The sequence below is a fragment of the Dermacentor silvarum genome, chromosome 8 (assembly GCF_013339745.2).
Source record: "Dermacentor silvarum isolate Dsil-2018 chromosome 8, BIME_Dsil_1.4, whole genome shotgun sequence".
Taxonomy (NCBI): domain Eukaryota; kingdom Metazoa; phylum Arthropoda; class Arachnida; order Ixodida; family Ixodidae; genus Dermacentor; species Dermacentor silvarum.
Genome location: NC_051161.1, coordinates 166,915,092 through 166,987,180, shown reverse-complemented (window position 1 = coordinate 166,987,180; position 72,089 = coordinate 166,915,092). Strand labels below are relative to the sequence as shown.

The 72,089-nt window shown below is 49.5% G+C and overlaps 1 protein-coding gene across 1 annotated transcript; it reads right to left on the bottom strand.

Moving 5' to 3' along the window:
• Positions 1-34,074: 34,074 nt before the first annotated feature.
• On the bottom strand, positions 34,075-53,544 carry LOC119462562 (uncharacterized). The gene is made up of 5 exons (XM_037723901.1): positions 53,361-53,544; positions 52,224-52,395; positions 51,453-51,488; positions 50,230-50,394; positions 34,075-34,138 (listed from the first exon to the last, which is right to left on the bottom strand). Exons 1-5 carry the CDS (start codon positions 53,542-53,544, stop codon positions 34,075-34,077), a joined length of 621 nt encoding a protein of 206 aa, XP_037579829.1.
• Between the last annotated feature and the right edge of the window lie 18,545 nt (positions 53,545-72,089).

Here is a 72,089-nt window from a genome sequence, read left to right as displayed (position 1 = left end):
CGCTTGTTTCTCGTTTCGCACTATCATCTGCACGCGTGAGCTCCCGGATAGTTCGAGAAGGGGAGTGGAGTCTAGTCTGTCACGTGATTGCAGCAGCGGCGAGGCGCCGGTTGGTGTGGCCGCCCTGCCGCTGCTGCGTTTTGCCGCTAGTGTGTACGTGCCAGAACTCTGATTCACCGTGAGCAGAAAGGGTACGATCGGACAGCGTTCACAAATCCCTCCATGGAACCGCGAGAGACGACGATCGTCGATTGGAAAGCCGGCGCGGAGCGGCGGCGGTCCGGTTGCCATGGCTCCGTGAAGTCATCGTCGTCGCTCCTAATTGGTTCTTCATCTCGCGGCACGCGGCATTTGCCGCAGAAATGGGTCTCGAACCCATTTCGCGCGGCACGCCGCAAAACCCCCGATTCCTGCCGCTTTTGCCGCGCTCGGCATGACGCGTTGCCGCGCGTTCTTGACGCGCGTTTTTGCCGCGTGTATTTGCCGCTAGCGTGACCGTACCCTAAGCGTGCTGTGCCATCTTTCTTCGGCGCTAGAACGATAGGAGAAGCCCAAGGGCTCTGAGACGGTCTCACCGCACCGGTGTCAATCATCTCATGCAAGGCAACATCCAGGAGCGCCCGCTTGTGCACGCTCAGTGGCCTTGTGTTGCAGCTCCAAGGTTGTGCGTTTTTCTGTATAGATGCGGGGACACAGGATGGCCGGGCTTTTCCGTGAACATGGCTGCGAACGGCTCCAGCGTGCGCACGAGCTGTCGTTTCCGCTCATGCTCGACGGTGTATTTCTCGACAGTTTCCAGCATCTTAGGCGGCAAAGCAGAGTGAAGAAGGAATGTGGCCGAATCATGAGCGCTATGCACAGAAAGAGAAGCTGGAGCAATTAAGTCACGAGTGCAAGTAACTCGGAAGCCGTCGTTTGCCAAGTCCTACACTATGTTTTCACGGGCGAGAAAGTCCCGGCCCAGTAGCATGGGTACTGCCAACCCCGGGCAATAAATAAACGTTGAGAGAGCTTGAGACGCACCGCAGCTCGTGCTGTTATTAATGATTCGTTAGAAGCTCTCAAGCGCGCATTACATTGTGCGAGTTGCACTTTATGTCATCTCCAATGAGAGAGATGCTGCCACCAGTATCGAGAAGCGTGAATATATCCGTGCCTAAAACATGTACCTTGATATATGGTACAGGACAAGGAGGGCATCGAGGCACCCCAGAGTGCGCGTGCCCGCTCTCCCACTGCGGCGCATGCGCGCAACCCTGCCGGCCTCTGCCGCTTGTGACGCCGACCCTCTCTGGACTCTCGCCCGCCTCTCCCCTAAGAGTGTCGACAACGGCGTTTAGCCGTTCCGTTACGTAGCTAGCGTTTTGGCAGCGGTTGCGTGCGGTCACACAAGGCGCACAACTGTTGTCGATGGCGGCGGCGTTTTGCACGCGTTCGCTCCGAACACGCGCGGCGTTGGTGACGTGTTTATGAAGAACGTGCCAACCTTTGCTGTACACCCTATGGCGGTGTACCGTAGCGACCATAAGGCCATGTTCCCTGTGGTCACTAAAATGAAAACCACCGGATCATATATATTTCTCATTCTTTAATAGTTCAAATAACCAATTACACAATCACATCTTAATAGTCATAATTGGAAATACATAATTCCCACCATAGTACAGCTTTGCTGGTCTTCCATTTCCACCGCAGTGGAAGGGCTGACAGTTCTTTACATAACAATTTCTCTAAATCCCTAAATCTAAATATTTGTTTGTTTTATTTACAAGGTCCTTGTGTGAATGTCCAATTCCGAGAGACTGGGGGACTGCCAGAGTGAAACCACTTCACAAAAGTGGAGACAAGCGATTGATCAAGAACTACCGCCCTATTTCGCTAGCATCGACTGCTTGTAAACTGCTTGAGCACATAATTCCCAATCAAAAATCAAACTTCCTCGAAGCTAACAAGTTTTGTACTAAATATCAGCATGGATTCAGGAGAGGTTACTCAACTTATACACAGCTAGTAGAAACAATGCATGATTTTTCCTCTTCAACTAACAATGTAACGCAAATTGACGCCGTATTTATGGATTTCTCGAAAGCTTTTGACAGGGTCACTCACGAAAAGTTAATTTTTAAGTTAGAAACAATACTTCATAACAAACAATTAGTACAGTGGATTTCAGCCTACCTTAAACAGAGAACAATTCGTTGTTATTAATAATCATTGTTCTGATAAGCTTACAGTTCACTCTGGTGTCCCTCAGGGCTCTGTTCTAGGGCCTCTATTGTTTTTAATATATATTAATGATATTGTGTCTAACATTCCTGTGAAAATAAGGCTTTACGCTGATGATTGTGTCATTTATACAGAAGTAAGAAGTGTCTCAGATCAAGTACTACTGAATAGTGCGTTGCAAAAAGTTTCTGCATGGTGTGAATCATGGAAAATGTCCATTAATTTTGAAAAAAATGTATTGATGTATTACTTACAAAAAGAATGCCTTGCCGTTTGATTACAGTATTAATGATGTAACACTTGCAGAAGTAATAGAATATGAATATCTAAGGATCTGGGTCATAAAAATCTCAGCTGGAACAAACATATTCATTTCATTACATGGAACGCTTTTCGTAAATTGTTTTTCTTAAGACGGACATTGCGGTTATCCACTCCATCTGTCCGCCTGCTTGCTTATACATGTATTGTTTTGCCTACCTTAGATTATGCTGCTGTCATTTGGGACCCATTCAGTAAAACTAACATAAACAAACTAGAGAGGGTTCGAACGAGGCCTGCTCGATACATATATAATAATTACCGACGTACATCGGTAACACATCTTTTAATCAAAGCTGGTCTGCCTACAATAAATGAGCGAAATAGTTCTGCAAGATTTAAATTCCTGTACCAATTAATTAAAGCACACTACAGAACTGAACTCACCCATTTATTTCATTTTTCATCTCGGTATGCGACCCGACAACGACATCAGCTAGCTTTAACTCCTTTTCGCATCCGTAATAACTGTTTTAAATACTAATTTCTTCCACGAACTATTACCGATTGGAATAACCTCACTAACAATGAAGTGTCGCAACCGTCGCTGACGTTATTCGCACAACATATTACCTAGTGCGTGTTACTGCATTTCATCACTTTACTGTACTATTGTGTATTTTATTTTTACTGTTTGATGTCTTGTTCAAATGTTGTATTCCTGATTCTGGCTGCAGAGCTTCAACCTGCACCCTTATTTCTTTTGTTTACATTTTGCCAGTTTTGTGAAACTGCTAAACTCTTTTCCCACCCTGCTATAATCCCAATGCCGGGATTGCAGTATCAATAAATATTCTTCTTTTTTTTACCGCACTACTTGCTCAACGTCCAAGCAATGTTTCTCGGTTGTGAAACGGAGCTATATCGCTGATCTGGCAAACGAATCCTCACGCTCGGAGCCAGCAGGTATGCTCCTAAATCAGAATCTTGGATGGAGCATGATATTAATGCAATATCCGAAGCAATGACGTCATCAAAACTGTGCGACAACAATTCGATTCACATCGCTCAGTAAGAAGCTTTATACGTACTTACGTCCTACCGTATTCCTTGGGCGACGATATCCGTACACAGATTCATAAGAAGAGTTGCTTGCACCATGGTCTTATTGACAGCACAGCACCGTAACAGTGTCGGAATATGGCATTCATGTGCGGCTATCCCGGACGTTGTCGCTCGAACAGTGGCTGCTTTTGCCATTGCTACGCGGCACTTTACCCCGGACGTTGTCAGCATATATACTCAAAAGGACATAAAAGTGGTGTTTCACGCACGGAAGAACACAAGTCAAGGTCACGCAACACGAAAGCACAGCCAGAAACCTAAGCCGACATCACGAGTCAACCGGTAGCTTCGTGGTCACACCTAAGCCTTTTTCCGCACTTGAAATCGTTGCTCTTGCATTCATCGTGGCCAGCAGAGTGATCACAGCTAACGTATTTGAAGATGAGATACAGTGAGCTTCAGACACGCCTATTACACTTTCTGGAAGGAAGTATAGGAAAGAAAATCGGCGAAACGCTGTCACGGAACGACACTTCACAGATGTAAAAAAACCGTCAGCCATGAGCACCGCCGACTCCACCGAACGCGGTCGGTCGCTGGCGCGGCGCACAGCCTTATGGGAAGCACCACGTGACCAACCTGTTCCGGCGGGGGAGTTTGTTAAAACTCCCTGTGCGGAGTTCCCGCAGAGAACAAAATTTTGAAGGCGGAGTAAAATCACGTCATGTCCGCCCTTATCCTCCCGCAGGTAGCGAGCGGAGTGAAGCGAGGGAATGCCGCTGTATTGCTCCCGTACATCGGAGTAAATATTGAAGGATGGGAGTATATAGGGCGCATCACCTTGTTTTAATTCCCATGTGGGGGTATTTTCGTTTACAGTGTAGAGAGGATGAGACCGGGACTCATTTGTTCGGCAGCCTCACCGCCGCTGATCGCTCGACGGCGCCGATATCGTCGCTAGGCCTTTTCTGGTTCTCTTCAAAGCTAAAACGGACGGCGGTTCCAAATGAAATACCGACGCTCACAAGCCGCAATATTTTCTTATCGTTGTCATCGCTCTTCGCAATAATTGTACACAAAGAAGAAAAATACGCTCATATTAGCGGCGCCGTCGGCTGCGATGCGAGCACAGCCGAGCCCGTCGTCTCCCGGCGGTAGCCGTGCACTGCAGCTCAGCTGCAGCCAATGTTTTCGTTGCCGGTGGCGGAGGCGCGCAGCTTCGCGGTCGTCGATTAGCCCGTTCATCATGCAGCGGGCGAGGCGCCGGCCGAACTGCCGTCTACTTTGGACACCTCTCGCGCGGCAGACGTTCTACGGCTAAAGTCCCTATATATAAGAAAAGTACCACCATCTACTCTTTCCTCCGCCGCCTCCTCTCCTAAAGCGCTTGCTTTTTTCTTTACTTTTTGCTTGCGAAAGCCAAGTCGACGGTGGCGCACCTAGAAAGTCCACGTTGAAGCTTTCAGGCTGGGCGCGCGCCGCCGGCGACTGCGGTTCCGCAGAGGACTTTCAACATGGCTCTGAGGCGGAAAAAAAGAAAATATAAAGAAGTGAACAGCGCGCGCTATCATCGTCCAATCGGAGATACAGGAGAGAGAGAAGCGGCGTTTATTAAAGGATGGCGGTACTTTTCTTATATAGGGACTTTATGTACGGCACTGGCGGTCGGATGTCACGTGACCTTCAGAGAAGCACTCGGCGAGGAGGGGAAACCAGCCGATGAGGAGAGAAGCGAAGGAAAGAGCGAAACGAGCGAGGGCTGTTTTTCGATAGTCAAACGCGTGTAACTCCGCTATTACGGCACCATTTCGAAAAATTCTCGCTGCTACGTGCTCGTTGCAGACTCGCGCACAACTGCAACACCACAACTAAATTTCGACCTCTGGGTGGTTTAGGGGCCCTTTAACACCACTTTGATCGCAGAGCCAGCACACTATTTTTCGGCGTCGGGCGCCTCACTGCAAAGCATGCGCCGCCTCCAGCCGCTCGTCCCACTCAACCGTATTCAAGTACACTCTAGCCATACCCATGTCGGGCCGCCTAGCCTTCGAAACCACCGCAGATTGCCTTCAAGATAGGGCGCGCGCAACTCCCCGCTACCCCCCTTGTGCGCGTGAGAAGACTACCCCACTTCCTTCCTACTACTCCAAAAGTAATGCGAAACTCCGCGGAATGCGGTTGCTGAAGTTGGTTCGCCATATTTTTAAGAAGGCAAACTACATATTCGCGTGTACGTGCAACATATAGCTTTAGACACTTCGTGAAAGAACGCACAAAGATTGAGTCACTTTAGCATACGCCAAAGAGGGTGAAGAAGGTGAGGCCTGCGCGCTCAGGAGACATTCATTAAATTACTTGAAATTCCCATTCGAGTGCGTGTTTACTTCTTATTACTTTTTTTTCGACCAAAGGTCGCCGGTTCGAGTGCCTTAATTGACACTACCTTAATTAACGGTGCCTTAATTAACCTCACCCTAATTAACACCAATGGTCGTGGGTTCGACTCCCACCAAAAGTCGAGGGTTCATGTCCCTGAATTAGCTATATCTTAACACAATGACGACGGTGACCGGCGAACCATCAAAATTGTTGTGTGAGCGTTAGCATATAGGTAAGTCGCTGTGCCGGGTCGGTGTAGTAACTGAATTATTACACCGAGTCGTCATCGTGTACGATTTTGCTTCGGTGACATGGTTTTCGCTCAAGGACTTTGAAGGTCGACTGAACGATGAGACAAATAAGGCTTTCGGCTTTTTAAAGTCTATATACCGCCGCCGACTTCAGCGCTTCTCGCCGTTATAAGGCGCTGACATACTATGCCGAAGACTCTCGCGTGACACTGCAGAGCTGTGCTATTGATATTCGCCGTTCAAAATAAGCAGAAGCAAAACTATCGCAGTAGGGGCGAGCAGCTTCGCATCCTGCGGGAAAACCAATTGTGTGCACTTGGCGATGATTGACCGACGGCACGAATTCTATCTCACAGTTGCGCTACGGGCACGCTCTCCGCTATTCATTTATCGCGGATAGTGTTTTGCTGAATTCTAAGAAACCGCCAAAAACATCACCACTGAAAATTTTGTAGCGTAACGGATACGCTACCAATAGACAGAACTGCTATAGATAGCGCCAACACAGACCTCCAATTTAACAAAGAAACCTGCAAAAGACTTATTGCGCGGCGTGGAGGCTTCTCTCACAGCCATGAAGCTGCAGCCGGCCCTCCATTTCATCATATAGCAGTCGGCCGGTCCAGGCCTGACGGGAAAATGCAAAGCTTTTTCGTGATGATGGTACCCTCGTGAAAGTACTCCAAGCAGTTTTTTTGGTGACTGACGAAATAATGGCTTGCAACTGAAACCAAACAGAAAAATTAACGTAAACGACACAACCTGAGGGAAACGGAAATGTGTACTACACCTGACGTATGTGGCAACACATGTTGTCGTGCGCACTTTTTAACAGCGGAGCTGTTTTTAGCCTTGCGCAACTAGTCAAGCTACCACCCCGAATTTTTCTTCAGTCACGAACCAAGCGCCTCTAAAACGAATAAGCTTCTCGGAAATCCGCAAAGGTGTGCTCGAAGTGCAAACATGGTCTAAGCACAGGGTCGAAGAATACACAACTCGCACGAAACAATTAACGTAATGAATTCTGCTGAAACCCACAGAGATGCAGAAGCCTCCGTGGAAGTTCATTTGGCCCTTCTCGTTATTTTACGCAATGTCTATATTCCAAGTTGTTCTGCAGTGTCGACAGGCGACGGAGACAGGCCACGACGATGGCGTCATCGATGACGCTATGCGGGACCCAGGCGGCAGCAGCAGCGGCGGAACGTTTTCGCAGCTGTGCTCGGCGGACAGTTCCAAGCGTGCCTCGTCGGCCAGCGAGTTCACCGTGGCGCCCAGCAACGTCAGCCTGCCCACGGTGCCGCGCAGCGTCAAGGAGCGGTCGTACCGGCGGCCGGCGCCCAGCGAGTCGCAGAGCACCGACGTCGAAAGCGCCGTCGACCTCCACGCCCGGCCCTGACCCGGTGGCTCGATCCGGCTTTGACGCCTCCAGTGTTGCTTGCGATTACATCCCTCATCAGGCGCCGCCACGTATGCGCCTGCGCGTGCCTTTGGACCGCGGCCTTTTGCGCGCTGCGCTCCGTAACTTCAGGTTTGCGGGCACGCGCGACACCGAATGCGCCGAAATAAAAGCCCGTTGTTGCGAAAAGGCCTTGTTGATTTCCAAAAGTTCACTGGAAGCATCCTCTTTAGCCACAACGCTTCCTGAAGTATGTTGGAAATAGGTAATTAAATCACGGAAAAATGGAGTTGACTTATCAAAATGAAATTCCGAAGCCCTTTGTAGTGTCATTAATAAGACCTTTTAGCTGGCAGTGGGTGCTGTAAGTATACTCTCTCTCACTATCAGGTGCAAGGGACTATAGTGATGGCAGACTCCTCTATTTATATGCTTCTCTGCCAGCACTTCATATTGACGTAAGCGGCGCGAAACAACAGATACGAAAGGAAAAAGAACAGAGACACAAAGCAGACTATCAACTGAGGATTTTGCTGAAAAAACAGACAGATATACAAGCAGTGATAAACCACGTGGTCCAAATAACTAAAAAGTTCAAAGGAAACATTCGAATCCAAAAGTCACTGAGTGGTGTGCATCCAAGTAAACTAACTCGGCTTTACTAACCAGATTTGATAATAAAAATAAACCCTCTTCAATTTCTCGTGCCACCTCGTCTTTGTATCTCGAAAGTACCCTGGCTTCAGAAAACATTGGTGCGCGGCCGCATGCCTTACAGCGTAACGATAAGTTTTAACATGGCTGTCCCTTCAAGGAAACTTTGTGGTCCATAATTCTGTTATTCATCCATAAGAAGAGAGACGTTAAAAATTGAAGAATTATAGACCCATTAGCTTGCTTTCAGTATTGTATAAAATATTCAGGATAATTTCCAATAGAATCACGGCAACAAGAGAACAGGCTGGCTTCAGGAAGCGATACTCTACGATGCATCATATCCATGTCATCAATCAGGTAATACAGAAATCTGCGGAGTACAATCAAACTCTCTATATGGCTTTCATAGATTATGAAAAAGCATTTGATTCAGTAGAGATACCAGTAGTCATCGAGGCTCATAATATCTTGGGAAATACCTACAAGGATTGCACAGCAACCTTGGCTCTCCACAAGAAAAGTAGAAGGTTACCTATCAAGAAAGGGGTCAGGCTAGGAGACACAATCTCTCCAATGCTATTCACTGCATGCTTAGAAGAAGTATTCAAGCTCTTGGACTGGGAAGGCGTAAGAGTGAGGATCAACGGCGAATATCTCTGCAACCTTCGGTTTGCAGATGACATTGTCCTATTCAGCAACAATGGAGACGAATTACAGCAAATGATTGAGGACCTTAATCGAGAAAGTGTAAGGATTGGGTTGAAGATTAATATGCAGACAAGAAAGGTAATGTTCAATAGCCTAGCAAAGGAACAATAATTCAGGATCGTCAGTCTAGAGTCTGTAAAGTAGTCTAGGTCAATTATTCACAGCGGACCCTGATCATGAGAAAGAAATTTACAGAAGAATAAAATTGGGTTGGAGGGCATACGGTAGGCATTGCCAAATCTTGACTGGGAGCTTACCGCTGTCGTAGGAAAAAATCGTGTACAATCATTGCATTCTACCCGTGCTAACATATGGGGCAGAAACTTGGAGGTTAACAAAGAATCTCGAGAACCAGTTAAGGACCGCACAAAGAGCGACGGAACGAGAAATGTTAGGCCTAACATTAAGAGACAGGCAGAGAGCGGTGTGGATCAGAGAGCAAACGGGGATAGCCGATATTCTAGTTGACATTAAGAGGAAAAAATGGAGCTGGGCAGGCCATGTAATGCGTAGGATGAATAACCGGTGGACCATTAGAGTTACAGAATGGATACCAAGAGAAGGGAAACGCAGTCGAGGACGGCAGAAAACTAGGTGGGCTGATGAAGTTAGGAAATTTGCAGGCGCGAGTTGGAATCAGCTAGCGCAAGACAGGGGTAATTGGAGATCACAGGGAGAGAGGCCTTCGTCCTTCAGTGGGCATAAATATAGGCTGATCATGATGATGATGGTGATGATGATGATGATGATGATCCTTTTATTCAGACAACGACCAGTTTGTCTGACATAACTTCCCGCAAGATAACGGAACATGATATACAACGCCTGTGCCGTACTCGACCAATCTGTTGCGGTGCTTGATCGTGCTGCTAAATCAACGAGATTACGTTTGTCGACGCGAGGCAAGTGAGCGCCGGAGGCGGAAGGCACCTGGAGGTAGAGAAGAGAATTGCCGCATTAGCGCCCTTTCCGTTTTTGCTTCGACGCCGCGGTGCTCGCTCGACGCGGCGTGCAAAACAGCAGCATCAGCATAAGCAGTGGAAAAGTCGAAGAGGCAAAGAAAGCTTTACTTTAAAAGCCTCTTCGAGTACTTGAACAGCAAGATCGACGTTGTCCTTAGGATTTCTAGCCGTCGATTGTCGTCGTTTTCGCTGTAAACCGACGTCCTCGTAAAGAACTCCTCACTAGTTCGCGCCAAGTACTTTCTCAGCACTGCGGCCAAATGTTCTGCATGATGATTCAAGTACTGGGGTGCTATGCAGGATGCACCGAGTTTCTCGTTCGCACGAGTTTTACCCGAGTTTGCTCGACGGCAGTCAGTGCACGGAGATAACAAGGAAAGCGCAAAAACAACGGACCAAAAGAAATCTCGAGATAAAGCCGCGTATGACAACATGAGCGCACCCTGCGCGGCGTTTCAAGCATAGAAGACTGCGCAATGAAACGCGCCAGCGCCGCATATTGTTATCAACGTATTATCGCAATTTAACAATACTGTCACTGTCCCGCTGTCTATCGGCACACTTGCCGTGAGCCCCTTGCCACGCCTTTCTCGGGCGCGTCAAGGGCGTGCCTCCTCTTTCGGGCACTGTCTATCCTCCTTCGAATGCGAACAGGGCACACGCGGTGCATTCTTGCACCTACGCTTTCCCTGAATCACGGTGTAAGATACTCTTTAGGTGAGGACACTCGCCAGACTCGATCGACCAGATAAAGTAGCAAAGGCGCGCGCCGATCGGCCCGGTGACGGCAGCGGATACCTATCGGCAGTACGACGCAATTTTAACACAGAAAGCTTTTTATTTGTTTAATCTCCTGTTGTTATAGCAACCGGCGATTCGCGGGAAATCCGAAATAATTGAGTGACGCACGAAAGTAGGTCACCGGGGATAGGGCATGCGCGCGTTCCTTGTCGACGCACGCTCTCGCCTGCGTTCTAAATGAAGTTGCGTCGTTCCGCCGATAGGTATCCGCTGCCGTCACCGCCCCGATAGACGCGCGCCCTTGCTACTTTATCTGGTCGATCGCGTCTAGCAAGCAAGCCGAGAAGTGTCCCCACCTAAAGAGTATATATCTTATATACGCCGTGCCCTGAATCGAATACTTTAAAATACAACAAATAAAATAATGAATAATTTATTTCCTAAAGTATCGGTTTTTCGTTTTACATGCTATAAATTTCTGATGACAAATGGAGCTCGAGCGAATTATTAGATTTTGAACTTTTTTGCCGCGAGTGGTGACAGTGAGGCGACAGCTTACAATCAGCTACATTCTAGAGGGTCGCACGCACGAGGGAGTTCATACGGTCAGAAGGCGCGCCAGGGCGCTGCAGTGCTATTCTCGATTAAGTCAGTCATGACAATGATCTGACCATTCCCTGTCTATCAGCGGAAGGACAACGCATCGCCGCGGCATGGCTTTTCACCGCAGGCGCTTCACTGAGGCAATTAAGGACGCCGCTTTACCAACGAAAAACGAGACTCTAGCCATAGAGAGGGGAGCAGCGGCTGTCGCTGCAAAATGGCTGTACGGTATCAGTTTATTTCTGTCCGCGAAGCCTCCGTGATGCATTGTGAAGAAGAGCGTGCTGCCAAGCGTCACAATTAATTGCTTTTCATCGCTTGCCCGGTGAAGGTGCCTCTGTGCGCATATAAGCAGTATTTTGAGTGTGTTGTGCACTCCAAGGTGCTTGCCGATTGTTTCTGTTGGAGCTAACTACGACCGCAGATTGATATCGTAACGACACCGCTACAATCACATTTTGGCAGGTGAGGGCTCTAGTGTGCAGTTATGAAATGAGACTTCGAGCGCAGGAAGGTGTTGCAACTGTTTAGTGTGCAGTGCTGTTGATGAATAAATGTCATCGTAATGGGGCTGGAAAAGCGAGCGATGCCCGACGCTGACCCTGTTAGCGACACTGCCGCTCTGATACATAGCCGACGACAGAGCAGTCATCTCAAATGACAGCTGCGATACGTTGTCGTTGGAAAACACTACGCATTCCTCTCCATCGTCGCCCACCACGGCACATCGACACCTTGCAAGTAGCTACAGTGACGTGCCGATAATTATTTGCTGTGTGCTACGTCGCCACAAGGCAGGCAATGAAACCATGTTGTGGGGCCATCGCAGCCCGAGAAGATATATGTATAAGCCCGCGATAGTCGGCGCTCAGTACATCGCCGATTAGAGTGCGTTGTGCGTGTTTTATCTCGGCGGTCAAGATTGTTGATGCCTCTCTGCTCAGCAACACGTCGCTGTTGCCGAACAATCAGTTGGGCGGGGCTCAATTGTGGTCGATGCGCGCACAAGAGTCACATGCCTCGCCTGGGGTGTGACCTATGGTTTTAATTAATTGACAGGCGAACTCGTGTCAAACTCGTACATCGCGAAACCCCCCTCGAGTTGAAGTCGGGAATATGGCGGCGGCAGTAGCAGTTTGTGTCATCGCATCCAGCGACAGCAAGCGTCAATAGACCGTCTGGACCTGTTCACCTACATGACCGACGTAGAGTTTCTACGTGATTTGCGCCTTTCCAATACGTCAGTGCGCTGGCTGTGTAGCGAGTTAGGCGAAGGCTCTCGTTTGTGGAGACAGCGTGGCGGGCAAATTATGCTTTCGGAGCACAGATTGGTGTGCTTAGGCTGCAGAGGAAGAGTTCGTGCGATCGCTTCGGCTCTCTCCGGCTTCAAGCGCTGTGCGTCCACCGTGTCCCAGCGCCAGGCCAGGTCCGGCGGCGTCATTGGAGTACTGGGGCACCTGCAAGCACCTAGGGTTCCAACCGAATTGGTCCCATTGTAGTGGTCACATTGTACAGGAAAACTCAGAACGGACGCCAGGCTGCCTTCCGGTGCAACAGGTCCGAAAGCACTTTTTGCAGTTACACGGTACCGCTGCACTCCACAGGCAGAGAGGCGAAGGAAGTTACTTCGCCAACACGGACTGCCGGCCTCGGCCATCCGAACGTCCAGCTCTTCAGGTGGCACGTGATTTGGCTCACGTACTGCGTGAGCAATAGCGTAGACGTGTGGCTGTTGAAGGAGATGACCAACGACTTGTTTCCTTTATCGATGCACGCCATCGCCGACTGGAAGAACTACGCCCGTGAGGTCGTGATGGACGAGCTGCTGGCGTGTGCTCCACTCGTGAGCCCCGGGAAGATAGTGCAAATTGACGTATGCCTTCTTCGTGGCAAGCGAAAGTAAAATCAAGGCCGCCTGATCAAGGGCGACAACGTTCCACTTAGCCGCCAAAATTACGGCGATGTTAAAAGATCGTGCACCATGGGTATTCGGCATGGTCTGCGCTACCACAGCAGTGCTGCGACTTTTCAAGGTCGACTGACGAGACGCATCCGTTATTGCAGCCAATGTTCAACCGGGGGCCATTATTCGCAGTGACGAATGGGCCTCATAGAACTGTATTCCAAATTTAGTGGATGCTAACGAAGCGAGCTTTAATCTGCACTGGGAGACAGTCAACCACAGCGTGAAGTTTGTGTGCCCCATCACGGGCGTTCAAACGCCGAAAATAGATTTTTTATTGTCAAAAAGGGAATCGCCACCTGGTCAGCGGTGGTTACAGGGTAACTGCACCGCTGCTGGAGTCCTTCCTGGCATAGATGTGGTGGTAGTCAATTAACGGCCACATACGCTGCAAAGACCCTTTCTCGCGTTTATTAGAAGCCACGGATCCCTCGGGCTACCCAGTACAAAGACTCTTTCCTGCGCTTGTTAGAAGCCATCGCTCGGCGCCAGCCAGTATGAAGGTGCATCACAAAGTAAAAGAAAATAAAGCGTAGTTTTCTGACCCTTGTATGAGTGCTTTCAGGCATTCGTGAGTGCTTACACGGTAAGTGCCTGGAAAACCACTTCTGCGCTAGCCGACGTTCATTCGTCTCGCAGCCTTACTTTAGCGCAAGCAACGAGAGATCTGTTGAAAGCCCAATATGAAAACCAGGCGCACACCAATCTGTGCTCGGAAATGGGAGCGCAAGCACCTAGCGAGCCGGAACAATTCAATCCAGAGGAAAGAGAAGGAGCAACGAGCGATCTGTTGAAAGCCTAGTGCGAAAACCAAGCGCACACCGATCTGTGCTCGGAAATGCTAGCGCAAGCATGTAGCGAGCCGCGCCAATCCAATGCAAAGGAAGTGAGAGGAGGGCGAGCGTGCCCTCGTGGTTTAATGCGAAACGTATTAAACGGCAAATTAGTCTAATACACATTCAGTGCGCATCTCGTAAACTTTAAAATGCTTATAACCCACATTAATGTGGCTAATAGTTTCGTACTAAATACATTTATTTTATAACTTGCTTGTGCCTGTACTCCACTCGGTGGAACGACAAACAAATGAAAGAAAGCACGACCATGCACCGACCGTATGATCATGTGAGCCCCAGTTTGTCAACCGCCCATAAGGCAACGCCCAAGAGATGATAGCCACCCAGAGAGAATCCAGATAAACCAATGAAACTGGAGGCATGCCGACGGACAAACTTTGTCTTGTTACCATTAGTTCTTTCATCTTGGGGCGCCACCAGAGCTCGTGAAGACCCCGAGTTTCGCCAAACTCGGTGCATCCTGCATAGCACCCCTGGTCCCATCGGGTTCTCCTGTACGTTTTGACGATTCAAGAGTAGTGCTACTGGCCGCGCCTGACCATCGCCGTCGCCCTTTATGTCAAGGCGTACCGAGAGATAACACCAAGGCCAGAGGGACTACTACAGCGTATTGAACCTCCTTGACGACCGTTTCAGCAGATTGCAATGGGCTTTTGGGGTGTTCTCTGACATGGACATCGGAAATAAGTCGATTACCACCGATTACTTTACCCGCTACACCGAAACGAAAGCGTTGCCCAAAGGTAGTGAGAACAAAGTGGCCAAGATCTTTGCTGATGTAAGGGGGTTTATTTAGAAGCAGGGGCTACGTAACAACAGCCTTGGCCCAAGAGCATCGGTCGCTGTCTCTCGCTCTCCGGGCTGCCGCACCTCGTCGTCCTCTCTCGATAGTGCTTGACCCTCTTCCCCACTACATTGGCCCCGGTGGCGAAGAGGAGCCATCCTGGCGACTCAAGGCGCTGCAAGCACAAGAGGGTCGTAGTAGGGCTTTAAGCGGCTCAGGTGGACTGTTTCACGACCGCGGCAGCGTCTGTCGGAGGGAGGTGTCAGAGGCTCGACGACGTAGTTCACCGGCGACGTGCATTGAACGATCCGGTAGGGACCATGATATTTCGATGCAAATTTGCGGGAGATACCGGGGGTCTGGCATGGAATTACTGCTACTACGGCATGGTGCCCTGGAAATCCTCATCACACAGAAAAACTGCATTTACAGTGGAGCTTACACAGGCGATCCTGTAGTATAGCCAGAGAAGTAACCGCAGGACAACCGACCATCACAGACGAATAGAACGCTTAAACAATACCCTCGCCGACATTTTATAGCAATGTATATACGTCGACGTCGAACACAAGGCGTGGTATGCGGTATTCCCATACGTAACGTTCGCTTACAACACGGTAGTGCAAGAAACAACACAGAGGACGTCGTTCAAGCTGGTTTACGGAAAGGAGCCGGCGATGACGCTCGACGTCATGCTGCTGCACGTCACCGACGAAGACAACCTCGACTTCGCCGCCTATTCAGCGCGCCGAAGAATCCCGACAGCTCGCCCGCATGCGCATCCAGAATCAGCAGATGACGGACAGCCGACTCTACAACATTCTACGACGCTATGAGGATACTAGCCCGGCGACCGCGTTTGGATTTGGACCCCCGATATGGGCTGACGTGGACGGAGTGAAAAGCTACTTTGACATCACTTCAAACCGTACAACATCCGCCGGCGTATTAGCGCTCTGGACTGAGAATTGACATGCATCGGACGGCATTATGCAATCACAGCGGCGGCGCGCGCGTCGTCCACGTGGTGCACTTTAAGTCATTCTTCGTACTCTAATGAACTCTCGGACCGCATTTCTTGCTTGCGTTGATCATGATTACTATATCTCAAACAACGAATACGAAGGGGAGACACAAAACGACAGGACCATTCGTCGACAGGGTCTTCGCTGTTTGCGCGGTAGAGATTATAAGTCAGCAATACCAACTAGCTCAATTCACAGTTCTCCTAAATTTGATTGTTTTGCAATTTTTCAGTTCTGTACGCGTACTTTTAATGAGAAGCATTCTTTGCCAATTTCAGGCACTTTGAGCATATCTCTGTATCTGTCTATCCTCCTACACCACGGTGCTGTCAGTTCCTGTAAGTCGCTCGGTATACGCTGGGTATAGCCGCTGGGTATAGGCGATGCCGTCGTGGTCAATGCATCGTCGTAATTCAAGCTTCCTCATCCGACTCTCGTCTCTGATTCTCGCGTACTGACTTCGCTCGAGCCAGGTGGCAGGCGTAGAAGATCTAGGCATCTTGGCTGCGGAACATTGGGTCATGGTTGCATCCGTGCAAACAGCTATTCAAAAGCAAGTTTTCTACAAGCGTTGATTTTCTATCACCGGACAGCAACGCCCGCCTCCTCGTTCCTCCCCCCGCTCGCACCAGACTTTCATGAAGACAGCATGCCATGCTGGAGTTCATGGCGGCGCCATTGCAACGACTCGGTTCCCTAACAGAGAAGTTCTGAGAGGGCCGCAGCCTCCTCGAAAAGTGCTTTCAAACGGTACTTTGCGTTCCTCAGGAGTTTACTTGAGCAGCTCGAGGACTGCGTACTACTGGGGCACAACTGGACGCAGAGAAAGAGGAACGTTTTAGTGCAGTGCCTAGAATATACTTACTTTAGGCACTGTAGTATTAGTACTAAATGTCCGAGCAGGTAGACAAGGCCTACGCTAGAGTGTACTAGGTTGGGGGAGTGGGTCCAACGCAGGCTCCCCGCTGAGGCTTTTTTTATTGAAAAGTTGGTGGTGCCACCGTCGCTTTCTCCCGAATACGCGGTCCCGCGCGCCGGCCAGACGCTTGTCGCGTCAGAGACCCTACCGCAGCTGCATGGAGCTTTTCGGTGGCGGTAACACTCATATTATTCTCCACCGATCTATTGTAAATAAAATTGAAAAAGAGCGACGGAAAGAATTCAAACGACGCAACAACGACGGTGCGTCGGGCAGACGACAGCAACTCAGCCCGTGAGCGTGAGCTCATTGGCTGAGGCGACTCAGCCAATGAGCGCTGCCGAAACAGCCGGAGCCAACGTTTATTGGCCGGAGATTCAGAGCAAGGCGGTGGTGGTGGTGGTGGTGGTAAAACTTTATTTAGCAAGGCGGTGGCAGCGGCGCCACAATTTTAACGTTTGTTGCTTCACCCTCGGCGCTTGCCAAGGTGTCCGCTGGACCCACTCCCCCATTCTAGTACACTCTACCTACGCTCTTCCTGACCCTCAGCATGTCCGAGCTACAGTTTGTACGCCTGCTCGAACTCATCAAGAGAGTCGTACACCACCGCAGCCATAGCCAGCTACTTACAAAATGCTTCGCATAACTTCGATTCCCACAGCACGTGGGATCTGCACTTTTTAAAGTGAAACTTGCTTTGCGAACCACCCTCCTGATGATTGCTGCCGCCTGCTGCTCGTGCGCTGTCGCCCAATAGCTGACACTTGGCTGCTAGAATTACTGTATAGGCTCCTCTTTTAGGGAGCCTGAGTTGCGCCACAGCTTTCCGCGCGCCGCTCGCACCTCCTCTAGCTATTCTAGCGCCTCTTAGCATTACTGTATAGGGCACCATGGAGGAAAGAAAAGCCGGCAGATTAAACGCCCTGTGGGAATCGAGGTTATGATAAGCAGGAGCGTGCGAGTGTTATGAGAGATGGAGAGGGAAGACGCATGGCAACACAGCAAGCAGATATTTAATCACACTCGAAACCAAAAACTCAAATACACACTGAACTAAAACACAATGAATAAATAAACGCTAACAAAAATACAGCCTAATGAACTAATAAACCTGCCCTTAACTTCGCCTCCGTTAGTCCTAGGCCCTTCTTACACCAAAGTCTGGCATCACTGGCCTACTGTAGTGACGATACAAGAAAGTCGTTCTTACAAAGTTCGTCGATGCGCGTATTTTCCCGGCCGGAGACTTGTCAACTCTTCAATGGGGTTGTTTCGCCGATCTTCGCATAAACGGTGCTGCATAGAAGTCGGTCCTTCCCTTCAACTCGCTCGTCTCGGGAGCCTGGGTAACCCGGTCGCTGCTGACGTGGCAGGGAGGCTTGACGGAGTAGGCCTATTGACTTCCTCGCCCGTTGCTTCCGTCTATCTCTCTTCTCCGGTGCCGACGTGGCGCTCCGGGGATCATCAAACGTGCCGGTCTGCCGTGGAAGAGGGGTCCTATCTGGGGTGTCCGGTCCTGCCGTGAGAGGCTGCAGCCGGTCCAGGAGCCTCGCTCGAACTTGCCGAGGTCGACGGCCACACCATGGACGGCCAACGTCACGGACTCGGCCAGAGGCCCAAGTCTCCCGGCGCCAGAGCGGAGCTGGCGATGCGACCTTCCTGGCCCGGAGCCACGTCGATAATGTTCGCTCAGCTTTGCTTCTCCCTCGATCACAGCTCGGATCACGCGCCTCGCGCGCTCGCGCCGTTCGGAACGCTCCGATCACATCGTCCTTGTCTTCTTTTATTTCGCCGCCGACCTCTTACTCATGACAAAGATCTTCTGCTTGCGTATGCGGGAGATCGGCGGATATCATTTTCTCGAAATTGGCACATAGCGACGAGGTGGCTGTTAGAGAGCGGAAACAGTTCAGGGCCGTCGATGGCTAACACAGAAATCGCGCATTCCTGCAACGACGACACGGTGGCAAGCGCGATACCAGCAGGTAGCACGTGGCTAGAAAGACCAGTTAAAAAGCGGCGGCAGGCAAGTTTTGTTGTCCCGTACGGTAACCACAGTGTGCGGGAGAACGACAGAGTGCATCAGGACCACGTCCAGAATCGGGGAAACAACGTATTCACCATCGCACACAGGAGGAGAGGGACTTAATTGGACGTACGTGGAGGCTTGCGGTGGCAGGTGGAGGAACTCGACAGAACATAAGCGGCTGGGAGTGTCCGATAGTACGTGGGCGTCAAAAGGGAGCTCCAGTTGAAGGACACCTGTGGAGCAGTCGATAAGGGCTGAGTGTGTCGAGAGAAAGTCTAGGCCGAGGATCACGTCGTGGGGACGCTGCGCAAGCACGGCAAACAAACCAATGGTCTGATGGCCAGCAATGCACACTCGGGTGGTGCACGTACCAAGAACGGCAGACGAGCTGCCATCAGCGACCCGTACTGTGCTCTGAATTGCGGGCGTAATCACTTTGCGGAGCTGAGTACGGAGAGCAGCGCTCATTATTGAAATCTGCGCTCCGGTATCTATGAGGGCCGTAACGGTGACGTCGTCCACTTGAATGTCCGGAAGGTTTCGGCGCGTACGTACAGTCAACAAAGGATTTGTATATCGGGTCACTGATGCCGCGTCACCTCCGGGAGCTGCACGGCTTAGTTTTCCGGAACGTAGGTGCCAGGCCATGCAGGGGACGATGACCGGTGTGGTCGTGGCGATCGAGATCGACGGCCTTGTGGGGACGGTGAGCGTGTGTGAAACCTGGGGTGTGAAACGGCGGCATCGGAAGCATCGGAAGCATGTGGATCAGAGCGAGGGGAAAACCGTCGAATGTTGCCTCCAGGACGACGCCAAGGTACAGTGCTCCAGTTTGAAGGCGACGACCAGCTACTGCGGCAGTGACGGGCAATGTGTCCACCGGGAGAGCAGTTGAAACATATGGGTCGGTCGTCTGCCGTCCTCCAGTCAGCCGGGTTTTTGTAGCGCGAAGGGTAGACCTGGTTCTGGGTGACATTAGCAGGGGTACGTTCGGATGTACGGATGGAACAGACGGCCGATGATAATCCCATGTACGCGAATTCCAGGCGGACGACTGCTTGTATGAGTGACACGGTGGGCAAGTTGGCTGATTGAACGTCTGGAAGAACGGCCGTAGGAGCTACAGCTTCGAGTTCGTGGCGGACAATACGAGTTACATCTTCTGACGATGTAGCCTGTGCAGGCGTCGGTGGGTCTTCGCATGATGATGTGGCGGCGGTGTTAAATAGCCGAAGGAACTGGCGGGTGATGCGGCGACTCTTCGCTTGTTCAAAGCGCTGGCATTCCTTAACTACGGCGTCGACCGTCGTACAGTCCTTACACACCAGTAGATTAAACGCGTCGTCAGCTATTCCTTTTAAAATATGCGATATCTTGTCATCTTCGGCCATTTTTGCGTCAACTGTTCGACAAAGGCCTAGTACGTCCTGTATGTACGAAATGTACGATTCAGTGGTCGTCTGGATACGAGATCCCAACTCCTTTTAGCGGCCTGCTGTCGGCCAAATGATCTACTGAACAACTCACGCAGCTTCGCCTTGCAAGCGTCCCAACTTGTAGGATCTTCTTCATGCGTCTGGTACCACACGCGTGCCGTTCCTTTCAGATAGAAAATATCGCGTTGGCTAACATAACCGTGGAGTCCCACCTGTTGCGGTTGCTGACGCGTTCGTACATTTCGATCCAGTCTTCGACATCCAAGCCATCTGTGCCATAAAAGGTTCCCGGGTCTTGTGGGTGCAACAGAATCACAGGAGCCGGTGGCTGCTGCACCGTCGGCACTTCACTGGTCATCGCGGAGCAACCAAGATGGCGACCGCTTCGAAGTTCCGTGCTTGGTTGACGGAACCGGCACGTTGACAGGTTTACCCAGCATTTCCACCAAAAGATGTTACGGGGATAACATTTATTTAGGGAGTATTGCTATATACAAGCTTTGGACAGGCAGCGGTGACGGATGCAAGGCTGTCGCGCGCCTCTGGCTACTTCGTCGCCGTCGTCTTCGTCCGACCGACAGTAGCAGCCCCTTCACTGTCTCGTGGCAATATGTACCCAAGATTGGATAGATACACACGGTTAACCCTTGCTGCCTTGAAAAATGAGAAGTAAATGAAGTGAGTAGAAGACAGGAAAGATTGAAAGTGAGAGGGAAACACGAAGACTTGAGAGGGGGACAGGAAAAGGCAACTACCGATTTCCCCAGGTGGGTCAGTCCGGGCGTGCCGTCCACGTGAAACAGAGGCCAAAGGGGTGTGTTGCCTCCGCCGAGGGGCCTTAAAGGTCCCAACACTCAGCATCAGCTCAACCCCCAGGATCCCATTTTCCCCGGACACGGCTAAGCCGCGCACGGTTAGACGCGGGAAGTTCCAACCCTCGTGTGCTCGGGTCCGTGGTGTCGCAACACACCAAACACCTGCTTACGCAGACGCCCCTGTGGACAGTTCCGAATATTTGCTCCGGTATGTTTTGGTCCTTAGGCAACCGGCTCGAGCCTCAAATAGCAAGGCACTGCCCTTTGTGTTATTACTATTCACAACTATTCGCCACTATTCGCGTTGCGGACACTCCGCAGCAACCCACTAACAAAACACAATTGACAGCGGCATTGTTATTATTGTGGCTGCTTGTTTCTCGATGCCGCTGGCCGGAAATTGTGTGTTCGCATGTTGTTTCTCGGTTAAATTGCGCAATCACTGTCACACGACGCACTGACAGCTCTTGCAGTATATTACAAGGCCTGAAAAAAAAAGTCCTTTTGTTTTAGATCTAGGCAGGGCGCTGCAGAAGTTGCACAATTCAATATACCCACGAGAACTTTGCAGCTGTATGAAGCCTTAGTCAGCACGTGTTACTGCTATATACGAGACCTATAACAGGGCCAAATTTGTCCGTGACGTGTAAAACGCTACAATGATGTACTGACGTCGTTATAATCAACATAGTGGTACAGGGGCTGTCAATGCAAACATTGTATGAGTTCCTTTAAATTATTCACCTGGATCGTATTTATCTTCCATTAATTTACACACAAGAAATGTCGAACGGAACAGCGCCGTTTCTTGAATACACGCATTCACGTCTTTTAGCTGTGGAGGTGATGGCCTCACATCGCGCATTCGTTGCGCCGCTTGGCAGTCGCATATACGTAAAACCCCTCAATGTAAAAAGTAGCGTCACGCTTTGAAGAATGCCGCCTCCGAGCTCCTCGCACGCACTGTCCGAGGCCATCGCCGCGTCGGTATTGGCCTAATGGCATCACGTGGGCCGTCGCACCGCCTGGCGCTCGCTGCGTTTGTTAGCTATTCTTTACGATCGCGCTCCATCGCCATTTTTGCCTGATGAGCGTCTACCGACTGTCGAGGAGCACATGTTGGCGCCGTTGCTCTTCCGTGTTGCTTTGGTTTGCGAACGCCTGGAACTGTGTTTTGCGGCAAGTGCGACATCGCTTCACGGCAGTTTCCATCACCACGACCTGCTGCGCCTTCGGATGCCAAATTAGTTTCAGCAAAGGCAAGAAGCTTAATCGTTTTGTACTCAAAACAGGCTTGAATTCGCGGGCACGCGAAACTGCGTGTGAAAACGTGATTACGAAACTTTTACGATTCAGCTCAATCCTTTTGACATTTTAGGTTCGAGCATGAAAACTCATCTTAGGAAAGCAGCTCTGCCTTTTGCGGTTACTTACTAGCTTTTGTTAGAGCGAATAGCTTTGTTTGCCTCTTTTGTTCTTGTTCGTCATTGGCGGCCGCCCAGTGGATTTGCGATACAAAGGCACCGATGAAAAGCGTGCGTGCTCTCCCGAAACCGAGTTATGGGGTGCGTTCGTCGTCAAACGACAGCATCATACGTCTTTGAGACGTACGTGCTAATTCGCGTGAGCTTTAAAGTGTGTGACGGTTACGATGCGGGGATTGGAGCACTCTCAAAGAAAACGTGCAGTCTACCGCTCGTTCACTGGCTGGTTTAGTCGTCTTTAATTTAGTCCTTTGCTCGTTCGTTTAGTCGTTCGCTTGCTTGTTCGTACGGTCACTGTGTATCTGAGACGCACTTGCTGTACGACACTAAGGCTGGTGCGTCCGTGCCCTCCGCCAGCCTTTGAGCGTCATAGCTTATCATCATCATCATCTATCATCAGCCTATATTCGATGTTAGCCGTGGCGCTGGCTAACACTCCCAGAGTTAGTTCTAGTTGTAAAACATAAATACCCCAGAAAGTGGATAGGAAAACGGCTCCGCGGTAGCTCAATGGTGAGAGCATCGCATGCGTAATGCGAAGACGTGGGTTCGTTCCCCACCTGCGGACAGTTGTTCTTTCATCCATTTTCATTTCCATTAATTTATCATTTCTTTAATTCAATTAGTAAGTACAAGTAATTTCCCCTATGTTGTCCTTGGTGTCATTGTTTGTTGGTTTCTTATGACATGCTTATTAAAAATCGGGCCCCTCGGTTCCCTTCCTTCTCGTTCATTACATAACGAGGGCTCGAATCCGGCAGCAATGATGCCTTCAGGTAGCATATATGGGTTTATTGACCAGTTGCCATCACCCAAAAAGAGCACGTGCTCGTGACGCCTGCGGCAGAAAGGGTGTTCCACATCCGCCCCCTGGTTTGTTAGTGGTGGCGCTGGCTAACACTCCCAGAGTTAGTTCCAGTTGTAAAACATAAATACCCCAGAAAGTGGATGGGAAAACGGCTCCGCGGTAGCTCAATGGTGAGAGCATCGCACGCGTAACGCGAAGACGTGGGTTCGTTCCCAACCTGCGGACAGTTGTTTTTTCATGCATTTCCATAAGTTTATCATTTCTTTAATTGAATTAGTAAGTAGAAGTAATTTCCCCTATTTTGTCCTTGGTGTCATTGCTTGTTGGCTTCTTATTATATGCTTATATATATGAACGAGAAGAAAGGGAACCGAGGGGCCCGATTTTTATTAATCATATCATAAGAAGCCAAGAAACTTATGATATGATAATATATATACATATATATATATATATATTGTAAAGGCGTTTATTAGACAACAGCCGTTTGGGCTGTCCGTTGTTTGAAGGTCCGAGGTCTAAGCACGAGCGGCGTTTCTCGAGGAAAGCGCAGGAGGGATCGACCCTCTAGAAATGGCTGGAGAGCGTGACCCGCTTTGGCGTTCGTATTCTTCCTTACAATCACCCCCGGGAGCGAAGAGCGAGCCGTCGGGCGACCTAACAGCTGGTCACTATGACAGGGTCATAGTAGAGCTTGAGGCACTCGACGTTGACAGTGTCGCGACCACGACGGCGCATGTCCGCAGAAGGGTCAACTGGTTCGATCACGTAGTTGACGGGAGATGTGCGTTCGACAATACGGTAGGGGCCTTCATACTTGGGCACTAGTTTGGATGAGAGACCAGGCGTAGCGGAAGGAATCGAGAGCCACACAAGCGCTCCAGGAAGGAAGGTGGGTGCAGAAGTGGTGTCACCGCGTGTGCTCTTCTGCCGCTCTGGGTCATTGGATGTAAAGACCCGTGCGAGATCGCGGCACTCTTCGGCATGTCTTGCCGTGTCAGAAATGGGCGCACATTCAGATGTATCTGGCCGGTACGGTAGAATTGTGTCGATGGTGTGCGACGGTTGCCGACCATAGAGTAAGAGAAAAGGTGAAAAGCCAGTTGTGCTCTGAGTGGCAGTGTTATACGCGTAAGTTACAAATGGCAGAATGACGTCCCAATTAGTGTGGTCGGAGGCGACGTACATAGCAAGCATGTCCCCGAGCGTACGGTGAAGCGTTCTGTAAGGTCATTGGTTTGGGGTGGTACGCCGCAGTTGTGCGATGAACAACGTGGCAATCCTTGAGAATGGCTTCAACTACTTCGGACAGGAAGACACGCCCATGATCACTGAGTAGTTCTTGAGGTGGCCCATGTCGCAGGATGAATCGTCGAAGCAGGAAGGAGGCAACATCGCGCGCTGTAGCTGCCGGTAGGGCGGTTGTTTCGGGCGTAGCGCGTCAGGTGGTCGACGGCCACAATGGCCCAGCGATTTCCAGCCGACGTCAAGGCAAGGGGCCCATACAAATCGATGCCGACGTGTCCAAACGGCCGGGTAGGGCAAGGTAAAGGTTGCAGACTGGCTGGCGAAAGGCGGGGTGAAGATTTCCGGCGCTGGCAATCGGGACAAGAGCGAACAAACTTGTGAACGTAGCTGTACATCCCGCGCCAGTAATACCGCTGTTGAAGGCGCTGGTAAGTCTTGAAAACTCCGGAGTGTGCACACTGTGGATCAGCATGGAAAGCTGCGCATACTTCGGAACGCAGACTGCGGGGTACCACTAGCAACCACTGGCGCCCGTCGGGGTTATAATTGCGTCAATGCAGCAGGTTGTCGCGAATGGCAAAATGACGTGCTTGGCGACGCATCGTGCGAGTGCTTGGTTGTGCCGACGAACTAGAAAGCAAGTCTATAAGGGAGGCAATCCAATGGTTCTTGCGTTGCTCAGAAGCAATGGTGTTAAGGTCGAGCGAAGAAACAATAATCTCAGATAGTGAGGAGCAGGCATTGTCAGGCAAGGGAGAGCGCGAGAGGGCGTCGGCGTCAGAATGCTGGCGTCCGTTGCGGTACAGCACCCGGACATCGGAGTCCTGCAGGCGAAGTGCCTATCGAGCAAGACGGCCCGAGGGGTCCTTCAAGGACGACAGCCAACATAGTGCATGGTGGTCCGTGACTACGTCAAATGGACGACCATATTGTTACGGGGAGGCAGACACAACAGTAAACCGTATTTACAGTATTGTTACGGGGAGTATTTAATTACCAGTAAACGGCTAGAGCTTGTCTAGTCAATACTGCACAGAGCGCACAGGTTCCAGCAGGTTTCAGTCTGACAGAAGCGCCTCTGACCCAGCCCCACTACAACGTCTTTGTCTTTGCCATGGCTCGTGACATTATCCCCGGCCGATGAAGCACCGTCCCGGTGCTTGTTGTGGTCAAAATGGGTTATCACAGTTGTTGTGTTTGAGGCGGGAAACATGTACGATGTCACTTCGTGGGGCGGCAGTCGATGAGGTGGATGCCATGGGAGATATCTCATAGGTGACAGGAGTCACCTGGCGAAGCACGCGCTAGGGCTCGACGTACCTCGACATTAACTTTTCACAAAGGCCGACACGACGAGATGGGAGCCAGAGGAGGACGAGAGAGCCCGGTGGAAAATCAGTATCCCGGTGTCGACGATCGTCAGTGGCCTTTTGTGCGGTCTGCGATGACGAGAGTCGAGCGCGGGTGACTGTGCGCGCGACGAGCGCACGCGTGATGGCATCTTGCGCATAGGAAGTCGTGGACGGGGAGGCTGGATCAGAAGGGAGCAAGGTGTCAAAGGGTAGTAAGGGATGGCGTCCAAAGAGAAGATAGAAGGGCGAGTAGCCGGCAGTTTCATGACGCGATGAGTTGTATGCAAATGTGACGAACGGAAGCGCAACGTCCCAATCGTGGTGGTCATCGGAAACGTACTTGGAAAGCATGTCGGTCAGTGTACGGTTTAGGCGTTCGGTGAGTCCATTGGTTTGATGGTGATATGAGGTCGTGAAGTTGTGGTGAGTAGCACATGATCGAAGTAGATCGTCAACCACACGAGAGAGGAAGCAGCGACCGCGATCTGTGAGCAGGTGACGTGGAGCACCATGTTGGAGGATGACGTCATACAGTAGGAAGTCGGCTACGTCTGTGGCGCAGCTGGTTGGCAACGATCGAGTAATTGCATATCGAGTGGTATACTCCGTAGCGACTGCAATCCATTTTTTGCCTTTCGTGGAAATTGGAAAGGGACCGAGCAAGTCCAGGCCCACTCGATAAAACGGCTCGGTTGGAACGTCAATTGGCTGAAGTAGACCAGCAAGTTGGGTCGCAGGTTTCTTGCGACGCTGACACAGGTCAAAAGATGTTACGTAGCGGCGAACGGACCGATAAAGGCCCTTCCAGAAAAAACTTCGTCGTATGCGATCATAAGTTCTCGAGACGCCTAAGTGCCCGGAAGTGGGGGCGTCATAAAACTGGACGAGGACGTCCCTGCGCTGATGAAGCGGGACAACGAGCAGGAGTTCTGCGCCGTCGGGGTGCATGTTGCGGCGGTAAAGAACGTTATCCTGAAGCAAGAACATGTTGAGTGAAGGGTCGATGGTGCCTGATTGCAGACGGTCAATAATAGATCGGAGCGGACACTCCGAGATGAAACGATGGATCTCTACGTTGTTCTTCGGCCACATGGATGAAGTCTGTTATCGCCAAGACATAGGTGTCGGGGCCTGTTTCAGTGGAGTCGGGTGGTTCAACGGGAGGGCTTGTTTTTGGGTCCCTCTGAACATTAAAAACAACCTAAATGAAAATGAGGGTAGCCCGCACCACTAGCGTATCGCAGGCTTAAACCAATCAAAGGAAAATAAATAAGGGTACAACCCAAAAGGTAATTTAAGGAAAAGCCAATTGAAAAGAAAAAAAAATTAAGGAATGCCGAGGGTGAGCCGACCCAAAAGGCGGAGAAGATATTCTGGCAAATCCTGTCAAAAGGTGGGAGCTAAGTGTCTGCCATGGCATGGCATGTCACGTCTCAGCTGTTTATTTGAAACACACACGTAGTTCACAGACATACATACATAGAGTAAGAAAAGGGGGAAAAGAAATAGAGAACTAGGTAGAGAAATGAATAGCACAGATCGAAAAGCAAGGGAGAGAAGAAGAAAGAAAGAAAGAAAAAGGAAAGAAAAAGAAAAGAAAGAAAAGTTGCAGTGGCTTAGCTCGGCTGTGCCAGGATATACGTAGCGTTAGCAAAGGTTCAGCTGATTATTCTTAGCTTTCCTGGTTGTCTCCTACGCTCAACCGCTAATTGCCAGGCAACTACTTCGGGATCCGATGAGTCAAGCTACTCGGTTCTTCTGCGCTGTTGAGCAGCATTTGCGCTCTCCTTCTCCGTGGCTATACCACACTGGCAAACGCCAGTCAGAAGCGCAGCGGCTCCAGCGCAGTGTCAGACGGCGACTGCACAGCGAGCGCGCGCCGGCGCCAGTGGGTCTACCACGGCTACGACGTCACTCCTCTGGAATGCGCAGACCGGCGGCGGTGAGTCGCGCGCGGCGGCGGCGGAGTGCACGAGAGGTGCCGGCTCCGGTGGCTCCGGTGCGCAAGCCGTGTGACATCACTGATCCTTGCGCATGCGCAGCACGGCTCTTGATGTGCCGCGCGAAACGGGCTTGGCTAGGCCAGTGTAGCTAACGCTACAAAAAATTACAGCAAACACCAGCAGCAAAAGTCCAGACACCACGGTTGGCGTGCATGATGAAGGCTTGCATGAGGCATCAGCAGTACTGCCGGTCCGGGCCCGTGGCACCGAGCAGGACCCAATGGCTCCATTGACGGAAGTCCTGGAAGGCTAGCCCAGGGGTGACCTTTTGGCTCAAAGAAGCAAGCATGAGCGAAAAAGGGTTGAGAGGGAGTGGTGATGATGATGGTATGTACCAGACATTCCGTCCCAACTGTCCCCGGAGGCAAGCTCCACCTTTGTTGGCATAACAAAGGACAGCAGGTAACGAAAGCTGAGAGTGAGTACAAAAAAAAGGGGGGGGGGGGGGCACTCGCTTGAACATGGTCAGATTACGCAGTCGCCGGGAATGTGAATGAGGCTATGAGGTGGTACAATTGAATGAGTAAAGCTCTCTTCCGCCTATTATTGAGTAAAGCATTATAATGATTAGTTGTTATTCTCGTTTGAGAGTTGTCCTTTAACAGTCGGGCGACATGATTAGTGAGAGGACATTCATTAAAAAAGTGTTGCACGTCGGTGCATAGCATCCCACACGCACAATTGCTATGAGGGGAGAGGTTAAATCGGAAATAGTAAAAAGGCATCCTGCCATGTGCGGTAATGAAGTGTGCAAGTGGTTTTGTAGGCGGGAAAAATATAGGAATATTATTTATGTTGGGAATCCACCGAAAAAGTTCCGTGTCCGTGTTGTCTCGCGTCCACGCCACGTTCCACTGCGCATAGGAGGAAGTGCGCATTTGAGATTTGATGGTGGTCGGAGAGGCGAGGACGAACCGGGACAGACCCCGCGAAGCGGCAGAATTCGCAAAGTGGTCGGCCAACTCCACAATGCGCGGGGACGTGAAAGAGAGCGACGGGACGGAGAGCACCAATTGATAACAGGTGTTGTTTGATTTGAAAGACATACGGGTTAGTGGTAGTGAGAGATGATAAGGCAGTCAATAACGATAAACAGTCAGAATATATATGTACCGGAGTATTGTTTGACAGAGAGCGGATGTATGTGAGAGCTTCCAGAAGTGCAAACGTTTCCGTTAAATAGGAACTTGTGGCGCCAATGATTTTGTATCTGCCAACTTTCGTAAGCTGTCCGTGAACGTTAAGAAGTAGAAACGCCGAACCAGAGAAACGTGGCGTGAACGATCCATCCGTGTAGAGATGGTAGACTGAGAATGATGTGACAGTGGGCACCTCATGAATGTGGAGGCGACGAAAGAGGAAGCGGTGTTTCCGGCTGGGGTGAATGTCCCAGGGATTAAGAGGGAATTGGATTTGCTGCGGGTAGTAAGTGGTAGGGCCATAGGAGGTAATGGCTTTGAGTGTAAATAGTGAAAATTGAGCATTGAAACGAGCTAATTCTATTGGGAGTGGTAAAGTATTTGCCAGGACTTGTAGAGATGACGTTCTCGTTGTGCGGAATGCGCCGGTGAGTGTTAATAGCAGGGTGCGCTGAATGGATAGAAGTTTTGACTTAAACTGTGAAGTAGGAAATGGCGGCCACCAAACTGGAGATGCATATGTAAGAGACGGTAGCAGAACCTGATTATAGAGAAGGCGGAGAGCAGATGGCGACATCGAGTAGTGCATGCTGAGAAAGAGGAGGAGACGGGAGGAAAGAAGATCTGATTTAGTCCGAAGATAATTCAGATGATCATTAAATGTTAGGTGCGTGTCAAAAACCACTCCGAGAATTTTTATGGATGTCCGAGACTTCAGTGGTTGTCCGTTCACGCGAACAATGGGTTGGCGGATGCGACCAGATGAAGATGAATGACTGTTTGAGAAGTAGAGGAAGTGAGACTTCTCGGCACTGATGACTACTTTGGCGCGGTGCGCCCAGGCGGAGATCAGCCCGAGCGCGATGGAAGATTTCGCCTCCAACTCTATGCGGTTGGGTGCCGAAATCACCACAACCGTGTCATCAGCGTACGCTTGTGCAAACACGTCAGCAGGGAAGGGGAGTTCTAATAAGCCATAAATGATGATGTTCCACAACAGTGGACTTATGGGTGACCCCTGGGGGCTGCCCAATGTTGGAGCGGCGGACACTTCACCTGCGCGTGAACCGAAAATCACTCTGCGGTCAGTAAGGAAGGATTTCCGCAGGTAATAGAGATTAGCCGGGCAGTTATGGGACCGCAAAAAGTGTAACACCGCAGGGTGCCAGACGCTGTCAAAGGCGCCCTTGAAATCGAGAGCAATCAAAATGGCGTGCAATTTTTTAGCTTTGAAGGCTGCTAGGGTTCTCCTAAGATGGTACAAAGCGATGGGCGCACTCTTCCCATGCGTAAAGCCAAATTGATTTTTGTGAAGAAGGTTGTGAGAGTGGAGGAAAAAATATAGGCCAGAATTGATTAACCGTTCCAAAATTTTACCAAAAAGCGAATTCATAACGATAGGTCGGTATGAGGAGGGAGAGTCAAAAGGGCGGTTGGGTTTCGCGATGAAAATAATTCGACCGTTACGCCAATAGGAGGGGAAGTGGGATAACTGGAAACAGTGGTTGAAGAGAAAGAGAAAAAAGGACGGGTGGATAGCGAAAGAGTGTTTTGAGCATGGGAAGAGTGAGCCCATCAAGACCAGGTGCGGCGTTTAAGTTCCCTAAGTGCAGCGCATGTTCAATCTCGCCAATCGTGAAAGGAAGGTCCGGAAATGGCGTCGAATAAGGCGTGTTCACCATACTGCGCACGCGATCATGATGTGCGTCGTCCGTCGAGGGAGAATCAACAGAAACCTGTGCGGAAAGCAATAAACGGGAGGAGTTCAGTACACTGGACGTATACTGTCCGTTAGGTAATGGGAGTGAGGGAAGCTGACTATTGTTAGGAGTTTTGCCAAAAGAGATACGAAAGGGGAGGCCGAATAGGTTACGTTTAGAAAGTTCAGAACAGAGAGATTTCGAAGCAGATGTCTTGGCCCGATCAATGTTCATTTTGTAGTTTCCATGAGCGGCATAGTAGCTGTCTTTAAATGTTTGTCGGAGTGAAGGGTCGGCGGTTCTCTGATAGCGCCGGCAGAGGGCACGGACACGTTTTCTTTCGACAGTGAGCTCGGGGGTCCACCACGAATTGGTCGACTGTTGGCGCGGTCTTACCCAACGAGAATGCGCACGACAGAGGCGGTCGAAGATGGCGTAGAACTTGGCCACAACCAAGTCGACTGCCTCAGGCGACCGCAAAGTCGATCCCTGCACCATGGTGAACCAGCGCAAATTGACAAGTGTTTGTAAGAGCGCCGAAGTACCTGATTTGGTCAAACGTTTAGTTTTAGGTTTGAGTTGACCGAAGAAGGAAAATTGAATGAATTTGTGGTCGGAGAGTGTTTCAACGTCCGCTACCGCCCAGCTATAGCCGCAAGAGGCCAGAGGTACGGAAGCGAACGAAACATCTATCCAGCTTTCCGCGAGGTGAGACTGAAAGGTGGGTGGCGAGCGGGGGTCATTTAAAACGATGAGATTGTTTGCCGCAGTGAATTGCGCGAGCTGCGCGCCCCGGGTATCGCCATCCGCAGGACCCCAGAGGTGGTGTTTTGCATTAAAGTCACCTGCCATGATTACAAAAGGCATGGTGATCCTGGACAGGTGGAGTTGCAGCTCGTCGAATAGCGGCTGAAGAGGTTCGTGTGGAGGGGCATAAACAGCAACCACCGTAAACGAAACTGAAGGGGCGGCACAGGTGATAACGACATACAGGGAGTGAGCGGGTACTAAAAACACGTCATAGGTATTTTTGGTTGCCAACAGAGCCAGGCGGGGATTAACGGGAGAAGCGTACGTAATATGCGTATGAGGCAGGTGTGGGAGGGAGTTACCGCGTGTAAAAGGTTCGGAAAGAATGATGAAATCAATTTGATGCTGTGTAATAAAGTCTGACAGAAGCAGGGTGGGTTGTCTGGAATGAGCTAGATTCGTCTGTAGAAATTTAATAGGGGTGTTGGTATCCGTTGTTGTTGTCCGATAACCTGAACGTGCAAGCAAACCCGCGGCACCACAAGCATGCGCTCCTACCATAATAAGCGACACCCGTTGGTAACGCCCGGCTACTGAAGTACTCGGTGGCCAAGAAAAGAAGGAAAGGGTGCCGAAAGAAATGATTACATAGAGTGCGGTGTTGTGGCGGGAAACGGAGTGCGTGAGAGAAAAAAGGGGAAGAGAGCACAAGAGTACTGCAGTGCCCCGAGAAGAGGGTAACGGGGGAGTAGTGAAAGAATAAATGCAAAAAAGGAAGAAAGAGAAGGGAAAATAAAGGGAAAAGGTGAGTTGAGTAAGAAGGAAGAGAAGAGAATGACAGTTGGAAATAAAAGGTGACATATAGGGGCAGAGAAGGCCAGGGGGGGCGCGCCCGCCCGCCGGAGAGGGAAAGGGGCCGCGCAGCTGCCAGCAAACGTTGCCGAAAGACAAAGAGGCCAAAGCGGAGCGACCGGGCAGATCCAGAAGCCACCCGTTAACACGACTGACGAAGGCAACTGCGCGACCCCCCAGGTACCAGGAGAGGGTATATGTGTCGCATCAGCCATAGTTAGTGCGCATACGCATCCGCGCAACACGCTCCTGTAGAATGGGACACCGCGCGTCTCCCAACGGATGCGACGACTCCCGCTCCGCCCGCCGGCACTCCGCACAAGACACCGCCGCGTCTCCCACACAAATGGAGCACGCCTCCGCTAGGTGTGCGCCGGCACATTTTGTACAGCGTGCCTTTGAAGGGTCCATTCTGTGCGGGCACCCACGTTTAGAGTGCCCATACGTGGCGCAGTACGTGCATGTCGGGATGTGAACATCCTCGCGCACCGCAACAGAAGTCCAGCCTATCAGTAATCTGCCGCACGCCATAAGCGAGCGGAAAGCGGCCGCGTCCACTTCAAGGACGTGCGTGTAATTGCCGGATCTCTTCCGGAAAGAGACCCGCACTTTACACGAGTCAGGGCTAAGTTGGAGAGTCGGGTTCCGTGCATTGATCGCGGCAATCAGGCCATGAGCACCAATGTCAGGATCAACCCCTGATAACCTGACATGGGGGTGCCTTTTTTCGGCTACCTTAATTGATAATGCGGTGCAAGTGACTGAATTGCGCTCTATCGCACTCATAAGGCGGTCGAAAGACTCCTTCTCATTTGAGAAGACCCTCTAACCAAAACGAGTGTGGCGCGGACGAATATCCCCGATGCCCTCGGCAACCAAGTCGATGTTTTGTTTAAGCAGTGCCGCGACGTCTCGCGCGGGCGGGGCGGACGGAGCAATGGGCGTCAGAAACATAATGTAAGCATGGTCTCGCCTGGGAGCAAAATCTCGAGGAGGCGGAACAGCCAAGTCCGGGATCGTGTGAGGGCCGTCTCCAGGAGCCGCAGCTGTTGGCGGCGGGATCGTCGATGTCGGCGGCATATGCATGCCAAGGCGAGCAGCAGCCGCGTACGTCCTAATGGGGCAGGCTGTTTGTGCAGCAGGCGGCAATGCGCCACTGGCCGGGCGCCTCTCCAGTCGGAGCTGGTCGCGCAACTCATCGACGCGACCCGACTGGTGCGCGGCAATCGCACGCACATCAGAGCACTCCTGCACAATCTCCGAGAGCCAGGTAATAATCTGGGACCATTGGCTATTAGGTATCTTGCAATTGGGATGAAAAAGCAGGTCCATTATTCGTTGCTGCTTCTCAGCAATACGACGCATAGCGGCAGTGATCACCTGATCCAATCCCGGCTGAACAGTGGATACAGAAGTTCCGCAAATCGAAGGCGGAGGACTATGGACCGTGTCAGCAGGCGGTAAAATGACGGTAGTGGGTACCTCCCCGGCCGGCGGATCCCGCTCCCCCCCCCCCCCCCCCCGGCAACTCCGCGCCGCGAAGAATCGCGTCACCATCTGCAGAAAACACAGAATTGCTCTAACCGTCCGAGCGCGGCGACCTAACACCATCGGTAGGGTCGCGCCCGGAGGGCAGGGCGTCCTGCTCATCCCTCGTCTCAGACATGGCTGCGCACACTGGCAGCGGCCATGTCTAAGAGCAGGATGCCGGCCGACGGCAGGCTATGGGGAGAAAAGGCGAAAAATCGCCCGAAAAACCCCAATTTCGCGTCTAATCACCCGGGGGAATCAAACCCGGGGGAATTTCTTATCGGGGTTGTTTTTTAACAACCCCGATAAGAAATTCCGAGGGCCGAATGGGAAAACCTCACCTTTTCGAAGAAAAATCAGGAGCCGATGCAGCCGCCGGTCCGAACCACAGCACGAGCGCTCGTGCTGTGGTTCGGACCGGCAGCTGCATCGGCTCCTGATTTTTCTTCGAAAAGGTGAGATTTTTCCCATTCGGGTTTTTCCCATTCGGGATGGCGGGAGAGGCAGTCGGCGTCGTTGTGTAACTTGCCCGATTTGTACACTACCGAGAACGTGTACTCCTGTAACCGTAATGCCCAACGGCCGAGCCTTCCTGTGGGGTCTAAGTGTCGAGAGCCAGCAGAGCGCATGATGGTCTGTTATGACTACGAACGGCCGTCAATATAGGTACGGACGGAATTTCGCGACAGCCCAGACGAGAGCTAGGCACTCCCGCTCAGTAATGGTGTAATTCTTCTCCGACGGTGACAGAAGACCACTAGCATACACGATCACACGGTTGACTTCATTCTGTGTTTGGGCGAGGATAGCACCAATGCCATGGCCGCTTGCGTCGGTGCGAAGTTCTGTTCTAGCAGCCGGCTCAAAATGAGCCAGCACAGGTGGTGAAGTGAGGGCAGAAATCAACGACGCAAAGGAAGTCGCTTGTTCCGCGCCCCAAGAAAAGGCCGCATCCTTCTTGAGTAGGTCCATGAGGGGTCGAGCAATGTCCGCGAAGTTGAGAACAAAGCGGCGAAAGTAGGAGCAGAGCCCAAGAAAGCTGCGTACTTCTTGCGTGGACCGTGGAACCGGTAAGTCGCGGACGGCACGGACCTTGTCAGCGTCCGGTTGCACGCCAGTAGCGTCGACTAGGTGTCCAAGTAATTTGATCTGGCGGCGCCCAAAGGTACACTTAGATGAATTGAGCTGGAGGCCAGAACGCCGAAATATGTCGAGAATGGCCGACAGACGAGGGAGGTGGCTGTCAAAGCTGGGCGAGAAAACGATTACGCCATCCAGATAACAAAGATATGTTGACCATTTCAGACCACGTAGAAGAGTGTCCATCATGCATTCAAAAGTTGCAGGAGCATTACACAACCCAAAAGGCATAACCTTAAATTGGTAGAGGCCGTCGGGTGTGATGAATGCGGTCTTCTCGCGGTCGCGCTCATCGACGGCAATTTGCCAGTATCCCGAGCGGAGGTGTAGCGACGAGAAATATTTGGCGCCATGGAGGCAGTCGAGCGCATCATCAATTCGTGGAAGAGGATACACAACCTTCTTCGTTACCCGATTGAGATGGCGATAATCGACGCAAAACCGCCAGCTGTTGCCCTTCTTTTTCACAAGCACTACAGGGGATGCCCAGGGGCTAGAAGAAGGCTCTATCACATATTTATCAAGCATTTTATCAACCTCCTTTTGGATGACTTGGCGCTCAGAGTGAGACACTCGGTAAGGGTGCTTGTGAAGGGGGCTGGCGTCTCCAGTGTCGATGCGGTGGGCCACGACTTGTGTACGGCCTAATGGAGTGTTCTCAACATCAAATAGGTCAAGGTACGAAAACCACGGAGTGCTTCACTTTGGGACGGTAAGAGGTCGGGGGATATCATTTTGTCCAGAAGTGCCTGGGTTGGCGCCGGTATGACAGGTTGGGTCATGGGGTCAGCGTCAGCAGTGAATGCAGAAACAGTACATTCTTCCAGAGGTGACAGTTCTGCTAGTGAAATTCCTTGAGGAAGAACATGGGTCGAAGTAGAAAAGTTGAGGACTGGAAGCAGCGTTTTGTTGTTGGCAACAACCACTATGGTATGAGGAAGCGCGATGTTGCGCGAGAGGATCAGGTCTGTGAGGGGAGCGACCACATATTCACCATCAGGGACCGGTGGAAACGGTGACATAAGGACGTAGGTAGCAGCCTGCGCGGGAAGTCGTAGAAACTCCATGGAACGTAGGCGAGTGCTACTTGATGCGGCGTAATCAGGACACAATGGCAGTTCGAGCCGCAAAATGCCAGTAGAACAATCGATGAGGGCAGAGTGGGCGCTCAAGAAGTCAATACCAAGAATGACATCATGTGGGCGAGCGTCTAGAACAGCGAAAAGAACTGAAGTGCGGTGACCGGCAACAGTAACGCGGGCAGTGCACATACCAAGAACCGGTGTTCGGGTGCCGTCACCTACTCGCACAGTATGAGAGACGGCAGGTGTCAGCACTTTGCGTAGGCGGCGTCGGAGCGTAGAACTCAGAACAGATATGTGGGCGCCAGTAACAATGAGAGCAGTAACGGGCACACCGTCGACGAGAACACCGAGAAAATTGCGTCTGGAAGTAGGGTTCAATAGAGGTTTTGCGGTCCTTGTCGTCAATGCAGCCTCACCTCCCGGAGCTGCACTGGCTAGTTTCCCGGGTGGTGGCCAGAGGAAGCCGGAGAAGGAGAGCGACGGCGTTGAGGGGAGCGCGACTGGCGAATTTGAGGGGACGGCGATCGGCTGGACCAGTGTCCTTGTGTGGCAACATCGGCGTAGGTCGATTCGGAGCGCGAAGACAGACGGTGAGGATCACGGGCCGGAAATTGGTCGTCGAGAAGAGATGTGCTATAGTACTGGCCACGATCTTGGCGGCGGTCACCAGGGAAGCTTGGTCGGTAATTCCGACGATTGCGGCAGTGGCGTGAAATGTGGCCGACGCGAGAGCAAGAAAAACAGATTGGGCGATCGTCAGGCGTCCTCCACTCAGATGGGTTTCGGTAGCGGGGTGTGAACCGGGGAGCAGAAGCGGCAGCAGCAACAATTGGGGCGGCGTGGTGTTCAGTGGGAGGACCGGAAGGGCACATGGGCGGAGGAGCATAACTGGTGGCTTGTGGAACTAGGACGCCCATATTTGCTACCTCTTGACGGACGACGGCCTGAATGAGGGATATTGTCGCCAAATGGTCGTGACCAGGTGCCTGATAAGCGGCTGGAGCCATGGCTTCGAGCTCCTGGCGAACAATCCTGGCCAAGTGGTTAGGCGCCGAGAACGGAGGGGGCGTCATGGGACCTTCGCATGAGGAGGTCGCAGCTGTGTTCGGGAGTCTGTTAAAGCGCTGAGTAATCCGTCTGCTTTTTGCTTGTTCAAACCGCCTGCATTCTGTGATGAAGTCAACCATGGTGCAGTGCGCACACAGGAGTATGTTGAAGGCATCGTCAGCTATGCCTTTCAACACGTGGCCAACCTTGTCCGGCTCTGACATGTCTTTGTCAATTGTGCGGCACAAGGCTAGCACGTCTTGGATGTATGCGACGTACGATTCCGTGGACGTCTGAGCTCTGGCCGCCAGCTCGTGCCGGGCTGTCATTTGTCGCGCGGCCGATCGACCAAACAATGCGCGCATCTTCTCCTTGCAGACGTCCCAACTCGTCAGTTCTTCTTCGTGCGTGTTACACCACACGCGAGCCGTGCCCGTATGTAAAAAATGACGTTGGCGAGCATTAGGGTCTCATCCCACCTGTGGTGCTTGCAGACGCGCTCGTACAATAAGAGCCAATCGTCGACGTCATTGTTGTCCGTGCCGCAAAACGTGCCGGTGTCGAGGGGTTGCGAAAGGACCACGGTTGCTGGAGCCGCGGGCGCGGGCTGCGATGACTGCGTACTGTCCTCAGCCATGGAGGAAGGAGAAACGTGGCGTCCGCTCCGAAGATCCATGGCCGGGTGGAATAGAACCCGCAACTAGAGCACTGCACGGGCTCGGGCTTACCCGAAAGCCCGGGCCCGGCCCGGCCCGTGGGCCTGGGCCGGGTAGAGCAGTTTTTTCACGGGCTCGGGCCGGGCTCGGGCACGGCGTGTGCTTTTTGACCCGGGCCCGGGCCGGGCTCGGGTTTTTTGGTGCGGGCCCGGGCCGGGCTCGGGCTTTCTGCGAGTTATTCTCGGGCTTCTCAACTCTGAAAAACATGTATTTTTCGGTCTCGGGCCGGGTTCGGGCCGGTTTCGAGCCGGGCTCGGGCCGGGCTCGGGCTTAAGGTAAAGGGGTGGCGGGCCGGGCCGGGCGGGTAACGTAGATTATTTCCGGGCCCGGGCCGGGCCCCGGTCTCGTCATAAAAGTTTTGATCGGGCTCGGGCGGGCCACCCAATGTAAAAACGGGCCCGGGACGGGCCCGGGCCGCAAAAATCGGCCCGTGCAGTGCTCTACCCGCAACCTCCACCAAAAATACCTTACGGGGAGTATTTAATTACCAGTAAACGGCTAGCGCTTGTCTAGTCAAGACTGCACAGAGCGCACAGGTTCCAGCAGGTTTCAGTCTGACAGAAGAGCCTCTGACCCAGCCCCACTACAACGTCTTTGTCTTTGCAATGGCTTGTGACAATATATTTACAAGGCGATGAAGCGCTGAACCATATGGGCGAGAGCGCGCTAGATCAAAAACGTCTTCTTCATCGACGCTCCTCTTGAGGAATAGTCCCGTGACATGACCCCCGGTCGCTGAAGCACCGTCACGGTGCTTGCTGTGGTGTGGGCGAGTAGTAGGGTTTAAGGCGGGACACGTGGACAACGTCTGTAGGGGGCGAGACGGAGGGAGAGGAAGACGCGAGAGGGCCAATCTCGTAAGTGAGATCGGTTACACGCCTTAAGACATGGTTGGTCCGGAGTACCGAGAAAGCAATTTTTCGGAGAGTCCAACACGCCGAGTCGGAGTCCATAAAAGCACAAGGGCATCCGGAGTGTAGATAACGTCGCGATGACGGGAGTCATAGCGGTGCTTTTGGTGTCCTTGCGATGTAGTAAGGCGATGGCGAGCTATTCGGCGTGCCTCGTCAGCTTAGGAAATGGCATCGCAGGCGTAGTCAGTGGGGAAATGGACGGCATCGGGGATGATCGTGTCAAAAGGTAACTTGGGGTCGCGGCCAAATAGAAGATAAAAGGGTGAAAAACCAGTGGTATCATGACGGGAAGAATTGTAGGCAAACGTAACGAAGAGCAAAGCAACGTCCCACTCTTGATGGTCAGACGAGACATACATAGAAAGCATGTCAGTTAGCGTCCGGTTGAAGCGTTCGGTCAAGCGGTTGGTTTGCGGGTGGTAAGCCGTTGTAAACTTGTGTTTTGTCGAGCAGGAGCTAAGCAAGTCATCGATAACTCTCGAGAGAAAGTAGCGGCCACGGTCGGTGAGGAGTTGACAAGGGGCTCCGTGATGCAAGATGATATCGTGGAGCAGGAAATCAGCGACCTCCGTAGCACAACTGGTAGGGAGGGCGCGTGTAATTGCGTATCGGGTGGTGTGGTCCGTAGCAACGGCAATCCATCTGTTTCCAGAACTAGAGGCAGGGAAAGAACCAAGGAGGTCAAGGCCAACTCGGAAAAAAGGGTCAGACGGGACGTCAAGGGGCTGAAGCAGGCCAGCAGGAGGCATTCGTGGTTTCTTTCGGCGTTGGCACGGTTCGCAAGCAGCAACGTAGCGACGAACGGAGCGGTAAAGACCGGGCCAGAAGAAGCGACGCCGAACGCGGTCGTAGGTCCGGGAAACTCCAAGGTGACCAGCAGTCGAGGCGTCATGGAGCTGGTCGAGAACGCTCAAGCGTAGATGCGTAGGAATGACGAGCAACAGCTCGCGTCCCTCCGGAAGGACGCTGTAGCGATATAATGTGCCATCGTTAAGCACGAAGAGGTGAAGAGACGGATCGGGTGCTGCGGAATCCAGCTTCTGAATAAGCTCACGTAAGATGGGACCACTAAGCTGTTCATCCCGGATGTGGCCGAAAGCGGAGAGCGAGAGTATACAGGCAGGCGTGTCATCGGATGCTTCAGGGGGATCCACGGAATTCCGGGACAAACAGTCAGCGTCCCTGTGCAATCGGCCAGATTTATAATAAACAGCCGCAGTGCCCAGCGACCAAGACGCCCTCCGGGATCTTTAAGGGACGAAAGCCAGCAAAGTGCGTGGTGGTCGGTAGTGACAGTGAAATGCCGGCCATGTAAGTAGGGGCGGAATTTGCCCACCGCCCAAACGAGAGCAAGGCATTCCCGTTCCGTGATGGAGTAGTTCTGTTCGGCTGGGGAAAGGAGGCGGCTGGTATATATGCGATAACACGGGCATGCCCATTCTGATACTGGACCAAAACAGCGCCGATTCCGTGGCCGCTGGCATCGGTGCGGAGTTCTGTTGAAGCGGAGCAGTCGAAATGAGCCAGGATGATAAGTGGTTCTTGAGGGAAAGGGAAAGGTTGGCGCTATCTTCTGCAGCCCTTGAGGGAGCACGGCTCAGCGCCAAACCAGGACAGGTAGTATAGTGAGAAACGTGATGAGGGTAGAAAAGGCGGCAGCCTGTGCAGCGCCCCAATAAAACGAGACGCCTTTCTTCAGTAAGTTTGTGAGAGGGCGTGCGATTTCCGCGAAATGCTTGACAAAACGACGGAAGTAGGAGCATAGGCCCAGAAAGCTACGAACTTCCTTTGTGCAAGTTGGAACGGGGAAATTCTGCATGGCTCGAACTTTGTCAGGGTCGGGGCGAACACCGGTGGAGTCGACGAGATGACCCAGCATGATAAGTTGCTGACGTCCGAAGTGGCACTTCGATGAATTAAGTTGCAGGCCGGCTTTGCGAAACACAGAAAGAATACAGGAAAGTCGGTCGAGATGCGTTGCAAATATCGGTGAAAATACAATGACGTCATCAAGATAACACAGGCAAATGGACCATTAAAAACCGTGTAAGAGAGTGTCCATCATGCGTTCGAAGGTGGCCGGGACGTTGCATATGCCGAAGGGCATGACTTTAAACTGATTAAGTCCGTCCGGGGTTACAAAAGCGGTCTTCTCACGGTCCATGTCATCCACGGCTATCTGCCAGTACCCTGACCGAAGGTCGATTGATGAAAAATACTTGGTGCCATCAAGGCAATCCAGGGCGTCATCTATGCGTGGGAGCGGGTACACGTCTTTTTTGGTGATCTTGTTATGATGCCGGTAGTCCACGCAATACCTCCAACTGTTGTCTTTCTTTTTAACCAGAACAACAGGAGAAGCCCAAGGGCTGGAGGTAGGCTCGATTATATCTTTGGCGAGCATCTTGTCGACCTCCTTTTGAATGATGTGGCGCTCAGCTGGAGATACCCGATATGGTCGTCGGTGGATTGGATGGGCATCGCAAGTGTTTATGCGGTGCTTGACAGCGCAGGTTTGACCCGAGGATAGTCAGAAAGGTCAAAGACGTCGCGATAAGAGGAGAGGAGGCGAAGGAGATCGTCAGCTTGGTTGGGCGAAAGGTCTGGAGCGATCATTTTGTTAAGGTCGGTAGGAGACAGATCTCGTGAAGCAGACGGGATATCGGCGGTGCACGAGTGAGCAACATCAGGTGGAGACAAGGCCGAGATAACGTACTCGTAGGAGGGAGTCAGCATAGCGAGGGAAATGCCCTGTGGGAGCACTTGTGAGCGCAGTCCGAAATTCACCACAGGAAGACAAGTAAGATTGTCCCGTAGAGTTATAACAGTGTGAGGAATGCCAACACTGTGCGTCAACAGAACGGCAGTGACGGGAGCGAGCACATAGTCACCGTCAGGTACTGGTGGGGAGGGCGTCACAGCAACACAAGTCACGGCTTGCGGCGGCAAATGGACGTGCTCAGCAGAACAGAGGCGGCTTGTCATCGGTCCGGGTTGATCAATTACACTTGGTAGGTCAAGTTGTACCGTACCAGCGGAACAGTCGATGAGGGCGGAGTGGGCGGATAAAAAGTCAAGAACGAGTATGACATCATTGGAACAGCGGGCGAGGACGGTGAACAAAACAGAAGTTTGACGGCCGGCAACACTGACACGCGCGGTACAGAGGCCAGCTACGGGAGACGTACCACCATCGGCCACACGTACAACAGGTAATGGGGCAGGGGTCATCACTTTCTTCAACTGCTGACGGAGGTGAGAGCTCATAACAGAAATATGGGCGCCGGTGTCAATCAAAGCTTTAACAGGTAGGCCATCCACTTCAACGTCTATCAGGTTCTGATTGGTAGGGAGCGTCAACAGAGGAATTTGAGGGCAGGTCGTTACAGCAGCGTCACCTCCAGGAGCTGCAGCCGTCAGTTTTCCGAAGGAAAACGCAGGGCGTAGGACGAGGACGGGCAACGGCGTGGTGGAGGTGAACGAGAAGGTCGGCGTCGTGGTGAGGGCGAGCGGCTGTACTGGGCGGCGTTCCTAGTGTTCTCAGCAAATGTTTCTGGTTCAGTTTGGGATGGAACCTGGGGTTGATTTCGGGGTGGATAGCAGTAGCTGGAAAAGCTTGGTCAAGTAGGTGAGGGCCATGGACTTCGGCAGTACCGTGAAATGTGTCCAACACGTCCACATCGGAAACAAATTGCCTTATCGTCTGGTGTCCTCCACGCATTCGGATCACGATAATTCGGAGTATAGACAGTGGCGTTGGATAGGGTTGAAGCCGGCTGAAGGGTAAAGGTCAGGACGGTTGACAAAGCAGATGTTTTGAAGGCCCACGTTTGCCAGCTCTTGACGAACAACGGATTGTATCAGTGCAATGGTCGGTTGGGTATCACTGGGCTCCCCTCGCATGAAATGTGCAGGTGATGCGGCTTCGATTTCGCGTCGAACGATTCGGGTGATAGTCTCCTACGTGGAAGGCTGAGTCGTCATACGAACGTCCTCACAGGTTGATGTCGCTGCCGTGTTCGGGAGGCGGGAGAAGTGGTGGGCAATACGTCGGCTTTTAGCTTCTTCGAAGCGTCGGCATTCAGTGAGAATCTCAGTGACTGTAGAAGAGTTTTTAAACACGAGCAGCTGAAACACATCGTCCGCGATCCCTTTCAACACATGCGCGACCTTATCCGCTTTTGTCATGTTGGCGTCAACTTTCCGGCAAAGGGCCAGCACATCCTGAATGTACGTCAGGTACGACTCGGTAGACGTCTGCGCACGCGAATCAATTTCTTTTTTGGCGGCACGCTGGCAGCCTGCAGGTTGGCCAAACAACTCCCGAAGTTGAGTCTTACATAAGCTCCAGCTCGTGATGGCCTCTTCGTTGTTATCAAACCAGGCCTTCGCAGTTCCCCTCAGATAAAATAAGACGCTCGCCAGCATCAAGGTCGGGTCCCACCTGTAATGTGCGCTGACACATTCATAGAGGCGAATCCACTGGTTGACGTCCTCGCCATCAGCGCTAGAAAAGGTACCAGGGTGACGGGGTGGAGCCAGGATGACGGCTGGCATGGCGGCCGCCGGTGACACAGTTTCACCGCCAGTAGACATGCCGAGCGTGGCGACTTGGCGGCCGCTGCGGAGCTCCGTCTTGCGTTATACCCCCAGCACTTCCACCAAGATGTTACGGGGAGGCAGACACAACAGTAAAACGTATTTACAATATATTTACAAGGCGATGAAGCGCTGAACCATATGGGCGAGAGCGCGCTAGATCAAAAACGTCTTCTTCATCGACGCTCCTCTTGAGGAATAGTCCCGTGACAATATAAGTAAGGCCGGAACTTAGTCAGAGCCCAGATGATGGCCAAGTATTCTTTTTCCGGCAAAGTGTAATTTGTCTCAGCTTTCGTAAGCGTACGACTTGCATAAGCGACGACATATTCAGGAAACCCTTGTTTGCGTTGGGCAAGAACAGCACCGAGGCCGACGCCGCTGGCATCTGTGTGCACCTCAGTAGGAGCTGTCGGGTTGAAGTGGCGCAAAATTGGCGGAGACGTAAGTAGATGCCGGAGCTTCCTGAAAGCTTCATCGCACTGGGATGACCACGAAGTGAGGGGCCCGTTGCGTCACAGAACTTTCGTCAGGGGTGATATGATGGCGGCGAAATTGCGAATAAAGCGTCTGAAGTACGAACACAGACCAACGAAACTGCGTAATTCTTTGACATCTTTGACAGACGTTGGCTTAGGGAATTCGGCGACGGCCCGAAGTTTGGCTGGATCTGGGAGTATCCCATCCTTGGATACGACGTAACTGAGGATTGTCAGCTGCCGAGCAGCAAATCGGCAATTCTTTAGGTTTAGTTGTAGGCCAGCGTTTGTTAAGCACGTCAAAACACAGCGTAGGCGTTGAAGGTGTGTTTGAAGGTTGAAGTCCGGCACAAAATTGAAGGTGAAGTCCGGCGCAAAAACAACAACGTCGTCAAGATAGCACAAGTATGTGTGCCACTTCAAGCCGCGCAGAAATGTGTCCATCATGCGCTCAAAAGTTGCGGGCGAATTACATAGTCCAAAAGGCATTACGTTAAATTCGTATAAGCCGTCGGTAAAAGCTGTCTTTGGCCGATCGGCGTCTGCCATGGGTACTTGCCAGTACCCTGAGCGCAGATCTAAAGACGAAAATAATTATGCGCCCTGTAGACTATCAATGGCGTCATCTATGCGAGGGAGAGGGTACACGTCCTTGTGTGTGATCTTGTTGAGGCGCCGGTAGTCGACACAGAACCGCACAGAACCATATTTCTTCGTAGCGAGGACGACAGGGGATGCCCATGGACTGTTGGAAGGTCGTATCACCTCGCGGCGAAGCATGTCGTCGACTTGTTCATTGATTACACGACGCTCTGCAGGAGATACACGATACGGTCGTTGCCGCAATGGCGTTTGCGAGCCAGTGTCGATGCGGCGCGTAACAGTGGATGTCCGGCCTAGGGAAGGTTGCCTGACATCGAAAGAAGAACGAAATCCTTCTAAGAGGCACAAAAGTTGAGATCGCTGGACCGGCGTAAGGTCATCGGCGATAGAAGAACCGAACACATCACTCGAAGCTTGTCCCTCACAGGTATAAAGAGCAGTGAGCGCACTGGAACTAGCACAGCAATGGTCATCGGGGAGGTCTATAACTTGCACGTCTTCGATCGCTTGTACATGGCCGAGACATTGCCCTCGGAGCAGAATCACAGAGTATGGAAACAGGTTGCAAACGAAAATGGTGCTGTAGCCCTGTTTGATGGCCACTGTCGCAAAAGGTAGCAGCAGACCTGTCCGGGTGCGAAAGCGGTCAGATGGAGACAGTAGCGCAACAGCGTCGGAGAGGCCGCTGCAGTACATGGGCACGACCGTTGACGTGTTGGGAGGAACGTGAGTGTCGTCTTGAACAAGTAGCTTCCTCAACAGCGAAGTCGGTGAGCGGCAAATCTAACAGCGGCGAGAGTTCCATTTCGGCCCGTGCGCAATGGATAACGGCATTGTGGCGCGAGAGGAAATCCCAGCCGAGGATAACGTCGTGAGAACACGAGGTGAGGATGATAAATTCTATCGCGTACAGAAGGTCGTCAATAACAATACGAGCAGTGCAAGCCGCTAAGGGGTGGATATGCTGAGTACTGGCTGTGCGGAGGGACAGTCCAGAAAGGGGCGTCGTGACTTTCCGAAGTAGGCGGCAAAGCTTAGCATCCATAACACATACGGCGGATCCAGTGTCCACGAGTGCAGATGCGCGAACACCGTCAATAAACACATCGATCACATTTGAAGGACTGCGTTGAGGACTTTCACGTTTCGACGGCGCCGTAGCCCTTGCCTCTTGGACTGCGACGATTACTTTTCCTCGTCCCGAGTTACGGGACGGGGTCGCATCGGCGACAGTGAGCGACGGCGTGGAGACGGTGAACGGCGGGTAGTTGGCGTCGGACGCAGAGTCGGTGACATGGCCGAATGGGGGTCGGAATATGGACGGTTGAACTGGCTTGTCACGGCTGATGCGTCGCTAGGCGGCGGAACGCGATTACAATAACCAGCGATGTGACCGGCATGGCCGCACGCAAAGCATATCGGCTGGTTGTCGGAAGTACGCCACCGGTTCGCTGGGGTAGGTCCCACCCATGTAAGAGATCGCGTAGTACAGGGCGGATGCTGGTATGACGGCATGGCGGGCTGCGGTCGGGGCCTAGCCGTGACGTTGGCATAACCGAGAGGCACACGCGGAGAAAGTGGTTGAGTCCTGGCGACGACTTCAGCGTAGCTGAGTGGTGCAGCCGTCCGGACCTGTTGGGGTGTCGCGACGACATCAGCGTAGCTTAGTGGAGCGGCCGCAGGAAGATGTTGATGCTGGTCTGGCAAGACCTCGGCGATTTCCTGCTCGATCACGCGACGGAGCGAGGGCATAACATTCGTTGCGGGCTGTTGCACATGGGGTGGCTGAGTGAAGGTTATCAAGGAGAGCTGGCGTGCAATAACTTCCTCCCGAACGAACGCTTTCATTTCCGTAAGCAGTGCGGACTGGTCGGAGATGGTGGCCAAACCAGCAATGTGTCCGTCACGCGATGAAGGGCGACGTGTCAACGAGCGCTGCCTTCGTAGCTCCTCATAGCTTTGGCAGAGAGTAACGATGTCTGACAGGGACTGGGGATTTTTCGCAAGTAGCATGTGGAACGCATCGTCTTCGATCCCTTTCATAACATTTCGTATTTTGTCGGATTCCGACATCGTCGCGTTGACTCTTTTGCACAAGTCCAGAACATCTTCAATGTAGCTGGTAAATGATTCACCCGGCTGCTGTGCACATTCGCGCAAAAGCGATTCTGCTCGCAGCTTGCGCACCTCAGAGCGACCAAGCACCGCCACCAAAGAAGTCTTGAACGAGGACCACGTCGGAAAATCGGTCTCATGGTTGCTGTACCAGAGACTGGCTACACCCGCGAGATAGAAGATCACATTGCTGAGCTTATCGAGGTCGTCCCATTTGTTGTGAGCGCTTACTCTCTCATATGTTGTCAGCCAGTCATCCACATCGATTTCGTCCGCGCCGCTGAAGATGGCAGGGTCCCTGTGGCGAGGCACACCAGAGCACATGACAGAGTGAGGAGGCGCTTGCTGGGATGGGGTAGGTGGCACTTGCTGGGATGCGTCTTCGGGCATGGTAGAGCGTAGGGTACGGGATCGAAGCTCAAGGATTGACGCTGTAGGCATAAGCACTCTCCACCACTTGTAAAGGCGTTTATTAGACACCAGCCGTTTGGGCTGTCCGGTGTTTTGAAGGTCCGGGCTCTAAGCACGAGCGGCGTTTCTCGAGGAAAGCGCAGGAGGGATCGATCCACTAGAAATGGCTGGAGAGCGTCACCCGCTATGGCGTTCGTATTCTTCCTTACAATATACAGGGTGTTTCAGCGAACACTTTCAAAAATTCTTAAAGGTTGCCTGTGGCAGATAGCACAATTCTAGTTCATGAGCTCGTCTACTCGAAGAGGCGGACATTACTTGCATAAGAAATTGAAATGCATAATCGAATAATTAACAAAAATTAGCTAATTAAGTTTTTAACTAATTACCTGATGGCCCATATTCCAATTTACAAATTGTAGCCGTGGAGTTCGCAAGGCGGATCCACTTGGAACGAATTCTCTGGATGACACCAGTTTCGAAATATTAATTCCCAAACTTCGCGGAGAAATGCATTGGCGTTGCAGTTAGTTTCTTAACCAAACGTCGCTTTATACAATGAAGCACAAAATTAACTGGAATGCCAATGCATATCTCCGCAAAGTTCGGGAATTATTATCTCGAAACTGGCGTCATCCTGAGAAATAATTCCAAGTGAATCCGCCTTGCGAACTCCACGGCTACAATTTGTATATTGCATTATGGGCCATCAAGTAATTAGTTAAGAACTTAATTAGTGAATTTTAGTTGATTAGTCGAGTATGCATTTCAATTTCTTGTGCAAGTAATGTCCGCCTTTTCGAGTAGACCAGCTCATAACCTAGAATTGGGCTATCTGCCACAGACAACGTTAAATAAATTTTGAAAGTGTTCGCTGAAACACCCTGTATATATATATATATATAAGCATATCATAAGAAGCCAACAAACAATAACACCAAGGACAACATAGGGGAAATTACCTGTACTAGTTAGTTGAATAAAAGAAATGATAAATTAATGAAAATGATAATGGTTGAAAAAACAACTGTCCGCCGGTGGGGAACGAACCCATTACGCGTGCGATGCTCTCACTATTGAGCTACCGCGGAACCGTTGTCCCGTGTCCCGAACGCGTATTTCCAATTGCTAGTAGATACAGCGCTCAACCGCTGGCGCCACGCTGGGCCGCTCGCGCATAACATGTTTCTAGCCGGCGCCGTTGGAACGGAGGAGGCGTTGACGGAGAAAACGCTGGGCTGGTGGTGACTAGCCTGCTGTTGGGATCGCTGGTATTATAAACGCATCACTGTTTTGATGATCCAAATATAATCTCACTATCAGGGAGGGAGCAGTCTACCTGACTGCAGCAGTATTTTTTTATTTGGGTTGTTGCTACGCTGCGCTCCGCAACACCCCAACGACCGCCGCTTCGCGTCGGCGCCCGGCACCACGGCTGCCGCCGTGGCGCCGGGGTTCAAGCTACCGCGCTGGCAAACAGAGAGGGGGGAAAAAAGGAAAAGCGTGATATTAAGAAAAAAAATTCTACCCAGGCCGAGATTCGAACCAGCGTACACATGATTCCCGAAGCGCGCGCCGTAATTACTCCGCCATACAGCCACGCTTCCAAGAGGTGCATTTATGCGAACCATATGAGTGCTTAACAGCACAATGCCATCAGTGGCGCACCAACGCGGGGTTTCGGGGGTTGTAACCCCCCCTTAGGCCGACTTAACCCCCCTCTTTTGTTTAACCCCTTTTCTTTCCTTGCGCATTTAAGTACTGCAACTAAGATGTAAGACGCGCAATCGTCTACACACTCATAAAAAGCGCATTTTTTGACAATTTCTCGTGAAGAAATGGAAGTTAGTGCTATGTATATGGTATTGGCACCCCCCTGGCAGAGATCCTGGGTACGCTACTGAATGCCATAGCCGCTAAGCTGCCACCATGTGTGACAGTGAATGGGTATTCGATATTGTCACGTAGTAGTGACGCTGAAGTAAACAGGCGTAAAACTGTGTATGACGAAACTGATTCTTTATTGGGTGAACCTGTGCCCACAAAAGCAAGCTACACTCAAAGCACAACGAAAGCGGCGAACACAGTCGGCGGTCGTCGAAGATCTGATCAGCGGCGCGACGCGTCGGCTTTTATACCTGAGTCAACGAAGGTTCCAGTTTAATCCCTGATGCCCGCGTGTCTTCCAGAAAGTTCTAGACAATTCGCGTTGGTCACACGATCAGATAACATAAGCGTCGGTGAAAACAGGCAACGAAAAGAAGCATCGATAACGTTCTAGAAACTTCCGATACAGGCGCGTCCTGCACCGAGCGATAACGTTTAACATTTGTTAGCCAGTGGAAAGCGGCCACCGGTGAAAGATAAACATGTATACGTGTCAATATGCGTATGGTACAGTGCCATACTTTTGCAATGGATTCCCAAGGGGATGTTAAAAATGGTTGACACAGACAACAATTCGGTATAACCAGGTTCGACTGTAAATAGTGTTCGATAGTCTTAAGACACTTCTTGCATGTGTGAAAGTTGAGCCAGGAAGCTAATTTTCAGTTATTTGACAGGGCATCTTTTGCTTCATTAATTTTCTCATACATCACTTGTTGCAGTGCTGTAATTGCATCTATTTGCTGATGAGTATTGAGTAAACGTAACTGTTGTGCAAGCGACATGCAGAAAAAGTACGGAAGGTCGTGACATTCTCTAGTAGATTGCGATGTCCTGACAGCGCGCAATTGACTAAGACACTCTGTTGCGATGTCCACATGCGAAACCGGCGGTGCAGAGCTGCAAAGAAACATGGTATATACTTTAGGCATGTGATGGTCAAAATATGTGCGCTCTTATCTTACTTAGAATCACTGGCGGACATCCTAGGGATCTTCCGTGGCCTGTTCATCCAGAGGAGAAAATTGAAGTATACGGTGTCAAAAACAGGTTGTATTGCAAAGTGTGAATAGCATGGATGCATCAAAACTTTCACAGTAATCCTACTGCAACTACTTGCCTTTCAGCATGAAACACTGCATCTTGGTCAGTCTCTGCACTGTCTACTGACCTGCAGAATAAATTGCTGTCACCACATATATATTTGACTGAAACTGAACATATAAAATGAAAATTTACATTTAATTTCTGGGACTTTCAGGTTCATGTTGAAAAGATTGATCTCACCTGTCTGTTTCCATAATTGCAGGTGTTACCGGGAGTGGTGATGCCCCTGCTCCTGAAAGCTCATCCTGAGAACTTGCGTCATAAATGGCATCCTCCAGCTGCGGTGTCTCTGCAACCTCCGTGCTGCCCTCTGTGCTCGTACTTGGTCGATCCACGTTTGGTGTTCTGTGTTATGTGTCATTGACAAAAACAATCATGCGAAACAATTTTGAGCTTCCTCACTGCTTTGTTGAATAGCGTTTGTATCAAATGACCACTGGTGATTGCTTTCAAGCAGTGCAAAATTACTTCGTGGAACTGGAGAAAAACATAATTTCAGAGGAATTTTTCCAATATGTGCCATGCAGTGATGAAAATATGTACTAAAGCCACAATACACTGCACTGTGTTCAGTGCAATTTGAGTGCAGTTTTTGGTTCTTTTGACGTACGACTTCATTTACACTTTAAGGATGGAAAACGAGCTGAACTCATCAAGCGCATACTTTGTAAAAAAGGACAAATGACGAGACTAGCTCGTCGAGCGCTTCTTTGTTTTCCATGCAGGCCTGAAGATGATTTAGCTCCTGTGAATGATGGTCTGTGCCTCTTCTAGAAGGTGCGCGAGCATCTTCTCCTTCTATTTAATGTCACATAGTGCAAGATGTTTAAGAGTAATGTTCAGAGTGCAGACTCTGTTCTGTTCCTTTCTGTATATTTGAAAATGGGATCCTTTGTGGTGCAAGTGCATGCTTCAAGTAGTGCTGAAATCGAAATAAAATGTGATGAGTCTGAGTTTAGCCTCTTCAAGTGAGAATGATTATGAACTGGGCTCGGGCAACAATCGTCAGCTGGCTTGTGCGCAGTGAAGGCATCCCTTGTTAGACTGTTTTTTTTTATAGCAGGCTAGATCTTGCTGACCAAGTTATAATGCTGAAAAGTAAACGTGGTGATTGTTAGAGCTCATCTGCTTCAAGTGTTCAAGTGCAGGTGAATTTGAAGTGACATTGGTGAGCAGTAAAACCCCCATTTGCTTCAGTACAAAAATTTTTTTCAAGTAAGCCCTTCGGACCAAACTTTTTTGCATAATGTCCCTTTATGTGATCATTAGATTTGTTTGCACGCATAGAAAACATGGCTTTTTTGCAAGTTGTCTGAATATCATTTCCATCCTTAAAGGCTCAACACACACCTTTTTACTGCCAAATTTATTGGAAGCTCTGTGAGAGCTCCCTTGCAACTCACCGTTCAGGACTCGCGAAGTCAATGTTTGTGCAGATGCTGAAAAGAGGACATAAACACATGTTAATTATGCTTCACCAATCCATTTTTTCCTACATTGCAGTTCGTTCAATATAAATTTTTATTTTGAATTAGTTTGCCAAGAGTGCATAGGTTAGCCAAACCCTTTCATGCCTAACCTCTCATCCATCAGATCCATAGCACTTTGCTAAGCTTTAGTGATTATTGTGCATCTCTAGTTTATCAGAGCAGTTGCTCATTAAGTGTTATGTTTAGTTATGTAATAGCTGATGATGTTGCCAACGTATAAATACTTATGAAATATTTAGCTTGGGTATCACATCGAGTGCGTGTTACTTTGGAGATCTGAAATTGTCACTGCATGACTATTGAGATGCGTTCAGATTAACGGTCAGTATTTATATGTTATTTATCAACCGTTTGCATGGTTATTTATTATCATTTCTTCAGTGTACATGGTCACAATGTTTACCTCTGTCAACACTATGCAGCACCATTTGTGGACTGCTATTGTATTGTGGTATCTAGTTGCTCATTTTTTTCCTACATTGCAGTTTGTTCAATATAAATTTTTATTTTGAATTAGTTTGCCAAGAGTGCATATGTAATATAGGGAGCACTTCTTGTATACAGGATGCATGCGTTCGTTTGTTTGTCTTTGTGGTTTTTAGTATATATTTTGCTCATTTCTTGCATGTAATTGACTGAAATTGAAGTAATAAAGATAACCAAGAAAAGTCATGCTGAGCTCACATTGGTTCTTTCAAGACTGGACCCATCAGAGACATCATTGACTCGAAGTGTGCCCATTTCACGGTTGGTACATCAGCTGCACCTGCTCCGCTTCTCATCGAGTCTTTGATTTTATTGCGCTGCTTGTTGAAAGTGTCCTTCAGGTTCTTGAATTTGTTTTGAGCAGCTATTCCTGCAAACATTTGATTTATTTATACACGCATGCGTGCAGAGGCTGAGCCACGGTTTAAAATATAGTTAGCTATTCACAGGTGAAAGAGACTCTTTATTAGAAAAAAGATTTTTACCGGCACGTGTATAATCACTGGCATGTATACTCTGTAAAGGGATGGGGAATGGGAATAAAAGATTCCAGAGGATAGTGGCAAAAAAAGGAGAACAAAAATAAATGTGAAATGCGCAAGTGGACCTGATACTATAATAATTACAGGTGAGGTGAATTTAGGCTTTTCTATATGAAATAGTATACTTCCTTGTACTGGTATAATATTTGCTGCACTTTTCATATCTGCATTTATTCAGTGCCAAAAAAATAATGTAGCTGTGGAATACTACTTGTTCAATGTCTAATTACACTTCCACTCAAAAGTATATTACATGCAGAATAAATGAAAAAAAAATTTTGGCAGATAACGGAACACCGTGCAATAGTGCACAATATGTTCATGTTTCCCTATGACTCGCCTGCAAAACGTGTATATTCGTAGTGCGCCGCTACACATCAAGTTGCTTTTTCAAATTGTGCTCCTCGCCACCATAGAGCATGCAGCGCAACTGATGGACACGCGGGATAGTGAACGGACATGCTCAGTGTTCGAAATAGCATTCTGGATGTGCGTGGTTTTTCCACGCACACCCAGAATGCTTCCACGCACATCTAGAAAGCAGGTGCTGCATCCAGAATGCAGCACCTGCTTGTACACTGGGCTGGCCGGCCGTCAAACAAAAACAAACGTGCTCGCCAGCGTGTTTGGGAACATGTGTTGCGATCTTTTATGGGCATGACTACAGAACCAATTCTGCTTTTCTGATAGCCTAGCGCAAGGCTGTATTATCGCAAGGCTGCAGCATCGCAAGCCTCAGCTGGAGCTTGCAATATGAGCACCAAATTAGGAAGATCATAGAACACGCACTTACCACTCAATCCAAGTTCACTGCCGATCTTATTCCACAGCTCATCTTTCAGCATGTTGTCCTTGTGCTTGACGTGGCGCTTGTCGAAAAGTACAGGGTAGTTGCGGACCAATTCTATCAGCATTTCCGACGTCGCGACCGACTTCGACGACTGCGACATGACGCGCGCGTGCGACTCGGCCGCCATCTTAGAAATTCTACTCGCGCTCCGATTGGTCCGCGGCGAGGGAATCCGCCGGCAGCTGCCGCAAAAATCGGTCCGAGACCGATCGGCGCGGAAAGGGCTATTCCGCCGGATCTCGCCGCCGCCGAACTCGGTTCCGCGCCGCTCCAGACGCCGAATGTCTCAGTGTGAACGCGCCCTTACGGCCTTTGCAATGATGGATGCTGCCGCCTGCCGCCGCAACTCTGTGGTGGCGCTGTTAGCTCACCGCTGCTAAAACCCCTTGATGTTAGAAAGTAGCGACACGCTCTGATCTACGCCGCAACGCCCTCGCCGGCGCGGTCAACCTCCTCTTTCTCTCCCCCTCTTTCGCGGAGGCAGCGCATCCGCCACGCTGAATGGCTGCGGCGCTCGAGACTACCCCGTCAGGTGACCATGACGTCACATAAACGGCGCGAAACTTGCTTTCGCGCGCCTTTAGTTTCTCCCGCTCGCCATGAGCAGTCCAAGGGTGGTCGCCCTGCCGCTCCGAACGTGTGTTTCCCAAGTTTTCCCATCCTTTCGTAGGAATCCGGGATTCGTTCTCCGTGAAAATGCCTTGCTGCTGCGCGTTTCAATGCAGCAGCAGGCCAGCGAAAGGGCAAGCCTTATTTTATATCCCCCGAGGTGAACGGAATATCGTGCGTCGGAAGTAGTGGCTCCATAACATCGGGAGAAGGGATTTCGCCCCTTCTAAGCACGCGGTTCTTTGCGAGGTGAATGTTGCAGCTTTCCTCATATTTGTGGATGAAGTTGCATGGAGATATTAATGCTCTTCGCATAGCCGGACTCTTCGTTCAGTTTAATACAGAGCACCGATAACTGTGCATATAGTTTTTTTTTTAAGTGAGTCGACTGAAATTTTCGTTGACTCTTCGAGCCATGACAAAGCTTTTTGTGTTTTCGTGCGTGCGTTAGTTTTCAAATGTATGTAATTTGTGAGTTAATGCCTGTAACTCATATTTTGTAGTTGTGTGAGTGCGTGTGTGCGTGTTTGTGTATGTGCGTGCTTGTGTGTGTGTATGTGCGTGCGTGTGATCCTTGCGCCTGATACTTGTGAAGCCAAGGAACTATTTTACTCTTATTGCGTGCTTATTGTATCTTTGCAAAGTTTCAATACTGCGAGCATTTTTTTATGTACTTTATGTTGCGAAGGCATGAACCGCAATATATAGGTAGATAAGTGGTATTATGTACTATTCGCGCATGCTCATTAAGTACAAGCCACGCGCTTCTGATTATCTCCCTCAATTCTGATAAACTTGACATCTTGAAGTCTGTAAGTTAATTATCAAGTGCCAGTCTTAGCAGTTTCCGTGTAAGCAATCAGCCTTTTTTTTTAGAGAGAGACTTAGGTTACTCCCAGAGGTGATGGAATGTAATTTCTCGTCGTTTCATAGTGACAGAATACAGGCACGTGTGTAAAGTTCTATGTTGGCTGTTTCGCAAACACAGCACGTACTTCGCACAGTGGCATTGGTACAAAGGCTTTTGGCCCACTCATTTTGGCGAATTCACTTTAAGTAAACTATCACATTTCTTCTTGGTTACCTTCTCTGAGCCTTTCAAGAGCGAAGATAGTGAACCAAATTCTCGTTTATACTCTACGCTGCTTATATTGTATGCACCCAATACACCTCCGCGTTACGGACAACCCAAGTGGCGACGTAGAGGTAAACAGCTCAGCCACTGCTTGGTACTCATTTTTTCGGAGCGCTTCCGCTTGTAGTTATCGAAGCGTCCTAAAAAAATGGCACGACGTTCTATCGGAAACGTACTTTCGTCAGGACAGTTTCACAAGGAATAAATTCCCATACAACGCTTCAAAGGGCCGAATAAACAAGCGCGCGCATTGATTCTAATGCGGCTGCAGCGAGCCACTGGAGGGTTCAGCGCCGCGACGGCCCGGTGAGGGGGAGAAATCCCAGGAGAATTGAGGAGGAAAGCGCGCGCGTGGGGGAGAGTGTCGCTACTTTCTAACATCAAGGGGCTTTAACCGCTGCTAAAGTCCCTAAAAAAATAAAGTAGGGCCAACCCCCAACCGCACCCCTTCGCCTCTGCCTCCTCTCTCAGCAGCTGCAGCAGCGCCCCTACAGCGTCCAGGAGGAAACTACGGACGCGAAAGCGAAAGCGGCGCGCGGCCGCACTCGGGCAGCCGCTCGGCGAACGGTACCCCGGTGTCGTCTGTGGAACGCGCGCTCGTTTCGCGGGTCTTCGGCGCGGTTGTTGAGCTAGTTGCTTCACGCTGAGGGAAAGGCTAGGACGCAACCCACGTAAAAGTAAAGCGTAGAAGACCCCATCGTCTTGTTTTTTTTTCTTCTAAGTGGCTTGCGTCCTTACCTTTTCCTCAACTGAACAAACATTGTGCAATTCCTAACGTGGTTGGCTTACCTGACGTTCACAAATGCTGTTGACTAAAGATCGTAGGCGTCGCGTCTCTCTTCAACTTCTTAGTACCAAACTTCCTCAGCAGTATCGGCTCAAATTGGTTTGCAGAGAAGTGGTCCTGGGCAAGGGAATATTCGCGGCTACTGTTACACGGCAATAAAACAGCACGCTTAAAAAAAAGTGACTTTAGCGACGATGACGCACTCTTGGGGCACATTCTCTTCCGACCAGACTAGAACACGATGCAGGAATGCGCATCATTTAACTTTGCGTATCGCTAATGCAACCACACAGCTTCTGAATACTCACCGAGCTGGAGCACATGCTTAAGCGCAATAATGCGCCATTGACTTCGCTGCACACACACGAAGGAGTTACACAGTTGCCAAAATTCAAGTATACGAAGGCGAATAAACAAAACTTGATGCACACTTGTATGTATGCATTACATGTACTTAGAACATACTGGAGGATGAGTTCTGGATGAAGCCATAGGCAGCGTATACACGGCACATGTTGCAACTGGTATGCACATTTACCATCGACGTGGATACACGCTCCACGCGTGAGACTCAAGCTTGAATGTACCGCAACACTGGATGCACGAATACAAGCAAAAAGATAAGGCAGATCACCCGTACTCACCTCACAAAGCCGCGACGACGCAGAGTTCAAGTCAGTCCGCCCAATACGCTGTAGCCACAATTCTCGCCGAACGGCATTTTCTTTTCCTCGCGGAAGGAAAAACAGTTTCTTTCCATTCTCGTACCTGTTTTTGCAACTGCGGGCACAGCAGGTTGGCATCGGGACACGTGCAGGGCCAACGCGCCAGACTCGAGCGCGGTGGCACGCCCGCCACAAAACACTCGCACGCTGTGCCAAAAATAAACAACGCAGTGGACAGATAAAATGGCGCCTTCACTACATTCAGAAAAGCTGGTGCGTCATGCTTGAAAAGCTTGCAGATTCTTAGCGCCGCCGAGTTTACACGGCGATAGTGGCGCTGCCATCGAGAGCGTCAGCGCCGAGCGCGTCCGCAAGCAAACGGTCGGCTCTCGCATCGAGTATTGCTTGCTTGAGGTGATGTTTTTTTGCAGTGCAAGCGTTTTTATTATTTCACTGGTCTACAAAGCATGATACTTGCCGTATTTATCTCTCGAACACTCTTCCAATGAATCGCTTTAGACCGCAGCGCTCTAGTCCGTTTAGCGGAAAGATCTGAACAAGCCCATCTTTTCGGCCAACAGCCATGCCACCCCTCAACTGGCTCCATTTACAATCTGCAAGACACGCGGGAGAGGAGGAGCCTGCATGGGCGACAAGAATGGCGCTACTTTAGTTTTTTTTAGGGATTTTAACCGCTGCTTAACCGCTGCCGCCTCCGCAAAGCGCGTTCACAGATGCGCTCCGGCAGGATGCATATAAGCAAGATCTGTGTAATTCCGGCTGTCAGACGCAAGTTATCTTGAATTTTAAAGCCTAATATTTATTTTCAGTGTCGGTACTCAACACCATAGCCTCATACGATGTTAATGAAACGGCTTACAGCCTCTGCTTGAAGCCGCAAGCCTGTAGCAGACGACCCTGTCAAGATTAAAGGGGAAGCTTAAGCCAACGCCCACAATTATTGAATACACATGTCGTTACTTAGGGGAAATGATTATCTCAGTACACGCACTTCAATTTATAAGAAAGGTACAGATACTGTGAGGCTACAACACAAATAAAAATTTTACAGGTACAAACTATTTATTTCCTGATCAATACAGTGCACTCTTGTACATTTTGGTGCCAACAACCTTCACAGCATGTACATTAAAGCCTAAAATATTTTCTGGATGGCTTATGCACGTAAGGAACTGGTTTTTCATTTTTTTCCGTTACCATCTTTGTGTGATTTACTAGAAGCAGTCTGACAAATTTGTCAGCAATCACATTAGCTGTGCGCCTTGTGTGACCATTGCCAACATCTTCTGGGCAGTTCAAGATGCGCGATTGTTCAAGGCAGGGTGCAACGAGAAGTTGCAGCACTTCATGCACTTTTGTTCGCGGAAGGTGCTTCGCAGCCGCTTCAAAGAAAGCCACAATGCTGCCCAAAAGTGCCAAGAACATGCGATTCGGGTAATGGAGTCCACTTTTGTTCTGTTCGTGCAATATAGTGTACAAATGATCCCCTTTGTTAGCCGTCGTCACCATCATCACACATGCATCACAACCAAACTCACTAATGAGTTTTACGAGGTATCCCCAACATACACCAGACCGGAGTATGTCACTGAGGGGGATGGATCCAAAAAGTATCCTTTCAGGTTCTCCAGCTGTGCAATTACCTCCTGTGGTACAGCTGTAGCAAGCTCTTCAGCATGAGCATCTGTCGCCTGCATTTGCTTTAGAGGGATGGCCTTGCCTTTGACAATGTTATCAAGGGCAATTGTGACAGCCCTTGCATCAAGCACATCGTTACCACCCCACATGGATCTGAGCCGTCCGAAGAGTGTTTCAACTGGGTCACTGTTAAAGTTCCTTGTCAGGACATATTTGATTCCCCTCCTTAAGAGGAACCTTGTTGTCTCCACTGTTGCCTTCGTGGTGAACAGCAAGGCGCGGTACGTTTCATCTGTGAATTCACCCTTTCTTGATGCAATTGACTCCTCTTGAATATTCCTCACGTAACAGGTAAAATCCTTTTCCAGCCATAGTATTCTGTGGTCGTTTTCGTCAGAGATCGGCTTCTTGTTGTCACTGCCACTGTACACCGTGTCATGGACGTCGAACCATTGCTTCATCATCTTCATGAACAATATTGTTGGGCTCACTCCTCTGAAACTGTAAAGAGCTGGGTCGCCGCACCGGTTCTCCTGGAGATGACACAACGCTGCAATCACTTGCGGAGAGAATATCTGAACTGCGCGGAGCAGGTTCATTTTCTCAAAGTTCGACGGGTAAACGTGCTTCCTGGTCAAGTTTCTTGCCAGTTTGACGGTTTTGTCTTTTTGAAATTCATAAAGTTTCTGTACGAACTTCCCAGTAATGACCTCTGTGCCGTCTGTAAGTTCACGTTCCAGGAACTGGCTGCGTATGTTTTTGAGGATATGACAAGTGTCAAAACTCAGGAACATGACTCTATCTGAATTGTGAGGATGGGGGACTACTGAAGACAAACATCCACTTCCCATGTGTTTAAACATAGTGACATTTGCTGAGTAATAATCTGTAACGATTCTGACAATTACGAATCCGCAGGACTCCACAGCAGAGATTACCTCCTTGGTCCAGGCAAACAGGTCTCTCCCACTCAGCTGTTTCGTAAAGTAGTAGGCACATGGTATCCTGTGTGAATTCGCCACACCATGCAGAACAAAGCAGAATACTCTATTTGCAAGAGTCTCTGCCGCACTGTTGCTGGGTTTGTCTTTGAGACCAAAAACTGTGTCGGCCTTTCTGTCATACACACATTTTGGCTTAATGGCAGCCTCGGCTACGATCAACGACGCCATGTGCTGTTTGCTGCTGAGCATCGAGGCCTCAAAGATCAGCCTCTCCTTCATGGCCAGGCTCATACCTGAGGACGTTGGGCTTGGGCCCACGTACCTCTGAAGCGTACACTTCGCCGGCAGTGTCAAGAGGTCAGATTTTCGGGCGTGATCATAACCTTTTGGCGAAAGGAAGCGCCAAATCACACACTCTCTGACAACTTCTTCAGAATAACACGGTCGTTTACTGCCATAGACTTCAATCTGGTGACGGAGAAAAACAGCCTTTTTCTCACCTTTCTGGGAATCGGCAACGATCTTTTTGACGGCAATATAGTGTTTGTCGTCGTTGTATTCGTTCATCTTTTCTTTGTCTACGGCAAGCTTTCTCAGGAGCCCCGCGCACTTCGAGCGCTGGTAGGCAACTTGAGCCCGAAGCCTTTTCATAATGACAAGATAGTAACCAGATCGGTGAGCGTTGTTACTGTTGGTTTGTGTTGAAGCACTTTGTTTTTCCTCGGTTACCTCCTCCCTGGCACCAAAATCTTCATGAACAGGCAACAGCGACTCTGCTTTTCGCTTTGATGAATTTCTAGGAGCTGGGGGGTCACGATATGCAGGGTCCTTACGCGGTCTCTTTGCAGCTGGCACTATGTAGGACGGATAGAGTTCGAAGACGGTCGGTACAACTCCCACAAGCAACTTCCGTATTCGGCATCCGGGAACATAATCACTCTCATTGAAGTGTTTGCTACACACTACAGTTGATGCGAACTTGTCGTTGATGACGAGATTTTCACGAGAAATGTTTTTTCGCCACTTAGAACACAGTTCCGCATCGCTAGGAAATTGGTGAAAGGAAACACCTGGCGTCTTCCCCTGTTGGGATTTGCAAAATGGCACACAACAGTACACCATGGCTCCAGTGATCGCAATTGAGGCAGAAGGAAGAAACGACGCTTTCACGCTTGCAACGATCCCACGGAGAAAGCTCACACATTCAGCTGCAAAAGCTGGCACACAGTAGGTAGCATACGAGGGTTCGGCGATATAGGTATGCTGCTTCAGACGCCGCCGTCAAGCACAGAAGTGGTGAGGTAATTGCGCCCACAAAAGCAGGCCAAGGTTGCAGGGAGCAAGTCCACACTCATGTCGTGGGCATCAGCGGGCAAGTCTGATGGACGTTGTGCGCACAAGAATCTCACCAGTCGGGACAGCAGCATCAAACAAAGAACCAACTTGACTGCAGCTACTGAAGAAAATGGCAGCAGCAAAACCAAGCCCGCGCGACCTTCGCTCCCGCGAACACGGTGAGGTGGTAGCGACCTCTTGCGGCGAGCCATCGTGCTACTCGTCAGAAAAAATTCCATTGACTCCCGTCGCGTTGCAAAGGCCGTAAGGGAGCGCGGAGGAGAGGAGAGTCAAGTCCGGCCGTGCACCTAGAAACGCGGTACGCGCGAGCGGCGCAGCGTGGCGCCAGCGGTTGAACGCTGTATCTACTAGCAATTGGAGTGTTGCGTCCCGAACCGTTGTACCGTGTATATATTAAGGTCCCTGTATTTGGAACATACAGGGACCTTAGTATATATATATATATCATAGCGTTGGTTCATGGAGACCGCTAGAGGCGCTGCGGTGCAGAAGTGCGTTCGTTCCCGACGCGCGCTCTCTTTCTCTCTCGTCCGTAGCTAGAGGCGCTGCGGTGCGCAAGGGCGTTCGTTGCCGACGCGCGCTCTCTTTCTCTCTCGTTCGTAGCTACAGGCGCTGCGGTGCACAAGGGCTGTCGTTCCCATGGAGGAAGGAAAAAAACTAGGAGGGAGCGTCACGTGACAATCTTGCAGCCTAGTCATAAAAAATTTAGAGGAATGGGATGATGGGAAATAGGCCCTCACGTCATAGGCAAGCGGTAGATTTTACTCGGCTCGCTTCGGTGGCTTCGGTTTCGTCTGCTGCGGGGGTTTCGGAATATGCGCACATACTCGGCGTGGCAAACGCGCGCCGAGGTTAGTGAAGGAATCGAGTGTGTGAAGCAGTTGAGTCTCGCCGCCTAATTAGCAGACAGGCGCCAAGGCTGTTGCGAACGAAGGCGTCGGTTAACCGGCATTGCGCCGAACAACCCGGGAGGACCACCTCAAGGACGACTGGTTGCGTTTCGGTGTGGTTTCAGGGAAACGAGGGAACCTTTCGCCCTGCAAACGTGTGAAGGAAACCAAGCCACCCTTCCGACGACGATTCGTTGCGTTTGACGACGTCTTCTGGGAAACAACGATGCCTTTCGCCCCCGCAAAATGTGCACGCGATTAAGCGAGCGTACAGGGTCCGAAGCGACTGTCCCTACGGGAAAAAAATGCGTCCCGTCTTGTGCCCAAGGATGGACTGGCGAGCCGGAGACTCCGAACATCTTTAGGGCCGTGCCGGCCCGTAGCGCAGTCGACACTGTTGTTCGAGATCTGCTCAAAGTCTTCGGCCTCTTAGCAGACAGGCGAGAACTCCCGTCAGCAGTAGGCGCACCTGCGTGATGAAGTGTTTTGTGCCAGGATGCCCTAATCGAACAGAAAATCGGCGCGATGGCCTGTCCTTCCATAGGTAAGCACAATGAACGTTTCTTTTATTTATGAAAATGGAACTGCAATATTCGCGATCGTTAGTGACTACGTGCTCGTGTGAATTATAACTGACGAAATAGTGGTGCAATACTATTCAATCCATTTTTTTCCAACTTTGTCATAATTCCCACTAAGTGTTAAACATTTATTTCTCTTTAAAGTACTTTTATCAGCTAGCGTACACTCCTAAAAAGGTACGATGTGAAACTATTTATTGTCGAAGAATTACATTTCCTGCTATAAAAATTATTATTGACTGAATTTTGTATGTATTTCTTGTGGTTGAAAACAATCAAAATTGCAATAAAACTAATTAATTGAAGAAATCATGAACGATTAGTCTTCACATAACATACCAAGTTTTGCAATAGTTGCCAAGAACAATAATTTTGTAGAGAATATTCTGCTCGTAGTAACTCGGCTTGTACGTGAGTGCAAAATTCAAACATCATGTTGCAAAGTTCAATCACTCCCCATGTTGAGGCTAAATATCATTTTCTTTTTTTCAGAAGATAGGATGTTGGTTGACATATTTTAAACAACAGGTAAATAACAGTTGAGATGAAATAACACAGTTTTACTTTAAATTACAGGAGTGAACATCATTTTCATTCATTTATTAGTAGTACCCTGAAGGCCTGGAGGCATTACAGAGGGGGCATTACATTACATTATGTATGTGTTACAGCTATATCTTTGATATTTTTGTGTGAAACATGCACTGAAAAGTTACTACAGCTCCATTTCCCCCGAGATTCAATTAGCTGTATGTGTATTTTACAAGCACACTTAGATCAAAGATAGTTTTCTACACAAGGGGATGCGGTGTGTAGGGAAAGCATGCACAGATCATGTGAGGTCTTTTGCAAGACTCTGCAAAGGTTGTCTAAATGCATTCCACAGCAAATGTTATTGTTGGACCTTAAAAATATCTGGTGGGTTATTCTTTAACTGGAGACGCTTGCAAAGGACGATGCCACAGCAATGGGTCAACCTTAAGGTGAAGCAGCTACATCCACGGGAACATAACAGCATCAAGTTGAGCCAGTAAGTTGATGCACAGCTGTATGCAGCCATAATGCATGTTTCCAGTTTGATCATACCTTTTTCATGACTGTGGTAGATGTCCCCCACCATTCCTGAAGTGAAATATGCTTTTCTTATATTCAGGCAGGTCTCTCTCAAGCCACAATGGATATGGACATCTCTGAGGGCTTGTCTGATTGATGTGCTAGCAGAGGGTACTGCGACATCTGCTAGCGCGTCCTTGACTGATTCAGACATCGCTGATGAGCCTTCCGAAATCCAACATGTCCTGGCATGTTTGATTGTCGTAATGATCACAGAGCTTGCTTAAGACATTTCCTCACATGTGTGCCTTGGTTGATTCATGTTCTGATCTGCTTTGCAAAAATCTGGTGTTTCCCTTTAATATATATTTTGGATTTCACCTTTAAAGTAATTATTTAAGTTTCAAAAATGCATATGAGACTGTCATACAGCTTTTCGTAAGATGTTTTCGACAGATTTAAATAATCTATTAGTAATGCTCAGAATGAAAACAAAGATATAACTGTTCAACCTATCATTGGCTACATTACAGCCCTTTTTTGACACAGGTGACAAGCATACTGCGTTCAAATTTCATTGTTGACGCTGGCAAAAGCAAGTGCTAATGAATGAAAGCCATATATGCTACATCATAATCTCATTTTAGTCAATCTAGGATAAGTACAAGGTAAGGAAAATAAAACAAACTGCAGCAAAGCAGTGTTATGTAAGATGAAAAACCACTTTTTTTCAGTAAAGTTGGAATAAGGAAAACACACTCCTTCTCTGAATTATACTTCAGCCATGTCCTCTCATTACACACATAATTAACACCCTTGCTAGGCTCCAACATTTATAACAGTAATAAAATTTATAACATGCCAACTGTGCTGGTAAGCTTTATCAACATTTTTTGGGACAGTAGATAAAAAATACAGTATATAGCCACAGCCACTGATCTCCCTAACAATGTCCTGCTTGCTGGTCATTATTGTGCTTAAATTTTAAATGAAGCCAATGGTGTCACTATTAGTCCCAGGTTTTAGCTTCAACTGTGCATCTGGTGTTTCGTTTGCACGGTCAGCAATTTCAAGTTATGTTGCAGTAAGCAGTCCCTCCTCCTTGCACTTGGTGTGTTTTGTCCAGTCTCCCAGTCCAAGGCCCTCCAGGACGCTCAAGGGTGAAGCTTCTGCAGCACTGCCTACACACAACCCAGCGACACCTCGAACAGCAAGGCATACTATGGTGAGGATAATACTCGACCACTACAATTTTTACATACTTGTTTCCTTAGGTAGCTGCAAGTGAAGTGGCATATATTTTCGTCGCAACTGTTTAATAGCTCAAGCATAATAAATGTCACTCAGTGAACTGCACTTGGGCACTAACATTTATGATCATGGCAACCATCTAATTAAATACTGAAACATTCATATTTGTTCGCAGCGGTATGAGTTTCCTCAGGGTTTGCATTAAACACCAATTATCGGCCAATAATCCTTTTTCAATTTTTCTTTTCCATTCAAATTACACAATAACTAGAAGACCAACAGGTCTCTCACAATTTTCTATGCTCTTTATATGTTCGATCGGTCACAATGAGCCGTGATATATGAGCTCAGTATATTTTGCCCACTCAAACTAAAAGGCTTCTTTAAAACATCTCTCATTGAACTATGCTACATTGGCCTCTTCTGTGTTAGTTGTTTTGTACTTCTACCTTTCCTGCCTGGGCCCAGATGGGCCTGCAGTATTTAGCAAATAAATAAACAAACAAAATTAAGTGGCACTAGCAAGCTCGTGTGGATGGCAGTTTTATGCCCCCACAGTTTTTAAGTTCACAAAAGTGTAAACGGAAACCGTCGTGAGCAATGTAATGACCTAAAATTAAGCATTATATTCTTCATAGCTTGCACAAGAGTGTATGCCAAAACAATTAATTTGTTCTGCGTACGTGCTTTGTGTCATGTTGATCGCTCATGCACCTGTTACAGCGCGTTATATTTTGCAGCCACAGCCAGCAGAAGACGCACCTGAAAAGGCCTTTCTGAGGCATGAAGTATGGCGTTACACAAATACAAACTGCGACCAAGAAGAAGATGAAGACTCTACGGCAATCCCATCAACAGCTTATTCAAAAGGTTGCTCATCTCGAAAATGTCATAGAAGATTTATCTGACAATCGCATTCTAGGAAATGAGGATGTCGCCATATTGCAGAGTCTTGGTGGGGCAAAAAAAGACTTGCTCATGCGTCAACTGCCACATAAGTCTGGTGCCAGCAATGTCACCCGCTTACTCGCCAGAGCTCAGGCCATTTGCACTGACTTTGCATTTTTATTCCCCTAGAGCATACAGATATGTACGAGCTGTTTTCAACACATGCCTCCCGCATCCAAAGACACTGTGTAAATGATATCAATCCAATCATAGGGCTGCTGACTTTTCAAAAGAGGCAATGACTGCATTGGCTAACAAGGTAAAGCACGGCTCTCCACATTATGCAATCTGGTTGTGGATGAGATGGCCATTAAAAGAAGTAGTGTGGGATGGGAAAAGCTTCCATGGATATGTTGACATGGGCATTGATGTCAATGATGACAGCTTTCCAGTTGCCTAAGATGCATTTGTTTTAATGCTTGTTGCAATCAATGGCAGATGGAAGCTGCCGATTGGCTACTTTCTAGTGCATGGCCTTGGTGGTGAGCAGAGGCGCAATTTGGTACTGCAAGCTGCTAGCTTCACTACCGAAAAAGGTGCACACATTGTGAGTTTGACCTGCGATGGCGCTGCAGCGAATTTGTCATTGCTGCACAGCCTTGGCTGCAAGATGGACGTGACTGAGCTGGATGCTTCTCTTCCACATCCAGTGACAAAAAAAGCTTTTCATTGCCATGTTGGATCCCTGTCACATGTTGAAGCTACTGCGGCACACCCTGTTTGATAAAAAAGGCTATTGTGATACGAACAAACAGTTCATATTGTTGAAACACATTGATGAGCGGCATGAAATCCAGTACACAGAGGGCCTACATTTGGCAAACAAACTTAGACAAGCACATATTACCTGAAAAAGCCAGCCCATGAAAGTCTCATTGTTGGCTCAAACATTCAATCGATGCAAATAGTCAATCGGTAGCAGATGCTCTGGGTGACTGCAGAGCTCAAAAAAATTCAAAATTTTCAAATTCCTTGCCATCAGAAGAGTTTATCAGACATGTCAACAATGCATTTGACATTTTAAATTCAAGACATCCAAGGCAAGAAGAATAGAAAGGACCGCTGTGTCCTGAAAATGTGGCTCCTGTCACTGCGTATGTCAAAGAACTTATGGCCTACTTTTGCTCGCTTAGGGAGTCTGCAGCTGGTAAACTAATGACAGGGACCAACCAAAAGACAGGCTTCATTTGCTTTGTGGTGTGCTTAGACAACCGTCCATACAACCACTTGGTTACAGAAAATGGCCTATTGGCATATCTTCCGACTTCCAAGCTCAGTCAGGACCACCTTGAGTTAGTTTTTTGCTGCAATAAAATCATTTGGGGGCTGCAATGACAAACCAACAGCAAAGCAGTTTGCAGCAGCATTGAAGCGTCTGATAGTTCGTAATGAGGTCAAGGACATTGATGGCGGAAATTGCTTTCTATTGAAACACATCGAAATTCTCTTTGCACGCTCCTCTGAAAAAACCATACTCCATCGATGTAATTAACCTCACTGCCCCTCAGAGAAGCGCTGCAGCCAGTGAACCACTTGCAGAAGCAATTTTACAGGATCATGGTTACTCTGCTGACCCAGGCAATGTGTCTGAGCTTGGGTGCCTGCGGCTCGCAGTACTGGAAGAATTGCTGCACAAGTTTTCTCGTGGGTGAATTATGTTCATGATGGGCCACACAATTAATTCCTTTATCCATCAACTTCAGCTGCGCCACCAGGTTTTATGTTAAGGCATTTATTTGTTTTTTGAGTGACTTTGTAAAGTGCATATATTGTTCAAGAGCGTTGTATGCAGATGTCAAACTTTTATAGAGGGAAAATGTGATACCTTATTGTAAATTCTGCAAGTACATGTTTGTTGTCTTGCTGAATGCTGTAGCTTGAATCGCCTGCATGCAAATTATGCTTAAACAATTGTTCTGTTCAGCCCAAGCTAAACAGTGTGGACAATGACGGTAGGTTAGCTGGCCTACCTTTCACTAGAGCAAACTGTGTGATGACATGGACATGCTGTGAATGATCTCAATGGATTATGTGTGAGCTAGGTATACGCTTGAGGATGACAATGTTTATCCTGTATGTATTTTACCTGACCTTTGTGGAAATTGCATTGCAGCAAAATGCACTGTATTTTAATGTTGACATACTTTGTGGGTCTGACCTCACATCAATTGTTTCAACTTTGACTTTGTGAACTACCACTCTTTTTTTAATTTCCGCATATGTATTGCTTACTTTTCTGACAAGCACAATCACTGAAGCCTTTCGATATTTGTGAGGACAGCGCATATATAAATATTATACAATTATAGCCCTCTATTGAAGGCGTTGCATACAAGGCATTGTAAGCAAAACTGCCGCTACATTCAAGGACAGCTGATCCCATTGACCAGTTTTATTAAAGGTATCAATACTACATGTGATATAGTTTACTTTGTATAACATTATTATACAAATGCCCTGTGGCATACAAGTATGTTAATACTGATACCGAAGAGCAGTGGCACAATAAGCTTTCCTACTTGCTGTTTATAATTTTCTTTTGTGTATTATCTTTGCAATGTACTTCATTTAAATTATAAATGTGGCTTCCTTCTGTATTTGTGTGAAATCTTCTGGCTTCTATAAGTGCAATAAACACTGAATAAAGAATGAAACAATTACTGTTGTCATAAAAATGTGCTTTCCATAGTACAAGTACACCAGCAACACAATGAATCCACAAGTGCAAATGAATGATGCCATTTTTCCCTTGCCGCTATGTATTCAGTTTTCATGCCGTTTCACACTAGCAGAGTAGGAAGGGTCCCCCTGGCAGTGTTTGATTCTAGGACATAATTATGCTGTGGGGCTATACTCGCATTCGGAAACAGCTGAATAAACTCTAGATAATGCACAAATCCCGTCCATTTGCTTTATTATATAACGAAAATTGATCCCCGAGGCGCGTCTCAACAGCGTCGTCGCACCACTAAATCTTGCAAAATAGTACACGTAAATCTGAATAAACGGCGATTACTTCGGCGTTTAGAATGCAGGCTAATGCTATTTATTTCTCTCAAAATGAAACACGCCCACCAGAGCCTTTTATTAACCCAGTATTGCTCATTGTTGCATATCTGCAACACCCAGTTCCGCCCCCTGCCGTTTGCGAGGATCCTAATGCAGCATTAAACGCTGTCCATACTATTGTAACTTAAGGGTTTTTCATTCCACCAAGTTACTATCTTAGCCACTTGGGAGCCAAACGTCGTCGTTTCTGCAGTTTCCAAAATGGCGGCACCCACGTCGTCGGCAAGCTCCGCAAACAAGATATTGTAAACTTTTTTTATGAGTCGTTAAGTGGACCTGCGCTACTTTTTTCACTTTATGTATGTAGAGGACACTCTAGAAACTAGTCTAGAATGTAAAAGTTTGCTTTGCGCTTGCTCTGTTCTAGAAGATAGTTTTTGCACGTGGTGTGTTGCATATGTGCAACACTGGGCAGAAAATGCCATAATTTCAGCTGTTGCAGATATGCAACATTGTTCTTCTACATGAAATGCGTCCTCTATATTGTGACGTGCATTCATGTAACGGCAGCTAAGGTCTCTGCCTTGATATTGGGGGGCTCAATTTCCCTTTTTAACGATTTTTCAGGCATCTACTGTCATTTCAACCTCAATGTTCTGTGCTGGGGATGTTCTTCAGGATGGGACTTATAAACATGCACAGGGTTCGTGTTTACTGGCATAGCGGAAGCAGATACGAATTAGTGGCCCAGGTTATGTCTCGAAACAGGTTTGAGAAAATAACAAGCCACTTGCATTTCTTTGATAATGAAGCGGCCACTGAAAAAAATTAAGGGCCCGTTCACCCATGATCGTGTCCTCGTGTAGAAAAAACTATCATCAGCACTGGCTCGAGCGTCGTCGTCTTCCGCAGCTCGCTCGTTGGCGACCCTCGGTTGGCGCTCGTGCCGTGGGATGCCGAGCACGCGCTCGTGCCATTGCTCCAGCGTTCGTCGTCGTCGTCTGCTTCCACAGCTGGCTGCGCTGCCGCTAATAATTGCAGCATAGAATTTCACTTCACTTCTGTCGTCCTAATGGGGCGACAACGTTTATGAGGGTATTAGCCATTGCGTCCATGGCTCACTTCCTTGCGCACCAACATGACTGGCTTGCCCTAAGAAAAAAAATCAGCAATGGACGAAATCTTGATCCCTTTCCGTGGACGTTCTTACATCCGTCAATACATGCCTAATAAACCGAAAAGCAAATGGGGCCTGAAGCTTTGGGCGCGTTCCGGAGAATCAGGTCTGTGCTGCGATTTTTATGTATACCAAGACTGCAACAAAGGTTTTTATGGCTACCAGGATGGCTACCAGGATGGCTACCAACTTCGATTTGGAGCTGATGTTGTGCTCCAGTGGTGTTCGAGCCTTCTGAAGCGAGACGACAATCTAGTTGTCGCTGACAACTTCTTTACTGGCCCTCACCTTGTAGAAGAACGGACAAAAATGGGGATCTCCTACATTGGCACAGTCCCCGAAAACAGACTCAAGTGCGGCAAGTTTATGGATGATAAATTGATGAAAAACGAGGTCGGGGTACTTATGATACTTCTGTTGCCTCCTGTGATCAAAAGACAATGGTGGCCGTGAATTGGTAATACAACCGCTGTGCAACTCTCCTTTCCAACTGCATTGGTGCCAACCCGGTTACCTCCGTGAAAATATCGGATAGCAAGAAAAAAAGGCATGTCGTCTTAGATTATCCAGCGATCATTCCTGCCTATAAAAGATCGATGGGTGGCGTGAACTTTCTTGACAAAATCTGCTTCTCATATCGTTGTTCCGTCAAAACACAGGTAGATGTATTTATTTTACCATAAGCTGAATATGGCTCCTGTTAATCTATGGCTCCATGTAGAAGAGTATCCTTCAGCAGCAGGGATCGTCGCCCACGCTCCTGAGAGAATTCCTCTCTGAGCTTGCTACAAGCCTTATCTTGCACAACAAGTGACAACCAGGGCACCCTTCAATTGAGAATGTCACACCACTCAAGAAAGTGTGCCTAAATGTCCTTCGCGACGTCAGAACTGACAGCAAGGAACACTGGCCCACATGGAATACACGGCGGAACCGCTGCAAGGCGTGCCCAGAGGCGTATGTCTCTTGTTGTCTCTTGTTGGAAATGTCAGATGATGCTTTGTTTGAACAGGGATCGCAACTGTTTTGTAACTTACCACCAGTAGGCTGCGAACAGGCCTACTTATGCTTTGTGTTGTTTTGGATGTTATATGCGCCAAAAGTTTGTTCACTTAGCTTGGCCTCAGTCTTAAACATTACTGCCCAGTGTTGCATATATGCAACATTCCATAATTAATTCACAGACTATACCTTTGAATTTTAACACGAAAGTGTTTTATGCCGGGGTCCACCAAGACTTCACTGACGTATTTCCGTCACGGAAATACGTCATAGAACATAATACAAAGAAAGAAACCAGAAGAAAAAGTTCCACAAACATGCAAAATTTGGAAATCGAACCCACGACCTCTCGGTCCGCGACGATAGATCGCCGAGCGTTTAACCCATTGCGCCACAAACGCATTTGCAGAGAGCTACACAGACGCGCCTTATATATCTAACACTCCTCCGTGTACCCGCGCTCTTGCTCGGGGCGGTGCCGCCGCCTACGAGCAGAAAAGAGAAGTACTGCATTATGACACTAACGCGCACCGACAGTGAACGCTTCGGTGGTCTCAGCACTACGACGCCTCGATGCCAGCATTCGAAGGGACAGCTGGCATCAAGAAGCACTACCAACGCCACCTAGGTGGCGTTCACCGTACTCAGCACAGCGGAGCGTGGCCTCCGCAATTAGCTCTGAAAATGTTTCTGAAGTTGATCGCGGAGGCTGCAATTACGACGCGCTGTACGCGCTGATTTGACTCGGTGACGATTCAGTTACGTGCTTTGTCTTGCGCGTTGTATTAGTGTGTCAGTTACGTGCTTCGTCTTTCGCGTTGTGCTAGCGTGTGCAGCGTAGTGCAGCTTCCATATGCACGACGGTTGCTCATGGTCATCGACGTTGGTAGTCGTGATGGAGGAGACGTGCCACCAGGCGTCAGCGTGGGTGCATCAACGCCTAAGGGCGCTTTAGCCACAAAACACCAATAGACATTATATATCAATGTGCAATAAACATTACACTACTTCTGTGAAGACACGTTTCACTTTCGTGTTCTATACCGATTCCTATATAAGAGGGATCAACCACATTTTTTTTATTGAATATTGGTCCTACCAGTGACTCTAAGAATACGAGGAAGAAATATTTTAAAATTTGGAATAGTGTTTCACATACTGGGAATTAATGGGTTAAGCGAAAATGCTACAAAAAAGTGTCCTTCAAAACATCTCGTTTCTTCCTAGGGGCAAGACAGCGTGACAAAAATTATTTCTCTCAAAATAAAACACGCACACCAGCCTTTTATTAAGCGAAAATGCGACAAAAAAAAGTGTCCCTCAAGACATTTCATTTCTTTCTAGGTGCAAGACAGCGGGACGAAAAATTTGCAAGATAATACGCACCACAGCTTAAGGTGCACAACGGCTGATTTGACGAAACTTGAGTACGTAGGAAAAATAGACCACATTCGGGCGTCTGGACGGGTTTCGAGCCGCGAGCGCTGGAAACTCCACTAACCGCGGTGGTAAGCGCAAGTGACGCCTTGAAAATTTTCTGTCTTCATGAGTCAGACGCCCCAGTCTTGCTCCACGTTTCAAGGCATCGCATTTGAAGCGAAGAACG

Bases quoted from the DNA above. Each gene is read 5' to 3' on its own strand.
- LOC119462562 (XM_037723901.1), bottom strand. From the start codon at position 53,544: ATGGCGGCCGAGTCGCACGCGCGCGTCATGTCGCAGTCGTCGAAGTCG. The intron at 51,489-52,223 runs GTGAGCTCAGCA...TCCTCTTTTCAG, and splicing joins CCAGTCTTGAAAGAACCAAT to CATCTGCACAAACATTGACT. The intron at 50,395-51,452 runs GTGAGTTGCAAG...CACATAACACAG, and splicing joins GACTTCGCGAGTCCTGAACG to AACACCAAACGTGGATCGAC.